The sequence below is a fragment of the Triturus cristatus genome, chromosome 7 (assembly GCF_964204655.1).
Source record: "Triturus cristatus chromosome 7, aTriCri1.1, whole genome shotgun sequence".
Taxonomy (NCBI): Eukaryota; Metazoa; Chordata; class Amphibia; order Caudata; family Salamandridae; genus Triturus; species Triturus cristatus.
The window spans coordinates 377,359,274-377,431,362 of NC_140590.1; positions in this window are offsets into that span (position 1 = coordinate 377,359,274).

Here is a 72,089-nt window from a genome sequence, read left to right on the forward strand (position 1 = left end):
TCCCGACCGACCCGCCTGACGTACTCCGCCGCCACCCTCACCGCACTCAACACCGGCCGACTCCCAGAATGCCATCAAGCCACTCCACGACGTACCCACGGACCTTTCAGCTGCCACGCCTGCAAGTTCACCTGCATCCGGACCAGCCTCGCACCAGCACCCACCAAGCCGAACACCAGCAGCACCCACCTCAAGTGCATCCTGCTCAACACCCGCTCCGTCCACAGACACGCCATCGAACTCTGGAACCTTCTAGACGCCACAGCCCCTGACGTCGCCTTCCTGACGGAGACCTGGATGAACGCCTCTTCAGCTCCCGACATCGCCATCGCTATCCCAGAGGGCTACAAGGTCGTCCGGAGGGACCGAAACGCCAACCAGATGGGAGGAGGCATCGCCATCATCCACAGGAACACCATCCGTCTCACGACCAGCACCGACAACACCCTGACCAGCGCCGAACACCTGCATTTCCAGATCCACACCAACCCGAACACCACCCTCAGAGGCACCCTGATCTACCGACCCCCTGGACCACGCACACAATTCAGCGAGGACATCGCCGACTTCGTCAGCCCGCATGCCCTCCCCTCCGCCGACTACATCCTCCTGGGAGACCTCAACTTCCATCTGGAGAACAACAACGACCGCAACACCAGCACCCTGCTCGACAACCTCGCCAACCTGGGACTCAAGCAACTGGTGTCCACCCCCACCCACCTCGCCGGACACACACTCGACGCAGTCTTCTCATCCAGCACAGACATAGACTTCAGCCACACCACAGAGCTTCAATGGACGGACCACAGCTGCGTCCACTTCACCTTCAAGAGAACGACAACCCACCAACACCAGCAACAGGCAGCCCGCAGAAGCTGGAACAAGATCACAGCAGACCAGCTCGCCACCTCCCTGAACCAGCACCCTCCTGCCAGCTCAGCGAACCCCAGCCAAGCCGCCGACAACCTCACGAAGTGGATCAGCAACTGGGCGGACGAACTCGCCCCACTGAGGACCCCGCCTAGCAGACCCGGCAGCAAGAAGGCCCCATGGTTCACCGACGAACTCAAGAGCTCCAAGAAGAACTGCCGAGCCCTCGAGAAAGTCTGGAGAAGGGAACCGACACCAGACAACAGGACCTCCTTCAAACTTGCCACCCGGAAACACCACCAGCTGATCCGCGCCGCCAAGAAAACAGCATTCAAAGACCGGTTGGACAACAACGCACACAACTGCAAGGAACTCTTCAACATCGTGAAAGAGCTTTCCAACCCCAGCGCAGGAAACAACGACATCACCCCATCGCAAGACCTCTGCAACTCCCTCGCTTCATACTTCCACAACAAGATCGCGGACATACATAACAGCTTCAACAACCAACCAACGCACACCATGACCGAACAACCACCCCCCACCACCACCCTCCACGCCTGGACCCCGATCAGCACCGAAGACACCATCCGCACGATGAACTCCATCCACTCCGGATCACCGACCGACCCCTGCCCTCACCACGTCTTCAACAAGGCCGACGCTGTCATCGCACCCCACCTGCGAGACATCATCAACACTTCCTTCGACACCACCATCTTCCCTGAGAGCTGGAAGCACTGTGGTAAATAATTTAATTACCGGGACTTAATTTGATACAGAAACATAATAAATATAGCTCAGTAAATAAGAGGCAGAATCCGTGGTATTAGAGGTTCGGAATGGGCTTTATTCCAATGGACGATTCGAATCGTTGACTCCAGGTTCCATCACCACGGAGGTTCAGGAAGTGAAGTACATACTTTATTGATAAGTAATCACTTTTATACAATAGGCATTACATTGAAGCAAATGCAAGAGGCGTAACAATTGATAGTGTAGATAAAACATACATGCGTAGCAAAAGTGGGCGTAACTGGGTGTGACTAAAGAACGTCATCAGGTGTGATGTCATAATAGGGTGGTTCCATGAAGGAATTTCGCAATGTCAGCAGGAATATTTGGCAGAAATGCGCGCGCAGCAGCATGACGTATGATTGACGTGCAACTAGGGGGTGAAGGGGACTTGACATTTAGCTCTACATGTGGCGACAGATGTCTGGTGGGTCAAGTCAACCTTATCCCAAATCATATCTAACATCCTATGTTTAAAGAACTATGTTATCCAAAAGAGAGGTCTCTTAGAGGTCTCTTAGAGTAGAATCTTATTCTATACTGACTATACTGACTGTTAGTGCGTGTACAAGCGTCTAAGTGTCTACACTAGATGCGAGGGCGAAAGTCTTCCATAATAATAGGGCTATGAATTACTTGCATAAAGACAGAGAAACCGGGCCTTTGCTCGGTAGCTGGAAGAATGTTTACTTAAACTACTAGACAGGAATGCATTGGGCAGGGAGCGGAGCAGATAATTTCGAAGGTGAAATACAGTTTTTTGGCAGGCAGCAAGCTGATGTCAGGCATCGTGAGCCGCGCAGAGAATGAGGACAAAGTTCATGGATACAGATGCAGGCTCAGACTGGAGCTCTCAGAGGCAGAAGGCAGGGAAAGCTTGATGGCAGAATCAGGGCCTACTCGCCTGAACTGTAAAATGGCATAAGTGAACCATATAAAGCCGGTGGCCTTTCGTACTTAGGAATGGAATATCCGGCCCATTCATCGCGGATCTGAAAGAGGACATGTTAACGGTGGACGCACATGTATTTGCGTCTTCATAACTGGAACTGGAGGGAACATACATGTACTTGTGATTTATACATGGAACCGTTGGGGTCCAAGATAGGGGACATAACTGATCAGAAAAATCCATATTTCCACATTCCCTCCTTGTCCCCTACTTGCCCGTCAAGAGATATCAATCTTCATCAATCCATTGATCTGTTCATATAGCATCATTTGTTCTTCTTTTTTCTTCTGGGACGAACGAAATCTTGGTGGTGGAATACACGATGTGGCACACAGACCACAGATCGCTGGTCCACATTGTAGACATAGACAGCAACTGAATAGTATGAGAAAGCCAATACCTAGGAAGGATAGGACCTTCCATCCAAAGGTAGATAATACACTCCAAAACCAACCGGACCAAGTCCAGGTGCCTGGATTCTGGTGTATCTGGCTTACAATCTTATGAAGGCGAGTTATGGCTTTATATACAGATGGCGAATTTTCTGGTATGAAAATGCAACAACTTGATCCGATGACCCTACAAGCTCCGCCCCTATCGGCCAGGATGACGTCAAGGACAAGACGATTTTGAAGCACAACAATCCGCATAGCAGACTGCTCTTCTGTTAAATTGCCTAAGGCGGAAATAGTTTCGTTCACTACTGCTTCAAGGGTTCTAGTTAATCTACGTATCAGCTTACTATTAGTAACGGTACCTATATAGGGAAAGAGACCTTTATTGAAATCCGTGTATTTTTCCCATGCTGTTTCAGTGTAATCGACTATTGGGAGATCTCTCCTTTCTCTATTGTGTACTAACTGAGTATTTCTGTGATAATCAGGAGGAGCTAGGAAAACAGGTGGCAAAAGGAATCCAATGTAGCAGGTACCATCCCAATCTAGAGGCAAACGTACATATGCCGTCTGACCACATATGAAATAGGAATGGCGGGAAGCTCTAAATGTAGACTTGCCCTGATCACTAAATTCTATTACAGTGGTGCATCTACTATGGCCCATATGTATGGAACCATTCTTTCTTACACATAATTCACCTTTTACTGGGAATATTGACATAGCGGGCAAAATTGGAGTAGTTTCGGATTCGACATTTAGGATCATAAGATTGAGTGTAAAATTACCTAATCCATACACTTCATTTTCTAGATCAGTTCCTGTTCTTTTGGGAAGTCCCTCCTTGTTGGGGTGGCAGACTTTAAGTAAAACTAAGTTCAAATTTCCCCATACCCAGTTGTCTTGATAAACTGCAGAATTCGAATCTTGGGAATTAATTAAACTAAACCATGCTCCACAGGAGCCGTTGTGTGTGAACGGGTATGGAAAGAGAGGTAGAATTCCTTTATAATTCTGATAGGGAGGGAGTCGGCCACATATCCAACAATTTGTAGCATTGCTAACCTGATGGGAATGATGTAACATACTAATAAACGTGTTATTGCGCAGCGCAAATCTATATGACAATTCATGCGGAGGTAATTCACTAAAAGAATGTTCAGCAGTAACATTATAAACATGTCTAGAAATGGGATAACATATGTGCAACAATATACTTGCAGTAATTATTAAAAGACTTAGGAAAAACAAAATTAATAACGTCACTGTGCAATGACTACGCAGTGATTTACAGTATGCATGTCGTTTCAACATTTTTCGGGTTTTTTCTCTATTCAGGTCTAAGGGATACATGTCAGAGACAAATTCAACCGCTTCACCTTGGAGAGGACTTAAACAATCAAATTGCCTGACTGGTTAGACCTGAGTTTCAGTTTATATTGTTCGTGATTACTTGATTCAACCAAAGGAAGTTTTGAGTCAATGGGTGAAGACACACGAGGTGTGGTATTTACATCCGATGATAGTCCATGAAATTTCTTGATATGACTTGAATGTATCCAGCCTTTTCGACCCTCGATCTTCACGGCTGTCCTCGTCGTTAATAACACGAGCTGAGGCGACCTCCACCTAGGGTCCAGCTGAGACTTCCGATCAAAGTTCCTCACTAAGACCAGGTCTCCTGGAATTACGTCATGGGGTTTCACCTCAGTGTTGTCGGGAAAAGCTGCAGCTACCTGTGAACGACAAGATTGTAGTGCAGACATCAAGGAAGCCAAGTAATCTGTCAGCATATTACAGTCAATATCAGTTATTTTACGTGGTATAGGCGTCCCCCACATATTTGGTGGTCTGCCAAAGATCACTTCATAAGGGGATAGCCCTGTTCGAGAGTGTGCTACCATTCTCATGTAAAAGAGTGCAACGGGTAAAGCTACTACCCAGTCGACACCTTTTTCTCTACAAATTTTGGACAATCTAATTTTCAAGGTCTGATTATGTCTTTCCACGAGGCCTGCTGCCTCGGGGTGTCGGACACAGTGGAACTTCCACTGATAACCTAACAAAAGTGAAACGTGTTTCATTAGTTCGGATGAGAACGGCTGGCCGTTATCTGAGTAGACAACACGTGGTAAACCGTACCGTGGGAAGAATTCTCGAACTAACTGTTTGGCAGTAGTCGGGGCAGTGTAATCTGAAACCGGGTATGCCTCTGTCCAACGGGAAAGAGCACAGACAACTACGAGAACATATTTGAATCCTCGACATCGTTCCATCTGGATATAATCCATCTGGAGGATTTCAAAAGGGTGATCAGGAGGCTAAAATCCACCCTGTTCTACGGGAATGCTTTTTCCTGGGTTAAACTGGCAACAGATCATACAGGTACGAACTTTTTGTTTAGCTGCTGCTCGTAAATGTTTGTTGAACCAAATGTGTTGAATGCTGTCTAGCATAGCTTTTTCTCCTAGATGTGCTGGACTATGTACAGTGTTAATAATGACTTGGACCATTGAATCAGGAAGGAACCACACAGATTTTTCCTTTGTCATCCATCCTTGATCCGTTTGGATCCCTCCTAATTCAGTCCATTTCTTTATTTCGTCTGGAGTAGCATGTGTCTGTATGTCAATTACGTCAAGAGCGGGATCCTTAACCATCATGCAATGTGTTGGCGTCGGGACTATTGTCTTTGTCATGTCGGATGTTTGAGTTTGAGCAGTCTGTTTAGCTGTTCTGTCAGCTAGATCATTGCCTTGAGAAATGATATCAGTAACTTTCGTATGAGCTTTACATTTCATAATTGATATTGCAGTGGGTAGATGTATTGCATCTAATAAGGCATGAATGAGGGGTCCGTGCTGAATGTGGGCACCGTGAGAAGTTAAATAACCTCTCTCTCGCCACAGCACGCCGAAGTCATGTACAACTCCGAATGTATAACGTGAATCAGTGTATATGTTGACTTTTTTATTTGTGGCTTGAATACAGGCTTGTGTCAGAGCGATGAGCTCTGCTGCTTGAGCGGACAAGGTATTTATACAATTTGTTTCAATGATTTCAGCGTCTGTTGTGACTGCATAAGCGGCCACTAACTCTCCTGTACCTGTTCTCATACATGAACCATCTACATACAACGTCAGGTCTGGGTCTGATAATGGAACGTCTGTTAAATCTTGTCTGGGTTTCGTCGTGATAGTGATAACTTCAATACAATCATGTGCAAGTGGATCTGTTCCGATTACAGGTAAAAGTGTGGCAGGATTCAATGTACTACAACGTCTGATTTCTATATGTGGCTGAAACAATGTTAATTCGTAACCGGTGAGTCGTGCTATAGTCAAGTGTTGTGTTTGTGTGCGGTTCAAAAGAACCTCTACTGCATGTGGTACTTGTACTGTCAATGGATGTCCTAATACTATGGCATCGCTTTGTCTGATTGCTAAAGCTGTTGCTGCCACTGATTTTAGGCATGCAGGCAAAGCCTGAGCTACGGGATCTAATGTACTAGAAAAATAGGCACATGGTTTGTGTGATCCTGCTTGTTCCTGTGTGAGTACTGACAAGGCAGTACCTTTGCGTTCTGTAACAAAGAGTGTAAACTGTTTATTGTAACATGGTGTTGCTAGGACAGGTGCTTGACATAAAGCTTTCTTTAAACTTTCAAAAACGTGTGTATGTTCCTGAGTCCAAGGGAGGACAGTCAATGTGGCTGCCTCCTGTGTTGTCAATTGAATGAGTGGTTTTGCTAGAAATGCATACTGAGGGATCCACTGCCTACAATATGAAGTGAGGCCTATGAAAGCCCGTACCTCCTTTTGTGTCTTGGGTATCGGCATGTTAGCTATTAACTGAATGCGGTCGGGTGTAAGCTGCCTTCCCTCCTTGGACAGCGAGTGACCAAGGTAAACAACTCGCTGGACACAGAATTGCAGCTTAGAAGGGGACACATTGTGCCCCTTTTCGGCTAGAAATTGTAAAACTGTCAGTGATGCTTTCTCACATTCAGGTTCGCTTCTAGCGGTGATCAGCAGATCATCGACATATTGAAGCAGGGCAGTGTTTACTGGCATGTGGATACTGTCAAGTTCTCGTTTCAGTGCTTGGCTATAGATGCTGGGGCTTTCTGTAAATCCTTGAGGTGCGCGTGTGAATTTAAAGCTACGTCCATTTAAACTAAATCCGAACAAGTATTGGCTTTCCGGATCTATTGGGACGCTGAAAAAGGCATTCTTGAGGTCAATTACAGTAAAGAATGTTGCTTTGGAATCAATAGCTGTCAGTAATGACGAGATATCTGGGACCACAGGGAATTGTGGCACAATGCATTTGTTCAATTCGCGCAGATCAATAACCAATCGATATACTGGCGGAGCCTTTGGATCTGTTCGTTTAAGAATCGGAATTATCGGGGAATTACATACATTGGAGTCTGTTTCCACAACTACTCCTTGGACAATGAGCTCGTCAATAATTTGCAGTAAAGCCACTACAGCATCTGGTGGTAACTTGTATTGTCGCATTCGTGGTAGTACCACTCCTGCCTTTAATGTAACCCGATATGGTGTAATATTCATGCAACCCACATCAGTAGGGCCTTGTGCCCATAAATGTGTAGGTAAAGTCTGTAGTCGGGGATCCATGTCTCGAGACACATAGTGACCTTTGAAATCACGTAAAAACAATCTTACTCCTTCCGGAGAACAACATATTATAGCTCCTAGAGCTTTCAGTGTTTTTATACCTAACAGGTTTTCTGGACATGATTTAGTAAGCAATAAATCTGTAGTTCGGGTTAAGGGTCCTATCGTAAGTGGAAGAGGCTGTGATACTTCATTAACAATAGGTTTTCCTGAAAAACCAAGGGAAATATTCTGTGAGCCTGAGAGGGGTGCCCCTGGAACTTCACTACGTTTTATAGTTGTTCGACTTGCCCCTGTATCAAGTAAAAATTTTCTATCTTGGCCTAATAGTTCACTATGTACATAAGGTCCTTCTTGGTCTACAGGGACCTCGATAAGGGGTAAGTCAACTTCCCTCTCTAGGCTGGTTCATGCGTATCGTTGATAATCAGGATAATCATACTGTGCGGTCTGGTACAGCTGTCGTGTCGTGGTTTGTGTGGCAGCAACAGGCAACGCTGGTGCGGCTGGCACAAACTGTATAGACTGTTGTGGAGCTGGCATGGACTGTGCATGCTGTGGTGCTCCTTGTTCATTCTGATCCTGTCTAGGTGGCCGTGGTCTTTCTTGTGTTTTACCTGTGGCGATATTACGCTTCAAGACTGGGCAATCGTGTATGTAATGACCTGGTTGTTTACAATAGTTGCATGTCCCTTTTACAGGTCCTGCTGAATCACCGGACTGTGTCGTACCCCTTTTATGACCTTCAGCTGGAACTGTCTGGGAGACTAGCATTTTCATTTTTGTGTCTTTCATGCGTTTCTGTTCATGTTCTTGTTCCTCTCTAATTCTATTGTAATGGTACTGTAACATTTGTAACATTTGTGATGGGGTATTACCTTGCCAGGTACTCTCGAATTTTAATACTCTATTCTTCACCTGGGGCAAGGAATTTTCAACTAATTTTGTCACAAACAGATGTGGGTATGACTCGCTACTTGCTTTTATACCACTATTTATACCAAAACATTTTTCGAATCGGGCATAGAAATCACTAGTGTCTTCATCTTGCTTTTGTTTACAGGCTGAGATTGCACCCCAGTCTTCCTTTTTCGTGGTTAATAAACGTGGCAGTACCTGTACTAGTAAACCTGGTAGTGCTTTAGTTTTATCCCCAAGCCCCGAACCTGGACCTCGGGCCCTTTCTTCATTTTCTAATGCTGTCCAGTCTATCTTTTGGTCTCCCACCTCCCACTCTTTTTCCTTAAGTTTTTCATAAATGCCAGCAGGCATTAATACCTTTAATATTGTCATAATGTCGGGATAGGTATACTCTCCCATGAGTAACATGTCTTTAATTTCTCGGTGAAAACCCGCTGGGTCTTTGTCATGACTGGGTACCACTTTCTTCATTTCTAACAATTCTATTTTCGATATGGGCGTATATACATATACACGTTTAAACTGATTGTCCTCGCCCTTTATTGGGTGTACTTCTCGTAAGGGATTCTGTCTGTCCATGTAATACGTCGTTCTTTCCTTGATGGGCAGTGAGACATGTTCTGGGCATACAAAAAGAATGTACTGCTTTCTTGATTCTAGTATTTCTCTAATTAACTTAGTACCTGAACCTCTCCATCTATTCGTGAGTAATTCAGTCAATATATCAGGTAACGGACCAGGATCGGAATGTTGACTTTGATAAAGTATAAGAAGTTGTTGAATCATATAAATCCCAGCTAAACGCTGTTCATCTGGGGTGAGGTTCAAAAATGTGTGTGCTACTGTATCATCACCATATTTTCCGGGACTGTCAGCCCAATGAACGGCTGACCTGGCTAATTCTTGTTCATCCATAGAATCGAGTAAATGATAACCCCTTCGTTCTCGGAGTAATTTGTCAGCGGCTTGGAACGAATGCTCGGGGGACCTTAGATTTATTGTAGGTGTTTGGAAATTCCTGTTATTATCTGGACATATCGGACGTATCGGGTCAGTGAAACATCTAGTACTATTACAAGATCTTCCTCTACCTACATAGGCTATGGTTTCTGACTGTCCTGTGGGCAGTCCTGATCCTTCCTCCTCGCTTTGTTCGAACTGATCTACCGTTAATCTCTCTTCGTGTAGGCGTTCTATTTCTTTACGGATCTTTCGACACATGGCTATTATACATTTTTGCTTATCATGTCTCCCTTCTGATATATTCTGGCTCCATCTGGTAAGAGTTTGCATTGCTTCCGGGTCTACCCCCGGTCGGTCTTGATTTCTGATCACACAATTTATGAGGAAACGTAACAGTTCCCCCTGTATCTCCACTTTCTGGTATTCCATAGCTCTGTTAATACATTCAGAATCTCGCCCTGTTTGGACAAAATGATATATATTATCTAGATGCACAGTCATTCCTGGTAACTTCCCCAAATACACCGCGGCTCGTCTGATACGTAATGATGCCATGATCATTTCGTCCTCTTTGCCGGGCACAGGGTCATATCTACAATCTACAAGAAGTTCCTTAAGCGTGCGGGAATTTATGAGTTTGGGGGTACGTGGATGTGCTGTTTCTTGAAAAGTAAGTTTATTTATTCTGGGTGGCGTAGAAAAAATGTTGGTAGCACCTCCGGTAGCCCCGTCTGGGGTATCGGGCGTGAAAGGATTCGTTGAACGCGATACAGCAACTATAGGTGTGGGCACAGCTGTAGAAGCAGCTGTAGGAACAGACGTGGAAACAGATGTGCTTGCCGGAACTGGTGTCAGGATTTGATGCTGTAGGGATACAGATACAGGGTCTTGGCGTTGAACTTCCCCGGCAGACGGTCTATGTGGGGCGGGGTTAGCATACTCGGGAGCTGCTTCATCTAAATATGAGGAAAGAAAAACATCTTCTGCTGTTCTAGGATGCCCTTTAGGATGCATTTTTATTGGGAACAATGGGGGTGGCAAGTCTTTTGGTATCTCCGGAGTAGCCCTAGGTAATCCCTCGGCCAGAAGGGGATACATACCATTCATAAGGGCATTTCTTTGTCTGTCTACTTGTTCTGATGTCACTCGTGTACCTTCTTTAATTAATAGATTCTCTCGGACTTTATTTGAATTTTCCTTACTCTTCTCTTCCTGTCTACGTGCTTTTTCTGTACGTCTATACGATTCTTTACGCCATAATTCAATGGCGTCTTTCTGTGATTGTCTAGCTTTCTTTTTCCATAATTCTTCCTCTACTTTCACGATGCAATCTGCATCCCAGGTCCCAGCTGCGGGCCACCTCTGACTTTCTGGTAATTCCTTAGTGTAGTCTACCCATAGATCAAGAAATAATATGGCGTCTAGGCCATGTTTATGATACATGAAGTACCCTGGAGTGTCCCTAGGAGGAATGGGAACAGCTTCTTCGAGTACCCCTTTTCTAGTTGTGATCTGTCTTAGTTTCGGAAAGAGCGGCATACTGAGAACTGGTCTGATACTTGATCTTGAACAAACTTAATACAATAAACACAATAATGAACAGTCATTCACACCACAATATGCAGGACGTATTAACACATTTAACATTTAACGTTTAAATGAGCAACAATGATGATGACGATCTAAGAAAACTTTATCACAAGACATAATCCTCGGCATTTTAACTGAATTATTCTGAATTTATATACTTGATATACTAGATATACTGCTAAACAGTACAGATACACTGCTAAAACAGTGCAGACCGGATTTGTGTACCCAAACCCGTCTGGACCGGCACAACTTATGTGCACGCCAGAACGCCTCCCCAGTAATGGTACTCACCGGGTAGCTCGGAACGGAAGGCCTCGGAACGGAACTGAACTGAACTGGACTGGACTCGGCTCGAAAACTTCGGAAACTTCGGAACATCGGAAACCTCGGAACTTCGGAACTTGGTGGGCCTCTGTATACCTCGGATCTTGCTCTCTCAGCTAGGCTCTGGTCGGGATACTTCGCACTTCTCACCGCCTCGTCTGGGTGTTGATCGCAGCCTCAGTCGCCCCCGCTTGACCGGAGGGAGATACAGGAAATCCTGCTGGTACGCGTTGTTGTCCGTCCAGCTGTGGCAGGAGACCGGGCCTGCAACGCACCGCCGGCGCGTGAGATGAGAAAGTGTCCCTGTTCGGGCGCCATTCATGTGGTAAATAATTTAATTACCGGGACTTAATTTGATACAGAAACATAATAAATATAGCTCAGTAAATAAGAGGCAGAATCCGTGGTATTAGAGGTTCGGAATGGGCTTTATTCCAATGGACGATTCGAATCGTTGACTCCAGGTTCCATCACCACGGAGGTTCAGGAAGTGAAGTACATACTTTATTGATAAGTAATCACTTTTATACAATAGGCATTACATTGAAGCAAATGCAAGAGGCGTAACAATTGATAGTGTAGATAAAACATACATGCGTAGCAAAAGTGGGCGTAACTGGGTGTGACTAAAGAACGTCATCAGGTGTGATGTCATAATAGGGTGGTTCCATGAAGGAATTTCGCAATGTCAGCAGGAATATTTGGCAGAAATGCGCGCGCAGCAGCATGACGTATGATTGACGTGCAACTAGGGGGTGAAGGGGACTTGACATTTAGCTCTACATGTGGCGACAGATGTCTGGTGGGTCAAGTCAACCTTATCCCAAATCATATCTAACATCCTATGTTTAAAGAACTATGTTATCCAAAAGAGAGGTCTCTTAGAGGTCTCTTAGAGTAGAATCTTATTCTATACTGACTATACTGACTGTTAGTGCGTGTACAAGCGTCTAAGTGTCTACACTAGATGCGAGGGCGAAAGTCTTCCATAATAATAGGGCTATGAATTACTTGCATAAAGACAGAGAAACCGGGCCTTTGCTCGGTAGCTGGAAGAATGTTTACTTAAACTACTAGACAGGAATGCATTGGGCAGGGAGCGGAGCAGATAATTTCGAAGGTGAAATACAGTTTTTTGGCAGGCAGCAAGCTGATGTCAGGCATCGTGAGCCGCGCAGAGAATGAGGACAAAGTTCATGGATACAGATGCAGGCTCAGACTGGAGCTCTCAGAGGCAGAAGGCAGGGAAAGCTTGATGGCAGAATCAGGGCCTACTCGCCTGAACTGTAAAATGGCATAAGTGAACCATATAAAGCCGGTGGCATTTCGTACTTAGGAATGGAATATCCGGCCCATTCATGGCGGATCTGAAAGAGGACATGTTAACGGTGGACGCACATGTATTTGCGTCTTCATAACTGGAACTGGAGGGAACATACATGTACTTGTGATTTATACATGGAACCGTTGGGGTCCAAGATAGGGGACATAACTGATCAGAAAAATCCATATTTCCACAGCACGCCGAACTCAGCGCCCTACTAAAGAAACCTACAGCGGACCCCACCGACCTCAAGAATTACCGCCCCATCTCGCTCCTCCCGTTTCCAGCCAAAGTCATCGAGAAGACCGTCAACAAGCAGATGGCCGCCTTCCTCGAGACAAACGGATCCCTCGACCCCTCACAGTCCGGCTTCCGAGCCAATCACAGCACCGAGACCGCCCTCATCGCCGCCACCGATGACATCCGAGCCCTGATGGACAATGGAGAAACAGCGGCCCTCATCCTCCTAGACCTCTCTGCGGCATTCGACACGGTCTGCCACCGCACCCTAGTACGGCGCCTCAGCAACATCGGAATCCAGGACAAGGCGCTGGACTGGATCATCTCCTTCCTCGACGGAAGAACACAGAGAGTCCGCCTACCACCGTACAAGTCAGAGGCCTCCGAAGTCACCTGCGGCGTCCCTCAAGGATCATCTCTGAGCCCCACCCTCTTCAACGTCTACATGAGCCCCCTCGCGGCCATCGTACGCAAACACAACCTCAGCATAATCTCCTACGCCGACGACACCCAACTGATCCTCTCCCTGACCAACGACCCCGCCGCCGCCAGATCCAACCTGCACGAAGGGATGAAAGAGGTAGCCGAGTGGATGACGACCAGCCGCCTGAAACTGAACTCGGACAAGACGGAGGTCCTCATCCTGGGCTCCTCACCCTCCGCCTGGGACGACTCCTGGTGGCCTCCCGCCCTGGGCACCGCACCCAAACCGACAGACCATGCACGCAACCTGGGCTTCCTCCTGGACTCCTCCCTCTCCATGACCAGGCAAGTCAACAACGTCTCCTCGGCGTGCTTCAACATCCTACGCATGCTACGGAAGATCTTCTGGTGGATCCCCACCGAGACCAGGAAGACCGTCACCCAGGCCCTCGTCACCAGCCGACTGGACTACGGCAACGCCCTCTACGCCGGTACCACCGCCAAGCTCCAGAAGAGACTCCAGCGGATCCAGAACGCCTCAGCCAGACTCATCCTCGACATCCCACGAACCAGCCACATCTCCGGACATCTGAGAGACCTTCACTGGCTCCCCGTCAACAAAAGAATCACCTTCCGCCTCCTCACCCACGCACACAAAGCCCTACACGACCAAGGCCCGAGCTACCTCAACAGCCGAGTCAACTTCCACGCTCCCAAACGCCACCTCCGATCAGCCAACCACGCCCTCGCCGCCGTCCCCCGCATCTGAAGAGCGACTACAGGAGGAAGGTCCTTCTCCTACCTGGCCGCCAAGACCTGGAACTCCCTCCCTACCGACCTGCGCCTGACCCAAGACCACCTCTCCTTCAGGAAGAAGCTGAAGACCTGGCTGTTCGAGCAGTAGCGGCACCCCCCCCCCCCTCCCCCCCCCCAGCGCCTTGAGACCCTACGGGTATGTAGCGCGCTTTACAAGTGTCACTGATTGATTGATTGATTAAGGAAATCTCCTCCCTCTTATCCTGCTGTGTCCTTTGAATCAATAATCCCTCTGCCGTATCGGGTTCGGTGATGATTTGCGGAAGCGGTGTAAGTAGGGGGAAGAAGAAAGGCTATATAACAAGTACCAGAGAAACCCGTTGGTAACCAAGTATAAGCTCTATTATAGCAGATGAAATAGGTGCCTTGAGACGGCACTAGAGGAGGCGAGTTCTGAGAGGAATAAACGTACGTGTAGGAGCAGTTATTCCTTTGTGTAGTGTCAGAAGAGTGATCATTTATCTGTAAGCAGAAGTTACCCTGATGTGGTATAGTCCAAATCGGCGAGGACTTTCCTTTTCCAACTTTACTACTAAGACTAGACATATATTGGGTGACGTTCCAATTAGTGTATGCTTTTCTTTCGTCAATGGAGATTTTACTGTTTTCCATGATTTTAGCCATAGCTACCATACCCTTAATCAAAGAACCATTCCATTAAAGACCAATCTCCTTCGTCCTGATGAATAGACTCAGAGATTATGTGCAACTTGGAGATAGCTTGGTATACTGTCGGAGCGTCATTAGGTATGAAAATACAACAACTCGACCCGATCAATTTGCACACTCCACCACGATCGGCAAGAACAAAGTCTAAGGCAACTTGATTTTGTAATGTCATAAGACGATCCGCCTGTAGTTCTGCCGTGATGTTACTTAAGGCTCCTACAGTGATGTCTATTGTAGTCTCTACGACACGGACCAGTTGCCTTATATTTCTGCTGTTAGCCATGGGACCCAGAAGGGAAGAAGTCCCTTAAGGAAATCTCCTCCCTCTTGTCCTGCTGTGTCCTTTGAATCAATAATCCCTCTGCCGTATCGGGTTCGGTGATGATTTGCGGAAGCGGTGTAAGTAGGGGGAAGAAGAAAGGCTATATAACAAGTACCAGAGAAACCCGTTGGTAACCAAGTATAAGCTCTATTATAGCAGATGAAATAGGTGCCTTGAGACGGCACTAGAGGAGGCGAGTTCTGAGAGGAATAAACGTATGTGTAGGAGCAGTTATTCCTTTGTGTAGTGTCAGAAGAGTGATCATTTATCTGTAAGCAGAAGTTACCCTGATGTGGTATAGTCCAAATCGGCGAGGACTTTCCTTTTCCAACTTTACTACTAAGACTAGACATATATTGGGTGACGTTCCAATTAGTGTATGCTTTTCTTTCGTCAATGGAGATTTTACTGTTTTCCATGATTTTAGCCATAGCTACCATACCCTTAATCAAAGAACCATTCCATTAAAGACCAATCTCCTTCGTCCTGATGAATAGACTCAGAGATTATGTGCAACTTGGAGATAGCTTGGTATACTGTCGGAGAGTCATTAGGTATGAAAATACAACAACTCGACCCGATCAATTTGCACACTCCACCACGATCGGCAAGAACAAAGTCTAAGGCAACTTGATTTTGTAATGTCATAAGACGATCCGCCTGTAGTTCTGCCGTGATGTTACTTAAGGCTCCTACAGTGATGTCTATTGTAGTCTCTACGACACGGACCAGTTGCCTTATATTTCTGCTGTTAGCCATGGGACCCAGAAGGGAAGAAGTCCCTTAAGGAAATCTCCTCCCTCTTGTCCTGCTGTGTCCTTTGAATCAATAATCCCTCTGCCGTATCGGGTTCGGTGATGATTTGCGGAAGCGGTGTAAGTAGGGGGAAGAAGAAAGGCTATATAACAAGTACCAGAGAAACCCGTTGGTAACCAAGTATAAGCTCTATTATAGCAGATGAAATAGGTGCCTTGAGACGGCACTAGAGGAGGCGAGTTCTGAGAGGAATAAACGTACGTGTAGGAGCAGTTATTCCTTTGTGTAGTGTCAGAAGAGTGATCATTTATCTGTAAGCAGAAGTTACCCTGATGTGGTATAGTCCAAATCGGCGAGGACTTTCCTTTTCCAACTTTACTACTAAGACTAGACATATATTGGGTGACGTTCCAATTAGTGTATGCTTTTCTTTCGTCAATGGAGATTTTACTGTTTTCCATGATTTTAGCCATAGCTACCATACCCTTAATCAAAGAACTATGACTAAAATCCGGATAATTAATATGTGAACTAATAGATCGTCTGAATTTGCTTTGATAAGCATTGGAGAAGATGACGAAGTAAGCCCAAGCAGAACCCTCATAAGAAAAAAGAAGAACTAGATATGGCATTCCTTTCTCTGTGGTATGTGGCATAAGACCACACACCCAACAATCAGTTGTATTAACCACTAATTGGTGCTGATGTAATAGCTCGATAAAGGAATTGTTATAATATTCGTTTCTTCTGACAAGTTCATGTGGAGGAAGAGTATGAAAGAAGTGTGGAGAGATAGTAGAAGAAGGCAAAGAAGAAGAAGGGGAGGCATCTTTTGGCTGCAAAGCATAAATTATCCAACTAATAAACGCCAAAACAATACACAATGATATATTAACACATAAAGTTATGCTGAAACGACTGTACATTATTTTACAGGATGCTTTCTTCATTTAATCTTTTCTTTCTTTATTACCTAGTGTAGTTTCCATCTTTCTAATGGATGCTCACGGCAATCTTCCTCAATCGCTTAAGTCACGATGTTCCACCATCCTATGACACTGAAGATCCTGCAGACCTATCGCCACTACTCAGGTCGTGACTTAGACTCCTACCGTGACCCTGCAACCGGGACAGAATACTACACAAGGGAGAAGAGTCTTAAATGTTCTTTGGTCTGGGTCTTAAATTATATCGTTCCTTCCCCGGAACATTCTGGTCTTGGAACAATGTTCGTGTTTTAGTCGTATCCAAGCGACGATGTGATGGAATTGCTTCCTGTAAAATGTCGTCGTCCTCTTTCTCAGACAGTGTCCCATTCAGGTGTGCATCACTGAAGGGTACGAATCGTGGAACTCTTTCACTTTCACAGTCACCAACACTTTTGCGAACCCACTGATCAAAAGGCAAAGGCAAAGACACTTTCTTGCAATGCACACCGTGAATCCAATTTTTCTTTCCTTCGACTTTAACTGCTGTTCTCGTGGTCAGCAAGACCATCCGGGGCTCCCGCCATCTGGGCTCCAAATTGCTGGACCTCTGAAAATTCTTTACACATACCCAGTCACCTGGTCGGATGGAATGACCTGGGTCTGTGGAGGCCTCCGGCAGAGCACTCCAAACCTGTTGATGGAGAACACGCAATTTAGTCGTAAGGTCATGCAGATAGTCAATCAACATTGGATATGGCAAGTCTGAGTATTTCTTAGGGCGAGGGATTCCCCATACGTTAGCCGGACGGCCAAACACCACTTCGTATGGGCTAAGTCCCAAACGAGAGTGTACTGAAGTTCTGGTGGATAGCAGAGCTAACGGCAAAGCATCGGGCCAATTGAGTCCTGTACTTGCTTGAACCTTTGCTAATTTTAACTTCAAGGTTCCGTTGTAACATTCTACTAAACCCGCTGACTGTGGGTGATTTGCCGCGTGGAACTTTTGCTTGATACCAAGACCTGCACAAACTTTCTGCATGACTTGGCCAACAAATTCGCTCCCATTGTCACTCCAGACAATGCGCGGCAAACCAAACCTGGGGAAGAATTCTTTTAGTAGAATTTTAGCTGTGGATAAGGCTGTGTTATCTTATAGAGGATATGCTTCTATCCACCTTGAAAAGGCGCATACTACCACCAGAACATAATTGAGGTTGTTGCATCGCTCCATATGAATGTAATCGATTTGCAACACCTCAAATGGATATGTCGGAGGAGCAAAGTGATCTGCTGGAGTTGGGGTTCTCTTTCCCGGGTTGTACATTAAACAAACAATACAGTGCTTTACTACATTGTCTGCACATTTTGGGATACTTTCATTCTGCCACACTGGAGCCAGAAGTTTACAAATGCCTTTTGCACTTAAGTGGGCTGGACCATGTGGCACAGTAACCACTGGGAGAACATAGGCATCTGGTAACAGCCAACGTTGATGTTCAGATAATTCCACCCAACAACCCATCTCATCTAACCTTCCCGTACTTTCATTCCACTTGCTTATCTCCCTCTGTTAAGCCTCTTTCTGAATCGCTTTTATACTTTCCACTGTATTCTCATACATTCCTCTCTCTCTGACCCAATTCGCAGGACCTGCCACATACATTCGACTCGTTGAATCTCTCGCTGTCTTCTTTGCTATTTCGTCTGCAAACGCATTTCCCCGACCAACATCATCCGTAATCTTTTTGTGTGCACTACATTTCACTATCGCTATTTGTGTGGGTAAGGCAAGTGATTCGAGGAGATCAGTCACTAACTGACCATGTTGTATTTTGGTGCCATGTGAAGTGAGAAAACCCCTTTCCTTCCAGAGACGCCCGAAGTTGAACGCTACACCAAAAGCATATTGGCTGTCAGTGTATACGTTCACTCTTTTCCCTTTTGATAATACACAAGCTCTTGTTAATGCTATCAATTCTGCTGCTTGCGCTGAATTATGTCTAATACGTGCAGCTTCCACAATCATATGTAAAGTAGTTACAGCATAGGCTGAAACTGTATCTCCATTAGGCATTTTAAAACAAGAACCATCTACCCATAGAGTTCCATCCGGATTCTCTAGCGGTGTGTCTCTCAGGTCAATTCTTCCTTTTGTCTCTTCCTCAGTACGGAAGAAACAATCATGCTGATCCTCAACACTTTCCTCATTTGGAAGGGGCAACAGAGTAGCTGGATTTAGGGTATTACATCGTTTGATGTGTATATGACTAGCCAAAAGTGTCAGCTCGTAACCAGTTAAACGAGCACTCGTAAGATGCTGTGTTTTCGTTCTGTTTAGCAAAGTATCCACTGCATGTAGTACCATGACAATGAGAGTGTTATCCAACACCACTCCAGCAGACTGTCGGATAGAAATTGCTGCTGCTGCTGTCGCTTTGAGACAACTAGGCAATGCTTTAGCTACGGGATCTAACGTAGCCGAAAAATAGGCACATGGCCGCTGTTTGTCTCCAAATTGCTGCGCTAAAACTGACAATGCACAACCTTCTCTCTCATGAACATAGAGCGTAAAAGGCTTAGTGTAATCTGGGGTGCCTAGTACAGGAGCAGAACACAGAGCGGTACGTAAGTTAGTGAAACTCTTTTGGCACTCATCAGTCCATGGACGAGGCTGAGGCGTATCTTTTTAAGTGAGTGCCAACAAAGGTTTGGCAATTAGAGAGAAGTTAGGGATCCACTGTCTACAATAAGAAGTAATACCCAGAAAGGCACGTACTTCCCTTTGTGTGGATGGTACAGACATTCGCGTAATCGCCTGTATTCGTTCTGGTGTTAGTCGTCGTCCCTCCTTTGATAGGAGATGACCCAAATAGGTAACCTCTCGACAAACATATTGTAGTTTGGAAGGTGAAACCTTGTGATTCAGTTGAAACAAGTGGCGTAACAATGCAACAGTGACATCTTTGCAGATATCTTCTGAATCGGCAGCGACTAATAAGTCATCCATATATTGGATAAGAGCAGCACCAGATGGCAAATGAAAAGTATCAAGATGACATTTTAAAGCTTGGCTGTAAATAGAGGGACTTTCACAATAGCATTGGGGTGCGCGCTTAAACCGGAAGCTTCGGCCTCAAAGAGAGAAGCCAAAAATGTCCCTACTCTCTTCTGCAATGGGAATACTGAAAAAGGCATTCTTTAGATCGATTACAGAAAACCAAGGGGCATATCAACAACAACCGGCGATAATTATCGCTCAGCGCACTTAGCGTGAGGATAATTATCGCCGGCTAGCGTGAATTTTTATCGCTGAGATAGCGTGCTATTAGCAACGCTTATCTCAATAGCGATAAAAATCCTCACGCTAACAGGCTAACGTGAGATTATCGCTGGAAACCCAGCGATAATCACACGTTACCTTGTTGATAGGGACAGGCAAACTTAGCCATGATATCCTCCTTCCATAGGATATCATGGCTAAGTCTGAAAATTAGCAGACGTAAAAAAGCAGCGTTAACCGCGGTTAGCGCTGCTTTTTTTGTCTCTAACAGGGTTAGCGACATTCTTGATAATAGGAGAAATGTCGCTTAGCGACATTTCTCCTATTATTTTACTCTGGAACGCCCCCTTTGCATCTCATTAGAGATGCAAGGGGAAGCGTAGAGTAAAAGGGTGCTAACATGGCAATTTGCGTGTTAGCACCCTGTTGTTGATAGGGTGCTAGTTTTATCTCTGCTTTTTTGGCTTTTAAAGCCAAAAAAGCAGAGATAAAGCCCTTGTTGATATGCCCCCAAGTCTCTGTGGAAGGTATCATTGTCAACAAAGCAGTGATATCTGGAACAACAGGAAATTGTGGGATCACAATTTTGTTTACTTCTCGCAGATCAATTACGAAACGGTACACAGGAGGCTGAGAAGGATCAGTGCATTTAAGAACAGGAAGAATAGGACTATTGCATGTGTTACCTCTTGTTTCTTCAACCACACCCTTCTGATTCAAGTCATGAATGATTTCCAAAAGCGCTTTCTCACCTTCAGCAGAAATTCTATACTGTGGGATGCGCGGTAATTCAACATTAGGCTTGAGAGTGACAACATAAGGTGGAATCTCAAGACAAGCCACATCGTTCGGACCCATGGCCCAAAGTGCTTTTGGAAGAGAAAGTAATTCAGGTGGAAACTGATCTTTGGACAAATACATTGGGGAGACCAATTTCTGTCCTAAAGTAAGATGTACGCCAGAAGGAGAACAATATATTGTAGCATGCATTCTTTTCAATAGGTCTAGACCCAACAGATTCTCACCACAACCATTTGTTAACAGAAGTGGAGCTTCCAAATCATAAGGACCAACTGAAATAGGCAAAGGGCAAGAAACTGGATTGCGAACAGGGGCGCCAGAAAATCATACGGAAACATTCGTTAAGCCAGACAAAGGTGCCCCAGGGAGTTTAGAATAAATGATAGAACTTCTCATTGCTCCAGTATCCAGAAGAAATGGCTCCGAAACACCCATTGTAGTGACGTTAACATAAGGTCCATTTTGATCTACTGGGATTGGCACAACTCCCTTACTTTGTCCATGGCTGTCCTAGTTAGCATGAAGACTCTCATTCTCGCCTTCGACATACTGGTCTTTATTGTAATACTGAGTAGACCTCACATTTTGCTGATCAAAGTAGTTCATGGAATTGGGAGAAGGTAGGGCACGCTGTTCTTGAGTCAACATACCCCGACCTCTACCTCTGTTTGCTGACTGGAGGCCAGCGCGACCTCGTGGAGCAGGTAACGCTCCATTGCGCTGCAATAAAACCGGACAACTATTCTTAAAATGACCTGACTCTCTACAATAGGCACATTGATTAGGACCTAACAAAGGTCGCGGATTGTATGGCTCAGGTTTTTGATACAACCTCTGAAACTGCGGGGGCTGCTGAATTTGAGGCTGAGCATAACGTGGCGGATAGGCTTGTTGCAAGAGAACCTTCATTTTTAATTCTTTCATCTTTTTCTCTTGCTTTTCTTTTTCTTCCTTATCTCTATTCTCGTAATATTGTGCAGTAGCCAATATCTGGGCAGAAGAAGAAACAGCCCATGAACTTTCTGAATCTTTTGATTTGTGTGACAGCTCGGGAAGCAAATTGAATACAAATTTGTCCACGAATAATCGCTGTCCACCCTCTGTAGCCATATCTTGACCACTGTGGTCGATAAATGTCTCCTCGAAATGAGTAAAGAAGTCAGAGACACTTTCATCTTTCTTTTGTTTGCATGCTGCTAGTTTATCCCAGTTAACTCTCAATGCAGGCATCATAGTTTTCATTAAGGTAATGATTCTACCAGGGAGTTCCGAGATCAACGCGTCAGGCTTTGCGCCAGCCACTTGGTCTCTATCTGTATTAGTTATAACATCCCAAGTAGCACCTAGTTCCTGCGCATGATCCTCTCTACGAATCTTAGCCCATATTGTCTGTGGGACTACATTTCCCATTAGCATGTCAATATCTGCTAGGTTCATAATGGAAGCGTCAACTGTCTGCGATAGTTCTTTGTAGTAACCTGCAGGGTTTTTACGAGGATCTGGTAGAGTCTGCTTACGGGCCAAAACTTCAGATCTCTTCCGGGGGACATGTACCCATATACGTTGGAAATGAGCAGGAATAGGTGCATTACCACCTACTCCCGCTACTGCCTCCTTCCATACTGGAGGAACCTCTCTCATAGGATAATTTTTCGACGTCAGTCTAACTGACGGATCGGAATCAAGGAAAATCTGAGAAAACAATAAGGATCTATAAGAGATAAGCGTCCTTACAGCTTCCTCAACCTTAGAACCCACAATAAGTCCTTTTTCAAAATCAGTCTGAACATTTAACAGATCTTGTGGGATCGGACTCGAACTCACATCTTCCCATTCTTTAATGAGAGTGTCGGACATTACATTAAAAACGTATCTTTGCGTAGGCGCATTCCATTGCAAAAAGGTAGGCATAATATCAAGCACACTGTATTGTGGACCCTTCTTGATTCATTTTCGTGCAAGAGAGTCTAACTTCTCTCGTTCCTCAAAATCTGGGAACTGACTACGAGATTGTCTTCGAACAAAAGCCGTAGATACATTTAAAGCTTCAAAGAAAGGAGATAGAATATTATCGTGACAGAGTCTGTGAGACGCTTACGCACAGACGGAGAATTAGACATAAGAATTGGAGACAGAGTATTAGGGGAACTGACAGGAGAAGAATGGATAACTGCAGGAGGAGCAGAAGGCAAAGGAGATCTAAGATCAGGAGATGAGGGTAAAGAAGTTGAGACTAACGGTAAAACCGGCAAGGGCGGTAATACTGGAGGAGGCAAATGCAGAAGAGCCGGAACAGGCGGAAGTACCACTGGCGGCTGAACAGGCTGTAACGGCTGCGGTACATTGGCACTTTGCGCATAGGGCGGAGGCAACCTTAATAAATGGGACATTAGGGGATCTTCTTCTATATCTTTCTTATTATCAGAAGGAGAAACAGGCAACACCGGATAGCATTTATCTATCGCCATACGATGTTGTCTTTCTGAAATTTCAGTCGCATTATCAATTTAATCGTCTTTGAACTGTTGGGCAGCCTGTATAATTGTCATACCCTGTGCTTTCCTATCTCATTTTGCTTGTTTAATTTCTTTCTGTTTGGCTTCCTTACGCCAAAGGCGGAAAGAGTCAAACATTGCCGGCCGGGCTTTTCTTTTGAATAAAACTGCTTTCAAATTATCTAGCACATCAGGGTCAAAACTACCATTTTCTGGCCATTTGAGAACACCATCTTTCTTCGTGTATCGGGTCCATGTCTCGTTAAAGGCAATGGGGCCGATACCATGTTTTAAATAGAGCTCATATGTGGGAGTTCCAACCGAAGGAATCGGACAAGAGTCCTCAAGTCGGGAATCCCTATTACAACCAAGACAACAAATTCTTCCAAACTTAGTCAGACCAGGCATCTCGAGATTTTTCCTGTCTGTTCACAAACTTCAAGGGAGTAAAACTCAGTTTACGCAGCACAAATGCACTTACCCTCGGCTTTATCTATTGCAAGAGATAAATCTAAGTACCCAAAGAAATCAATCAAAGAACCAAACTTGTGGGCGCGACCCACGAAAATACTTAACTAAGGACGTCTTCTTCCACCAACAGAGGCCCGTCTATCGTCTCGCCTTACCATACATCATCAAAGGAAGGGCCAATCAGGGCGGCAGTCAGGGCAGCGGTCGTCAGTAGCCGTCAGGAAGGAGTAACCGCGCTGCAAAAGACCTTCGGACCACTTTCGACATACAGGGGTCGCTTAGTGTGGCTCGCGAACCCTCCGGAATTTTCTTGCGGGGTTCCTCACGACCTTCGAGCAGAACCGGTACCACTGAAGCCGCCCGACGTTGGGCGCCAGTTGAAGAACCAGAAACTTTTGGGCCTGGCGGCGCAGGGTACGCCCGAAGTCTCCGGAGTTCACCTGCTTCGCTACACAGAGACACGGGACACTCTTTACAGTTATCCTAGAAGTACACAAAGTAGGTTCTCAGGAGACTGCCACTTCACTCTGTGGCGCACAGGGTTTTATACTGTAAAGAGTTCGTACACATCGTTCAAAAGCACTCCCAAAACACACAGAAAAAGCCAATAAGAAAAGTTAGAAAACAGGATGGAACCAATGGGAAATGCTGGAAAACAAAAGTGTCAGATGACTCGAAGAGACCTCTCCTCCAACTATGTTTGTCACCCCACCCTCAAACTAATTCATTAACAGATTCATAACTAACTTGCAGGTGGCGAGATATGTTTGTGTGTGTTGGAGGACAGTCGTGAAAAGAGAGAATGCTAGCAGGAGACAGTGAAGGCCAGTCGATAAGATAAGGTCAGGAAAGAATAGTGTGAGCCAACAGATAGTTGAGACAGGGATTAGAAAAGCCAGACAGGGATTAGTGTACTTGGCTAGTTCTAACACCAGCTTTGCAAATAGAGGCCAAAGGCGTATTTCGACACCAGGCTACAGAAGAGGCAGAATAGACTTTGTTCGCCGTGCTGCCTGAGTGATGGCAACACAAAATGGCGGCGGGCCACAAAATGGCGGGTCGATTCAATCGTGATCGAAAATCGAAGTTCCTCAGTGGGTCCTCTGGACGACAATGATTGGAGGGACGCCCTTATGGCGCCCAGGACGATCACCGCATCGGCTAGATTGCGGCTTATCCAGCTTTATTATCTCCACACTGCATACCTGACCTCTGAACGTCTGTTTCGAGCGGGCCTGTGCCAAGTGGCATCATGCGCTCGGTGCGGGGTGGAGCCGGCAGATTTCTTTCATATGGTCTGGTCTTGCCCTCGCCTGGGGAGCTTCTGGGTCGAGATTGAAACTGAATTAACTGAAGTTCTGGTATGGGAGGTCCCCCATGACCCTCGGTTAGCGCTGTTGGGAATAACGGAGGGGCTGGATGGCTCCCGTAATGAGAAATATTTCCTAACTAGGGCTCTGGTGGTGGCCAAGAGAGATATCGCGGCCGCCTGGAAGCAGATTGGCCCACCCAGAGGGGCCAAATGGAGGAGAGGCGTGGACTGGTGCGCTGCACAGGAACGGACACTGTACGCTGCACAGGGTTGCCCCAAAAAGTTTCGTAAAATATGGGGGAAATGGATTGGGGGCTTTGTTTAGGGGAGGGTTTATGCTGGGCGGGAACGGAAGGGTGGGGTGGGGGAGAATGCTCATGCGGCTGATTCTTAAAGATTATGTGACAGGTCTGGTTGATGCCAAGTTGCTCAAATTGCTGTATGTCCTTTTTGATCTTGATGCCTATATGGAAATAAAAATTTGTTTATCAAAAAAAAGTGTATCTTAGTGAATACATGGCTTAGTGAGTAATGTTTAAATATGTAAATATCTGTATCAGTCTCTCACTTTGTGTATAAGTGGCTGCATGGGTTGGTGAGTAGCTACATGAGTGTCTATATAGGTTATTAGTTGGGTTTTTGAGTATCAGTATGAGTGTCTGAGTGTCTGTATGGTTCGGTGGGGGGGTATTACGTAGTAAATAGGTGCATGAATGAGTGACTCACTGTTTGTATGTGTTGAAGACAGCATGTGTGCAGGACTGTATGGGTGGATGAGTGTGTGCATGGGTGTGTTAGTGAGTGAATGACTGTCTCAATAGTGTCTTTATGAGTAACTACAAATGTTTTAAACTAGTATATGTGACTATTGGTGTATATAAGTGAGTATATGTGAGAGTGAGAGATTGAAAGAGTTCCTGTATGAATAAGTATGTGTTTCTATAAGTGATTGTTTAAAAGACTAAGTATGTGTAAGTTTCTGTAGAAGTAAGTGTGGTGGTGTGTGTATAACTGTATATGCAAGTAAATGGATGTTTGATTCTTTATTAGCATGAGGGACTATGTGTGTGAGTAACTCTATGGATGAGTGGTGTTGTGTAACAGGATGTATAGGTGTATGAGTACATATGATGAGTGAGTACATGTAAGAGTGACTGTATAGGACTGTTGGTGAATGAGTGGATGTGTATGTGGATCTTAGAATTACCTAATAGGTTGTTGTAACTGGTATTGGTATGTCCATTGTTTTGAAAATGTTAGTGTCTATTTTTGAATGTGTGTATCAAAGGTTATATTAGGGGGAGAGGAGGTCTGCCACTCTATCACAAGGATGATGTCATCAGTGATGTCATTTCAGATGTCATCAGTGATGTCATGAGTGATGTCACTGACCATGTCATGAGTGCTGTAATATGTGACGTCATCAGCAGTGCATTGCGGGCGCGCGAGTTACAGTTAGCTGAACTAACTATAACGGGGGAATTTCAATGGTTTTGTACGAGTGAAAAGTCCAGCTAACTATAACGCCCCCGAAACCTATGGTTTTTTCAGTGAATTTCTAAGGTTTTTTAAATGCTAATTCATAACTATAACGTGCCTGAAACCTATGGTTTTTTCAGTGAATTTCAAAGGTTTTTTAAATGCTAATTTCTAACTATGCTTACAGAGATAGAACATGTGAAGAAAGAAGAAAAAACGCACAGAAAGAAAAAAAAAGAAATGCAGAAAGAAGCAACAGAAGTCCTCAAAGACGAAGAAAAGGGCAGGGAGAAGGATAACATGCAGAAAGAACAAACAGAAGAGCAGAAAGAAGCCTTGTTGCAAACTCATCCTGTACCCTCAACTTTTTCATACGGATACTGGTGGTAACTGAGTCTGACTAACCAGTCCTAGAGCCAGTGCTATGTTGAAAGACACTCAGAATACAGTGAAAACACCTACATACACTAGGGAACACTATGCGTTGGGGTCCCCCTGTGATTAGCATGACCTCCTCTGTAAGCCCCTAGTATATAATAGGGCAGGGGATTAAATCTACCTCTTAAAACCCGCCGCAGGGCGTGTTTGCACATGTCACCTCAGGCCCCGTCCCCTCCCTTCCCCACTGTGTAAACACGCCCTGTGGCCGTTTTTAGTTGGGAGATTAAGTTCATTTGAATCCTGAGGGTCCCTAGGGTCCAACTAGCCCACCAGGTACCTCCAGTAAGCGCCACAGAGCTGCGTTGCAGAGAGGTGTAAAAAGTGGCACGGCCTGGACCACCTCTCTGCAACGCAGCTCAGTGGCGCTTACTGGAAGCACCTGGTGGGCTAGTTAGCCCCCAGGGGCCCTCAGGATTGAAGGGGAATTATTTCCCCAACTTAAAACGCGCCATAGGGCGTTTTTGCACATGTCACCTCAGGCCCGTCCCCTCCCTTCCCCACTGTGTAAACATGCCCTGTGGCTGTTTTTTTAAGTTGGGAGATTAAGTCCCCTTGAATCTTGAGGGTCCCTAGGGGCAAAATAGCCCACTCGGTACGTCCAGTAAGCGCCATTGCAGAGAGGTGTAAAAAGGGGCACGGCCTGCACCACCTCTCTGCAACGCAGAGCAGTGGCGCTTACTGGAAGCACCTGGTGGGCTAGTTGGCCCCCAGGGTCCCTCAGGATTGAAAGGGAATTATTTCCCCAACTTAAAACGTGCCAAGGGGCGTGTTTGCCCACGTCATCTCAGGACCCGTCCCCTCCCATCACCACTGTGTAAACGCGTCCTGTGGTCATTCTAAGTTGAGAGATTAAGTCCCCTTGAATCTTAAGGGTCCCTAGGGTCAAACTAGCCCACTAGGTACCTCCAGTAAGCGCCACAGAGCTGTGTTGCATAGAGGTGTAAAAAGGGGCCTGGCCACAGAACACCTGTCTGCAACGCAGCTCCCTGGCGCATACTGGAGATACCTGTTGGGCTCAGTATTGAAGGGGAATTAATTACCCAACTTACAACTGGCCAGGGGGCGCGTTTGCAGAGTGCTGCAAGGAAGGGGCGTGGCCTCTGGCACGATGCCGGTCTTTTATTTATTTTATTTTTTTAAGAAGGAGGGCTGTGTGGCCCCCCTTCTTTTTCTAATTTATTGGCCCTGGGGACCCTATCCCCCAGGGCCTGCAGCCTAATTGTTTTTGTTGAAAAAAATAAATTTGGCCCTCCCAAGGCCTTAACCCCTTCGATGCGCATGACGGAGCGGTTCCGTCATGCGCATCGGTTGCGCTGTGCGCATGACGGAACCGCTCCGTCATGTCCCCTCCCGCGCACAGAACCTTCAGCACAGCGTGGAAATCCGCGCCGTGCTGAAGGGGTTAATCGGCCCCGGGGACCCTAACCCCCGGGTCATGGCCTTTTTTTATTTTTATTCTTTAGGAGGGGGGCTGCGTTGCCCCCCTCCTCAGGCCACTTATGGCCCCGGGGACCCCATCCCCCGGGGCCGGCCTTTGGTTTTTATTATTTTAAAAAAATATATATTTATAGAAACACCTAGGACATGCTGGACAAACCGTATGTACCTATCACCATGACGATTTGCGTGATATTCATTAATAGGCGACTATGCATACAATGAATCTATGTGGAATGTATTTACACCGCTAGTGAAGCTCTGACATGTCTGACGCCCTACCGTGCCTAATCCCGGCGCCCCCACCGGTGGGTACTCTCCAAGTAGACACACTTGTCGCTTATTTATACAAACATGGGTAGCTATTGCCGGGCACATTTAATACACACGCACACCAAGCCATTCAAAGGGGATTCGACAAAAATTCGACCAAACTATGCAAGAAACCCCCCTCACGGTTAATAAAACACACATCAACCACCGGATGTGTAATACTTTTTATTTTACTCTCTGGAAAGGAGACGAACCTCACTTGAGAGTCACAGCGTGACCCCTATTCCCTCCCTCCTGGCTTGTCTGTTCCATTGTAATGCCCCTGATCCGTCCCTCCTGCCCTTTATGGTCTGTTATGCTGCAGCTTTCTCTCCTGTCTGTCCATTATGGTCAGCTAGCTACCATTGCCTCTTTCCCCTCTGTTCTCTGTTGTCCATGTGCATGGTCCTGTCCCCTCCCTATTGCTTTCTATGGATTGTTGTGCTGCACTCCCGTCCCGCATGCCCTGTGTGGTGTATTGTGCTGCTGCAAACCCTGATGCCTGCCCTGTAGGGTCAGTTTGGTGCATCTCTCCATGACCCTCCTGTCCTCTGTTATCCAAGTCCATGTCCCTACCCCAATTCCTCCTGCCTAAAATGATCCAATGTACCATACTTGCGAACATTTTGAACTTGGTAAGAGGGAGATTTTGAAAAAAACTGGGGTATTGATTTCCCCCTTTGAGTTACATTGAAAAAGAGGAGATTGTAGACAGGAGACAGATCAAATAAAGCCCATTTGAGCTTAAAACAGGTCTGTTGGCATGTTTGGTTGTACTACCACTGCCTCTTCCTTCTGCCCACAATGGTCTATTATATTGCCACAGCCTCTCTTGCCAGTACTGTATTGTTGGTTTGTTGCCCCTGCCCCCCTTTCCACTGCCCTCCATAGTCTGTTGTGCTGCCCTTCCTGCCTGCCCAGTGTGGTCAAATTGTTGCCTCTGCACTCTCCTACCTGCCTTCAATTTTCAGAGTCCGTGCCCCTGGCCTCTGCCTCTCAACAGTATCTCAATGAACAACTAGATTGCTAACATTCTATATTTATTACAAAAGTGTGGAACGCCTGACGTCATCTTGATGTAATCAAAACTGTAATACCTAGAGCATTTCCTTTAGAAATTACATATATGAGAGGGTCTTATTTGCATCAAAATTATGGTTAGTGCTCTAAAAAACTAAAATGAGGACATATTTTCTGAGTTTTCAAATAGCGACAAAGAACTTTTAAATTATTTGTAATCTTTATGCTTTTTTATCCAGTTGACCACTTGATTAAATGTTGCACCTAGGGGAGAGGGTGTGGTGTACCTTCCAGAGCTGCAGACTTTGCCACTGGGGAACCAGGTTGGAGTTTCTGCTTCAGCTCAACATTCTGTGATTCTGGTCAAATCACTTAATCTCCCCATGTCTACAACCAAAATGAATTTGATCTTGTGTGATGTAACCAATGCTCATGTATAGCACTCCAATACCTGATAAGTCTGCACTATATAAAACTGCAAATACACAAAAAATAAGTGTTTTGCACACTTCTGTCAATGGGCTACATGTGGGCTACATCTGGGTGATATTTGTGCTGCATTTGGGCTCTTCTTTCTCTGGTGCCCATCTTGGGAGATTTATTTGTTATGAAGTTTCCTAATTTCCTCATTTACTGCAGTCTCCTCAGTAGGAAATTCTTTCAGTTTTTTACTTTGATTCCATCAAGAAGGTATTCAGATATGTCACTCATTTGCCATACATTCTGAATGTTAGCACTCTAGTTGCTCATTAGATCACTGTAGTAAAGCTACTGCTCACCACGGAAGTCTGCTGCTGGTATTAAAAGTGTATGTTTCAGTCTGCATATCAGAATTTTTTAATGAAATAGAAGAGGATTTGAGAAGTCACTCAAAATGTGCCCTAATTTTTCTTTCTTCAGCACTAATCATAATTTCTATGGCAAAATGAACCCCCTCATTGTGTTCCTTTTTAAATTAAATGTTTTAAGTGTTACCAGTTTATTCCAATCAAGATGGCTTCAGGTGTGCCATATTTTTGTCATAAGTAAGACAGTAAGCGCTCTAGTTGTTCTTAAGAACACTCTGGGACATTCTGTCATTGGGCTATACTTGGGCTACATCTGGGTGATATTTGGGCTACATTTGGGCTCTTTTGTCTCTGGTGGCTATCTTGGGAGATTTATTTGTTATGAAGTTTCCTAATTTCCTCATTTACTGCACTCTCCTCAGTAGGAAATACTTTCAGTTTTTTATTTTGGTTCCATCAAGAAGGCATTCAGATGTGTCACACATTTACCATAAATTCTGAATGTTAGCACTCTAGTTGCTCATTAGATCACTGTAGTAAAGCTACTGCTCACCAGAGAAGTCTGCTGCTGGTATTCAAAGTGCAAGTTTCAGTCTGCATGTCAGAATTTTTTTATGAAATAGAAGAGGATTTGAGAAGTCAAAATGTGCCCTAATTTTTCTTTCTGCAGCACTAATCATAATTTTTATGGCAAAATGATCCCCCTCATTTTGTTCCTTTGTAAATTAAATGTTTTAAGTGTTACTACTTTATTCCAATCAAGATGGCTTCAGGTGTGCCATACTTTTGTCCTAAGTAAGACTGTTAGAGCTCTAGTTGTTCGTTAGAACACTCTGGGACATTCTGTCATTGGGCTATACTTGGGCTACATCTGGGTGATATTTGGGCTCTTTTGTCTCTGGTGGCCATCTTGGGAGACTTATTTGTTATGAAGTTTCCTAATTTCCTCATTTACTACAGTCTCCCAACTAGGAAATAATTTCAGTTTTTTACTTTGATTCCATCAAGAAGGCATTCAGATGTGTAACACATTTGCCATAAATTCAGAATGTTAGCACTCTAGTTGCTTATTAGATCACTGTAGTAAAGCTACTGCTCACCAGGGAAGTCTGCTGCTGGTATTGAAAGTGCATGTTTCTGTCTGCATGTCAGAATTTTTAATGAAATAGAAGAGGATTTGAGAAGTCACTCAAAATGTGCCTTCATTTTTCTTTCTGCAGCACTAATCATACTTTCTATGGCAAAATGAACCCCCTCATTTAGTTCCTTTTTAAATAAAATGTTTTAAGAGTTACCACTTTATTCCAATCAAGATGGCTTCAGGTGTGCAATACGTTTGTAATAAGTAGGACTGTTAGCGCTCTAGTTGTTCTTTAGAACACTCTGGGAAGCTGCAGTAGAACACAAAGGAATCAACTGACAGTCTCTGCCCTTGTTGGATGTACATGTTTTACTGAGAATGTCAGACTTCATTCTCACATGACTGAGAAAGATAATGTGAATTTACAGAAAATATGCTCTCAGTTTAACTTATAGATCACCTTCCAAACCTCTGTGGGAAAAGCATGAGAAAATAGTTTTCTCTCAATCATGATTCATGATTTCAGAGCAGAAGGCTTTTTCACATGGTAAAATCACCTTAGCACACACCACAATTCGTAAAATGAGTATGGTACCATCAACAAATGATTTATAATGTAACTAAAGTCCTAAAACATTCTATTAACTGCAATGCTTTTTAATGAGGTGCTATAATGTATATTGGTCCTAAGATGGCTTCCAACACTTCTTGGATGAAGTACTGACAGCCAATCAGATCTCACGATGAGATGTGTGGTTAGGCTCCGTCCAGATATATCTATCTTTTTAACTCTAATTTTCTCAGGAACTACTGAACGGATTTACACCATTTAAGCAAAAGGCATGAGTCTGAACTGAGGACTACCTCTTTGCCAAATTTGGTGTAATTCCATTCAGCAGTTCGGGCTGTAGCTGCGCAAACAGGTCCTATGGGAAAATGCATGGGGAAAACGTGTTTTGGGACCCCCCTTTTTTCTCAGCCCCCGCTTGACGAATCACCGTGAAATTGTCGGGATAGGAGCGGACCGGAGTTGCCCAAAAGTTTGGAAAATTTCGCGAAGATTCGTCAATCAGCGCCAACATTATTCCAAATAGAATGTTGCGGATTTCCTATAGAAAATAGGTCCTAACTATAACTACCTACTGGCGATATATCAAAGCTTCCAAGCCCCACCCAGACTGCCAAACTCCTGGACAGGTGCTGTTTTCCACCAGCGTGAGGGCGAAATCATGTTAAAAATTCAAAGCTACCAGGTGCGGAGCACTATCGGGACAAAGTATTTTATTTTAGCAAGCAAATGCATGTCGGCACTTTACCCTTCTTCAGTGCTTTTCTTCATGGCATGAAAACACAGCGCTTCATTTAAAATGTGTCCAAGTTGATTTGTTTGGAGCACCACAGTGACGTAGCCAGTAACGAAGGACTGCAAACTCCTTGATCAAAATACCAGTTACGCTGGCTGCCATATGTATGTGTGTTAATTCCAGCTTTAACCTTGGGGCACATTTTGTTTTTCATTGATTTACTTCGTTTTTACAGTCTCTCATAGACAATATATAATTTTATCTTGTATAGAAGAGAAACTAAAGTGCAGGATGTCACTCACGTCCTGGCTTGATGTAAGCAGTCCTAAATTAATACATGGCCTCTGTGTCTCCCAGCATAGCGCGATGCTAGCCACTTCTCTGTCCCTTGCCCTTGCGTAGAATTTAAAGTATCCCACAGGTAGAAGTCTGTATGACTCCATACCTCCAATTCAATAATTGACGGCCTCCTGGCCGATAGGAACACATTTCAACTTCACTGTGGCCGTTCAGGCAGTAATTAGATCAAAGGATTTTGCTAAAATAAAATCCTTTGTCCCGAGAGAGCTCCGCACCTGGTAGCTTTGAATTTTTAACGTGATTTCGCCCTCACGCAGGTGGAAAACAGCACCCGTCCAGGAGTTCGGCAGTCTGGGTGAGACTTGGAAGCTTTGATCTAATTACTGCCTGAATATCGAACATCTGCTCCCGTGATGGTGGGCTCATGTTACAAACATCTCCAAAGATTTGCAGAGTACTCACGGGGTCAATTTAATATCCTTTTAATTCAAGCATACACGTTTCAGCGATTTCTGCCTTCCTCAGTGCTTATAAATAAAAAATGCAGCACATAGCTGTTACAATCTTTAAAATGTCCCAACTTTGCTCTCATTGGAGGACTCCATATCCAATGGTAGAGGACTAAAGTTATCTTCACACAATGTGAGCAACTACAGACGCCATGTTAGCACGATGTTAATACAATAAGATTCATGTGGTAGCCACTGTGTTTTTCCTCATCCAGATATTTTATTGGCTCAGTGTCTCAATATAGCATCATTCCTCGATAGGCATCGAAACACACAGGGACTACAGTTTCACATTATGTATATAATACATAATGTATATAATACATAATATTAGGTTTATAATTACCTGTAAAATACTTATAATTGCTTGTAGAACCTTTACCACACATATGGCTTTACCATTCATGCTTTTACAATGAAATTTGTTGTAAAGGCATGCGTGGTAAAGGCATGCGTGGTAAAGGTTATGCGTGGTAAAGTTTATGTGTGGTAAAGTTTATGTGTGGTAATGCCATTCGCGTCGTAATGGCCGCATTGTAACATCATGCGCTAAAACGGAAACGTGATTCTGCCATATATCCACGGACAAATAGATTGACATGTGAGCAGACAGAAAGCACATATCTTCATGGTAAGTGTCTTAATATACCAAGAATTCAAACATGGCTGCTGCTATCCAGTTCACATTTGTTATCATCCAAGATGTCAAAACTCATGCGGCAACAGTCACCATCTGAAGATTGGTAAAATGCGCAATATAGCCTTATAGCCTGTCGTAGCGGGTGATACTGGCCAACAAGGAAGCGGGTCTTTAATGACAGGTATAGCCCAGTACAGCGGGCTGTAAAGTTACTAGACTATTCCGACCCTTGAGGGCATAATGTCCTATATAAAAACAAAGCATCTTGAGGTGTTTGAAATCCCTGAGGCTCTGAAGCCTTTGATTCACAGCTAACACCCACACTCAGGGCCACAGCTGGTATCTGTTGAACAATCACAGCAAGAGCTGAGAAAGGAGACTAAAGTCAGCCTTGGTTCTCCCTTGGCTCGGCTAAACTGCCTTTTCTTGTTCAGCCAGGGCAGGGAGACCCGGGAGCTGAGCAGCATTCCCCTGTCGCCTCCTGAGGCTCAAATGATTCTGTGAGCCACGGGAGAAGGGAAGGGTCAGGCTCTGGTGTGCCCTGCAGTACAGCCTCTGCCTTTCACTTTACCCACTCCATATATTTTGGAGAGGCAGGGGAGAGAGAAAGGCAAAGGGTGTGTGTAAGAACCTTGAAATGTTGAGAGCAGTGGCCTTATATCGGTTATAAAGGCCACTGCTGCTCCATTGTATTCAATCGAGCTCTCAACATTTCAATGTTGTAATTCTTTTTAATGCAAAGAGCCTCCATCACAGAAGCGTAGAATGTTACCATTGCTGGATTCATTATCAAGAAGGTTCTTTAGCAATGCATCAGAAGTGGAACTATTCAGAAAAGGCCTGCTGTTAAACAAGATATATAATATTTCATCACCTAGGCCCGTGATGTGGCTCATGCTATCTTCTACCTTGATTGGTCCATGTGAGGAAACCTCTGCTACGATGGCATGAAGTGAGACACTCGGGCCGATTCCGATCCGGGTCGAAAGGGCACCAAACGCGATCCGGCCGGAAAAAGTTCGAGCCATATGCGTGTTTTCCGCCCAACTCGTACAGCTGTACGAGCGAGCTAGTATGATGCGAGCTACATGAAAATCACCGAGCGAGTCGTTTCCGGGTCCGGACCGCTCCGTACGTCTCGGTCGTAAGCTAAACGTGGCGTGCAATGGATGCGATTCACGACCGAGCCAGTACGATGCACGCGTCGGACAGCCTGTGCGAGCCGGAGTGTCCGGCTCGCAAAAGCTCCCGGAGTCGGACTTCGGGGGTCCGCGCGTCAGACCCCCCCCACACATGCAGCCATACGACTCACACACAGGGGAAGACCCATGGGTCTCCCCCACACAGGCATGTACAGCGCGGATGGCACCGACACGTACCCACTGTAGGGGGCGCACTTGTTCGAGACGTACCCATTCAGTCAATGGGAGCACATGTACGTGTCGTATAACTGGCTCACATTGACTTCTATGGGAGTCCGACCGAACCGAGTCCGACAGCATACGTGCGCATCGTACTCGCTCTGTCGGACTGTAGGGGTCCGGTTCGGTCGGAAAACACTCCGGATCTGATTCGGTCGGAGTGCTTTCCGACCCGGATCGGAATCGGCCCCACTGTGTTGATGTTCCTGACACTGCAAGTGTCACTCATGTTTCATTGCATGGATCTGGACAAGGTGTTGCAGGTACCTTTGCGTTTTGCTACCAGCCATGTAGCAGATGTATGAGAAGTATAGCGGAGTATTTAACTGCACAAAACGCTTCCAGAATGACTCACCAACAAGGTTTAGGGCATGCACTAAGCATGTTATATGTACTGAGCTTATGTATACATTTTTAATAGTGGGTAAGTAAATTAAGAGCCTCCTAACCCTGCTCTACATGGGTAATCCCTGTTATATAGTTAGGGAGTTAATTTCTGGGTTTACTACTAACTGCATGAGACCGAAGCTCTGGACAGTTAGAACATACTAAAGAGAATGACTGCTGGCACTGAACTGCCGCCACCAGGGGACACTACCACTGCTGTCTCAAATTACTGGGTAAGCAATGAGTGGGCATACTCCCAGCTCTGTCATTCCTTGGTTAATGCTTACTTGTTATTTCTTGCCATCATCGAAAATCTTGCCCTACAGAAGAACGCCACACAGTTCAGATTAATACACTGAGTTTACCCAGGCACTCCAGATAAGCCCTAAGATCATGGCCAGTTAACCACATGTACGATCACCGTTCTTTCCATAAAAAACAACTTCCCGCTTCCTTCTCAGACTCCCAGCTATTCTAGGATCAAAGGTAAATGGTCATGCAATACCTCTCCGGGTGTCACTTAATGCCCATTAATGTGTTGCTCTCATCACCCAATCACACTTTTCCTATGGTTTCTTTATTTAGGATTAATTCTATGACTCATTAATTCCAATATACTCTATGCCATCATGTGAATCCAGTCAACCGCAGTGAATTGCAAACCTCCTCTTACGGAACTACAACTCCCATAAGGTAATTCTTCGTCCATGCTCTGCATCAACTTTTTTTGACTAAGACCCAATACAACCTTTCCTTAGGGGACTACATTTTGCCTTAAGAGAATTATTTGTCCATGCTCTGCACTGACTTTCTATGACTAAGACCTGATAAAACCAAGCTCAATTTTCTACATCAATAATTGCCCTATGCCTAGTCTGTTGTCCTCTTCTACTTTTCAATTAAAAAATCAATTGAATAATGATTTACCATAAAATTACCATGAACCCTCCACCATGTGCTCTTCCTTCACTTCCCTTCCCTTTCACCCTCCTCGTGCGCACTCTCATAGGTCCAATTACTGTGTTTACCATGTTTGAAGTGAATCAGTGTGTGCCTCATCACAGTAAGCTAGCAACAAATAATATAGATGAATTTATTTTATGCCTGTATTTTAAATAAATCAGAAATGTGTATTCATGCTGAAGTCTGAATCAATAAACATTTAACAATTCAAGAATTCATATGTAACATTAATGTTTGCTGGTAATAATTAAAACATACTTATCTCAATGCCCAAAAATCATATGGTTTCTTTCATCAACCAAATGGCCTGTATCTGAGTTTTGCAATATGTTTAATACTGCCCTAGGCCTTGAACATGTAAGCAGCACGATCCATTTTAAATAGAATAATGCCCAGAAAGCAATGCTGTAATAAATGAGGACCCTCATATTTGCTTGTTCTGCAGTTTCCAGTTTGCCCTTTGGGAGAAACTCTTGGCCATATTATCAAGGAACGGTGATAAAATTATCGCCGCTTTAGCGGCAGGATACTGCCGCTAAAGCGGCAATAATGGGCTTGATAATATGCCCTTGTGAATTACCGTAGAAGCCCAGGCTCTGGTGTGAACCTGGGCTTCTATGGGAATTCACAAGCAATATTATCAAGCCCATTACCGCCGCTTTGGCGGCAGTTTCCTGCCGCTAAAGCGGCAATAATGTTATCACCGTTCCTTGATAATATGGCCCTCTGTCTGCAAGGTTGGTCTGGAGTCAACCACAACCCTAGAATGCAACCACAACATGTAAATTATTCAGTATAGAGCGTTCCTCAATTTCTAGGTGCCTGGTTGAATATGATACTGATCTTCCTATTTTGCAGTTTCTATTTTAGGTCATCCTTGGTTCCCATATAAATCTCTCGCTCATACCATTCTTGAAGCTGAGGGTCTCCTCGGATTGTTCTACTGTTTCGCACTCTCTCTTAAAGAAATGTAAAAAACACAGGGTGAATATTTGTGCTCAGTGGAATGTTCAGTGCTGTACAAATGTTGACCCACTCAATTATTAATTCCATATTTGATGCACGGGCAGCCATATTCATTACAAGTTAATTAGCAGCCATCTGATAGACACGTTTTGAGGAGTGGGCCTCTGTAGCGTCAGTGCAGAGTTTTCGTGTGCTTTAGGGATTTCATACAGATATCCACTTTGTTATTACTAACATGGTCTACTGCTACAATGCATGGGCAAACATCATTTCACCATCAGCATGCATCACCTAGTTGTGCTCTCTGGTCCAGTCTGCTGCTGCTGTTAGCTGGGTAGCCTAATGGAATCAATTCTCTACAGCCTTAACAGATTTCATAAATTTGCTCATGGTGTCTGTGGTGTCGTAGTTTGGCTTCTTGAGGGAAACTTGACTTCCTTTGCAGTGAGAGGTACACTTCTCAGATACCTCTAGGCACATTGAAGTGCCACGAGGGGTTGTGGGGTGGACTATCTCTGAACTGGTCTGTAAATGTACAGAGCATTATTCAAGTACTCACAAAAATAAAAGGCAACATAATTGGAAAAAAGACAAATCTAAAGTCTATTCTAAATTTACTTTTGAAACAAAATTGCACATGCACAGTATAAAACTAAGAAACCCATCTACTGAAAGAACTGAATTTGGAAATGAAGGAGAAAATATTCTACTAAAAAGAAGTTACTAAATATGTAATAAAACAAAACCCTCCTTGACTCTAATTTAAACATATTTAAAAAAAAAAATACAAAATCAATACTAAACATGAAAATATTTGATATTCTGGTAGAAAGTACGTAAAAAGACAACCTAAATTAACAGCAAATGAAAAAGATATAAAAGAACTTAAAGTTACACAGGTGCAATTTTAAAACATGAGCATATCCACTCAAGAATGCAATTGTACAACGCACCCAGACAGAACAGGCTTTCAGATGGATGGGGTGACAGAGTCCGACGAGCGCATATCCTTATATGCGGACGATATATTGTTGCATGTGACGCATCCGGATACCACGCACCCAAGTATTATGGGGAATTCTGAACTCTACGGCGCACTGGCAGGTTAGAAGATTAACTGGGGAAAATCCTGCTTATATCAGACGGGTGGGGGTGACGGGTACACCATGGGTCCAAGTCAGCTTCAGATGACTCGAGAGGGCATTAAGTATTTAGGTATTTATGTAACAACGAATGCAAAGCTAGCACTGGATCACAATTTGTACAGGGTGCTGCGAGATTTTCGTGAGGACGTGGGGAGATGGAGGTCCCTGCCGCTGACCCTGCTAGGCAAGGCGGCCCTATACAAAATGATAGTGCTCCCCAAATTCCTTTACGTGCTACAAAACACTTACCAGTTGATACCAGTGCAGGTGTTCAATAGAATTGATGAAGTACTACGGACGTTCCTCTGGGACGGACGGCCGCCGAGGGTAGCATTTGCGACGTTGCAGCGTAATCAATATAATGGCGGCATTTCCTTGCCGGACCTTCGGGCGTATTATTGGGCAGCCCATCTAATAGTAGTGAATGACTGGGAACATATAGAGAGGGATCACTCCACATACGCTTTAGAGCTAGCACAATTCATTAACCACCCGTACACACATTACATATATGGGTTGGGGGGCTACACAGCTCCTCACGGCGACGTGGATCGTTCTAGTAGCATGGAAACAGGCGGAAAGACAGATGAAATGGGGCGGAAGGATTACTAGGGAAACCCCGTTATGGGTGGGAAGTCGCCTACCAGAAATTAGGAAGCTGAGAGGCTTTAGGAAATGGGACCTGTTGGGCATTTCACAACTTAAAGACATACTACACCATAAAGAGTTAGTAACTTTTGCACGTCTACAGACGGAATATGACATGAACTCGACTCAATACTACAAATATTTACAATTGAAACATGCCTGGCGGGCGCTTGGCTTAGACACTGATGATATCCCCGAATGCGCACCCTTAGAGGGACGACTCTTGATGGGAGAGATAGCACAATCATAAACAACAAACCAGATACATTACAGAAGCTGCGAAGGAGATGGAAATCGGAGATGTGGGAGATGGATGATTTGGACTGGGAGATGGCATTGATGCATCCCCGCGAAGTAGCCATCAGATCGCGCCTCAGGCTAATTCAATACAAATATTTACACAGGGCATACTACGATAGAGCGCGGTTGCACCGCATTGGGAGGGCTGAAACACCCACATGCTTGCGTTGTCTAGGGTCGGAAGGTACATTTTATCATATGGTTTGGGAGTGCTCCGAGATTCAAAGGTATTGGATGACTCTGATGGGGGAGATGGAGAGTGTCCTGGGGGCGGAGATCCCACTCACCCCTCGTTTGTCCTGTTGGGAATATCCATAGATATTGACCTCCCTAAGCCTGGGTTGGTCCTGCTGCAGCTGGGGTTGGTGGTCACAAAACGGGACATAGCCAGGAAATGGGGGGCCGCAGAGGGACCATCTCTTGTTGAGTGGAGAAAGAGCACGGACATGTATATGCTAGGTGAGAAGACAACATACAAAGCACGGGGCTGCCCTAAAACATTTTGGAAAATATGGAAGCCTTGGCTTGCACACTATGGACTCTCGCTCTCTGACTCACAATGATTACACAAGGCCGGATATGTGGTTGGAGGGGTGGGAAGGGATACGCAATAATGCTCCGACACATGATAGCATTGTTTGATTCCTCTTTGCTGCTGATTGGACACGCTGCTGCTGTTTATTGGAAAATGCTTATGTATCTAATTGGTATTCATTGTTGTTGTTTTGCAATGAGAGAAAATGTCAATAAAAATATTTATTAAAAAAAAAGAATGCGATTGTACAAAGCAGCATGAAACTTTTGTTCTCAAATTGGTATTGCTACAAATAGATGTAAATGAACCTCAGCTCACATATAAAAGCACAAAAACCAGTAAAATATCTTCTAAAAACAGAAAAAGAGAGCAGCAACGGAAAACCGCAAGTTAAAATTAGATTGCTCATGTGAAAGGTAAATAATTAAACTCATTTTAAATGTCAGACAGAATAAATCCACAGAAGGTTTAATCAGGTTGCATCTCTATTTAAAGCACAGTATGTTTTTGCACTTAAAAAGCTCCACCCTAAAAAAAAAAACCAGAGACATGGCAGGTACAAAAAATGTAGAGAGAGTTGCAAAAGTGGAACACATATGAGGCCATCCATGTATGAGGACAGTCACGGACAGCACCGGTCCAAAGAAGGGATTCACCTACACTCTTAACAAGGAATATCCAAGTCAGTTACTTTAAATTCTTTGCTGAAGCATCCAGGTTACTCCCAGCCTTCGGATGTGTGGTATGGTGTGTTGCACTGTCAAGTGCTGACACTCAGTGCTACAACAGTAGAAAAGGACAGACAGAACCTCAACGCCAGGCCAGGGACAAAAAACTAAACAATTGGGTGAATCACTGCTGTGTGGTGCCATGTTCCACTGTTTTAGTGCATACCAATTGCAATGTATGCATGTAGTCAGTGTTCTTTCTTTTCCTATTTGGTGTCTGGTCTGCTATGTTCCAACACAATATGATGTGATCAGGTGTGTGCATGTGTCCACCTCCACCAGCATGTAGTTTTACATACCAACGTTCCCAGTAGTACGACTGGAATGCTGCACTGGGCTTAAGGTCAGGTGACTTTTCTCGTGGCCTCCATTCACCACTATGTGAAGTCCTCCATAGTGGAGGAATCCTCATAGAGGAAATAGAGCCTCTGGTGCAAATACACATTTTGTTGCCTAATTTTTCCATTTCCCTACACCCTCACACAATCTGGGGGTAATTAATTTCTCTTCCACCCTTGAAAGGGAGTCACTCCAGCCCTGTGCTGGAGTAAGGTTTTGACCATTTCCTGGGTGGAAAGAGGTCATATCAGAGTTTGGGAATACCCACAAACATCTATGTTTGTAGGCGTTGTAAAACTACCAGGGCAAACCTTGTAACACCCTCTTCCCACCCCTTAAAGGAGATTTATGAGTGTGGCCACTCCGCATTCATGATAGAGATCTCCTCACTTGAAGAACCATTTACACCTGCTAGAAAACTCTTTGTGGAATCCTGGGAGGTGTAAAAACTGGTAAATGTGGTCATAAGCATATGTTTACCACTGAATTTACCTTTGTCAATATTTTCCCAAGATCTATCTTTTAAGGATGGCGTATGCTGAGGACACAATGGCCCTCATTTATGGGGATTTGGCATAGGGCAGCACTGCCCTACGCCACAGTGAAAGGTCAGGAATGCACCGTACTTTGGAATACGGTGCATTCCTGTCTTTTCCCCCTGTGCTGGCACAGTTTCGGCAGATTGCCACCAACGCAGGCACCCTTGCATCATGGTGCCTGTCTTGTCAGCAGGATTAGGGGCACCTTCCTGCATAGAAACAACCCTAAGAGGCAGTTTCCTTTTCTATGTGTGTTGCAGAATGCAGCACACATAGAAAGAGGAAAAATCGATGAGAAATAAAGATATTTTTACTAGTTATGTTTCACCTCGGTAGGCATAAGGTTTTGGTGCTTCCCCAGGTTTACATGCTCTCGTAAATCTGGGGAAGTGTCAAAATCCATGGGTGTTGTTTGGGAAAATCAATTGCAATGTCAATGAAATGCCTCCCGCATGCAGAGTAAGGCAACGCAACGATTTGTGCTGCCTTGCCTTACTCCATATCTATGAGGCCATTCAAAGTCACTCATAGTGACTTGGTGGCCTCATAGATATGATTTTTTGATTTGCGCCGCCGGAGCATTACAAAAAGTGACGCTTAGACGACGGAAGGGGCTCATTTAAAAGCCCCTATAAATTGAATATGTCCAAAAGATATAAACAAAATGAGGGGGAGGCAGAGGTAGAGGCTAGGTTTATCCTCCTTGCAGATATGTATCACACAAAAATTGGAAAATTTGAAGGAAACCTGCCCTGGGGATTGGTGTGTAGGCTACAGCGAGAATCTACTGTAATCGCTTACTAGGAAAAAAACTTTTTTCCTAGCTACCCCTCACCCACCAGGGTTGCCCCTTGGTGGCATGCTTCATCATTGGGGTTCATCCCAATCCTCTACGGATTGAGGCGTGCTGCGACTTGGCGATTACGCAGGAGCACTTACTTGTGAGTTAAAGAATAAAGTAAGGGGGAGTGGAGAAGTGAAGTTTAAAAATACCTATGTAGTTGGGCCTACATTTTTTCCCGCCCCTAGTCGGTAAGGTTAAAAAACAGGGGTTATGACTGAAAAATCAGACCTTAATCAGTCCAATTATTTCAGTAATTAGTAAACAACATGTTTCGAGCCATTCCCCGATTGGCTCTTCTTCAGGACTAAATGGGAAGCAGTCCCTATAGTACCACTCCTTTTATCCTCTATTAAGGACACATTCGTTCACATGCATTTTGCATGCACCTCATATACATATGGTTATCAATCTGTATTTTAGAACCGCTATACTATAGCGTCATGGTCCTTTTTACCAGGGACGAGGGGCCTGTAGTGAAACCTTTGTCAAGGCGTTCATCGTTCATTAAACCAAATTGGTTCCCTGGGGCCGCATGTTGACTACTTATTACTAAAATAATCGGACTCATTAAGATCTGATTTTTCAGTCATAACCCCTGTTTTTTAACCTTACAGACTAGGGGCAAGAATAAAATATAGAATTATGGTTGGAAATCATTAAAAGCTATCAACTGCACAGCTGGGTTGGTAGCTTAGTCACAAAAGGGAAGAGGCCCTTTTTGGCTCCTTGCCCTTTATGATCTGAGGTATACCTTTCAGGGGGAGTAGGAAATGATCCAAGGGGAAACTACCAACTTTAACTGAAACTTTATGAAAATAAATCTTATTTTTTTAAAGCAGCATAGTTTCCTTTAAGGTAATTGGGCTGCTTTAAAAACCAAGCAGTGGCAATGCCAATAGTTCTTGTCTTTGGGACCTATTGGCTTTAGTTATACCTTTTTACAACACTATACAACTTTGGAAAATTTTATGCTGATGTTGTGCAGCACCGGCCAAAAAGAAAAAAATTGAACAATGATGCAACCACATCATTTTGTAGACACATGCACCTATCATCATGCAAGCATGTGCATGCGTCACGCGCATCAACAAGTGCAATTTTTAACCAACCTAATTAACAGGAGGATCCATTCTGATTCCTTATTATACTGTTGTGTAGTTCCTATATATATCCTATACAGAATCTGCGCGTTCGGATAACATAAATTGTGGGTTTGATGGCAGACTGACTCTGAGCACCCCCACCGGAAATGTTAGCCTGTTTGCACCAGCTAGCTCACAGTGTCACTAGTGTATCCTCTTATTGGGGAGAGAATAGTTTCTGGCAACCTTTAGAACATGACAACTCTGATCCCTCAGGATCTTGGAAACAATATACTACTTTTCGCTCAGTCACTCGTGCTCACTTAGTTTGTCTCAGAGATACACAGAATAAACAGTCTGGGCGTTTCAAAAAGGCTTTACTGAACAGTTGTTATTCTCATGTAGAATATATGAGCTGCAACAACCTTTAGGCAGTAGCAGAGATATATGATTAGCAGTACAGTGAATATAAAAGGATAGTACAGTTCTACCATCTTGCAATAAGCATGAATAAATACATGAATATAAAATGCATGATAAAAGTGTGTGTACTCCTACGATGCCTATCTAGATATAGCTAAGTGTACCTAGTATGTGAGTAGGTGTGAAGCCAAGAATACCTCTAGGATTAAGTCTAACCCCATTACCTGAAGTATGAGAATGTAGGAGCCTGTCCCGGCCTCGAGTTGGACACCCCGCGAGTGATGTTCAGACCACTGTCAGCTGGAGCGTCTGCATGCAGGAGCCTCAGCTCTGTGGTCAGTGTGTGGGCCTGGAAGTCTCGGTTCCCTCTGCCTAACACTAGGAAGATGTGCTGTATTTATGCAGACAGTATCTAGGGCTCCTTTGTCCCTTGTCTCATATATTTGCCATTGTTGGTTTTGAGGATGGTGTATAGGATGAACCATGTACGTAGATATGGTGGGGTAGGTGATGTAGCCCCTGCCTGGTTTCCAAGAACCCTTATGAATATTCATTCATACTGTGTGAGTTTATTGATTAAGTTATAGGACTCTGTTGTTTAGGAGAAACCCTCCTTCTGCACCCAGGACTAGAACTAGGTAAAGGTTCAATCCTAGAAGACTCGTTACAGTGTAGTGTAGGGGAGGTAATGTAGGTGAAAGAGTATGATGTTACCCGGGCATATATTAGGGTACCTATATGAAACATAACACCCACTCCTCTTCCGAACAGTCAACAATGATAAAAATGCTAGTGAACTATTCTCTTTACTAGATAGTAGTGAATAAAACATTTATCAATGAGCTTTGTGTAAAAACCTTGTTTTAAAATCATTTTACAAACAGTCTAAAAGGGAAGAATTATTTTTATTTTACTACGAAAGTCAAATGTTTTGATTTGTCGCTTAAGCCACAGTCCTAATTGAGTTCGTTTATATAAGTTGAATTTCTACAAGCGTCAAAAGGCCATGCTTTTCAGCGAAAAAAGTGTCAATTTTAGGAAATGTTCCAAGTTTAGTTAAGTTTGGAAGAAAGGAAGATCCTAATTCTTGCCCAGCACACGATGAGCCAATTATAGATTAAATGTCCTGGCTGGGAGACGCAACATCATCGTTGCTTGCTGCTGCAGGGGACGGTCCTTGTAACACCTTGCATACTACGTCAATGGAGCACAGATGATATTCAGTACTGTCAATAGCTGGTGTAGAGGCAGTCGGTGCTGTAGTCCATACCTGGGTGCTAGTGGTGCTAGTGGTGGAGCTGATGCTCAACCCAGTTGTAAAAGGCACCCGCGGGTTCTCAAGGAATGCAGCCATCAGTATAGGAATATGCTGGGGACATTGCCAAGCATGAGACCTCAAGGGTTCCAGCCTGGTATTCAAGTCCGCAGGCGTGTCCATTGCAAGTGTCAGACAGAGGTCCAACACACATTTGTCACCACAAAACAGGCATCGAAGAACAGGTAAGATGCAGTCCATCCAGACTGGGCTAAACGACAGGACCAAGAGGCGCTCAGTTCCCGTAGGCGAGGTGTGCCCAGATGCTGTACCATGCGTTCACGGTATTTCTGCTCCAGGAGCGTTTTTGCCATCTCGTTGGTGACTGGGCCATCCATTGCGTAGCAGATAAACGACAATCAATATTCGGGCTATTGACAGCAGTATCAGAGGCAGACCTCCAAAAATGCTTCCAAATACGGAGTGTATAAAGTTTGGAATAACTCTGAGGATTGTCTGAAAGGTGCTTAGAAATCCTGACCCTGTGGTCTTAAATAGTTGTACAATACCACTTGTATCAGACATATTAAAGATACGACCCACCATTTCTGCTAAATTAATGGGGCAGTTTGCACGTATAAGCACCTGTATCTCAGTCGAGACCCTTGCGATATGAAGATCAAAGGTGTCTCGAGCGGAGGTTAAGGGTACTGTTTGCTGTAAAAGCATGGCTTTCAGTCTGCTCAAAGTATCAAACTGTATAAAATGAAACATTCAACGAAGGACATAACGGCGCCTCCCTGACTGTACTTGTTGGGGAAAACAATACTTGCATACAGCAAGTAACCCTGGAGTTCACAGTGACCAGATAGGCAATGCCTGGAAACATCCCACAGCAACCTTGATCGTTCAGCATCAAGTAACTCCCATTCAAGAGCAGCTCGAATACCGGTTTAATCACGGCAGCTGGAGTCCCTTTCATTTGACAGGACAAGTTCGCTACCGACCCATTACAAGCTCCGTGCAGTGAAATGTCCTGGCACATGAGAGAACCGCTTAAAGCGTTCTTGCAGTTGTACTACTTAGAAACACTTCTCGATCCCCACTCCGGCATCGAAATCTATATGGTAATTCCCAGGATTCCTTAATGTATTCCTCACCCCTTTTTTCATATTTGCCTGCCTGCCTTTGCTCAAGGCATAATTCGAACTAAAATGTAGTGACCAGTCGTGTTATGTGGCCATGGATTAGCCATTCAGTAGATGGTGATTCCACCACTGTAAATGGTAGTCTATCCAGTTTTTCAATACGCAGCATTGTATATTTAGCTCCCCTTTGTGCCATTTCAACCTGTTTATCTGTTAGATTATATTCAGAAAACAGAGATGTAATGTTTACAAAACGCCAGAATGTTGCCTAAAGAATATATCCTGGAGGACAAAGTTGTTAACCCATTGTCTACCACAGCTAACGATTTCTCTAAGTAATACGGTCTATTTCCTGTATTCTTTCTGCGGCCTCTTGTTGTGATATTTTCCAAATTTCATTATAGGCAGCATAAATGCCAGCATATATGAAGCATTTCTGACGGTGTTTCCTGGGACCTAATAAAAAATCCCTAAGATCCATGTCTTTGGAGAGTAAGATAAGTGTTGTTTCACGTCTGTGAGTGTTGAGGTTTCTAGGCAATCAAGGCACAACTTCCCAACACTGTAGGATGTCACTACCCCTGGGTGTTCTCTTTGTACATAACGTGGATCTGCTTATGGATACTAAACCCTTTGGGGTATCCCAGAATCTTTTCTGACATTTGTTTGTGTCTAAGGGCCAAACCAACCATTATTTCCAATTAGGGTCTGATCTATTGTACTGTGAGATGTCATCTATTGTTGCCCCTTCTTGTGAAGTTGAACTTTGCCACCCCTCCATCTGTTGGAAATCAAGGTGTGTTCAGGTCCTTGTTCTTGGCTAATCCAAGGCAGGATGTCTTTTTGAACAGTTTCGTTTAGAAATATCATCTGCTGTGGAATGAGGCATGCTCTAAATAGCGCTTCTGTTCCCTGGACTTGCCAGTCTCTAGAACCCACACTGATTTTAAGTCTATTGTGTCCTTCCATAGGTCAAAACCCTGTTCAGACAGTTGGGCAATAAAGGAAGCAGAGTAAATCTATTTGGTGTTTGTCAACATAATTTTCAGTGCCGATGTCGGTGTAACCTTATAATAATATGAGGTCGGGTCAGTGGTGTTAAACCTTGAAAAATATTAAAATTTCTGTGAAAATGTTTGCAAACTACTTTTAGGTGGTGTAGGGCAATGTTCTTACTGAGGGTACTCAGAAATATTTCTAGGTAAAATAGATTTGTGCAGGAAATGATGACCATAATGTTGGTAACAATACAAAGTGTCATCGTCTGAATTACCTTCTAACATTTCAGTGTTAGGAAATCCAGCAGTTTTTTCTAAATCAGACAACATGTTATTAACAGTTTCAGAGTCCCAATCATCAGAAAAGGTATTGGAGGTAATGATATCACTTAATGAAACTTTAAATACATGAGACATTTTTAAAAGTTCAGTAGGGCCGAATATTTAGAAATCAACCTTGCCCCACACTATACCGTCCAGTATAGGAACCGCTGTGATGTTCACTGATTACAAGTCTCTTTGCTCACGATGAGATGATTGATGTGGTTTTAAAATCAAATTAACTTTCTGGGCTGTAGAGCTTTGTTGAAGGTATCGTCCATTAATAAGCATGCTAAAAGTTATAACTAAACCCAGCCAGAAAAGAAAAAATAGTATCCAGTAATTACCCATAGTTCTAACCAAGGCGATACCAGGTAAGTCTTTTTGAGAAAGTTCAGAAAGTCTTTAACTTGCTGCTTGAGTGATTTTTGGACTGGCATCGTTTCAGGTTCACTTGGATTCAAAGAAAACGTATCAAAGTTCATGAAGTAGCCAGACGCAGTTCGATCAATTGTTGGAATTGCATCAGGATTTGTTGAAATCGTGTTTTGCTCTCGTCGAGGCATGTTGATGTAGATGTCTGCATTTGGTCTAATTGCAACTTGAGTGTTGCTTTGAGTTTCATTTTGAAGATGAACTTCGGGTTCAAGGGGAACAAGTGCCATAGCGTTGTTGCATAGTCCTTCATTCCGCACAGGAGGCTCTTCAAACGTGATGAGTCTTTCTGTTTGAACTTCTTGGATTGTAGCTGGAGGAGGGCATCTGCTAATGTGGAGTCCACGAGGCCTACTGTTCAGTATCGACCATATAGTGTGGTTTGATTAAGTCAATTGAGACAAATCTTTTCTCCTTTTCTCCGGCAAGAGGCGGCAAAAGCACAGTTCTTGTTCCTTGTACTGCTAAGACTGGTACAGGCTTTCTGTAAGATGGCCCGAATTCTTTTTTGTCCGCTATTTTCTCTCTGACGAGATCCCCGACCTTTGGGATCCAGACAGGTCTTGCCGTGACTGCCTTGACTTCCCCAGTGGGGGTCTGTTTTGTGTGGATGTTACTTTGTCTTGTCCTGGATTAGTTTAGATCCTGTAAAACAGCCAAACGATTATGGATATCAAATGGTTTTCCATTCGCCACTGCGCCTTCACAATCAAGATCAGGTACCCACATTCTCATCCCAAATAGGAACTCTTATGGAGTGACACCCCCTAGAGAAGTTCTTGGCTGTTTATTGAGGGCTCTCTGTACCCCATATAAGTGATTGACCCAACTACCACCCTTGCCTAATACCATAGCTGTTAAAGATTACTTTAAGTCTCAGTTTTTCCTCTCCACAACTGAATTTCCCTCAGGATGGTACGAAGAGGAGTACCGCAATGCTACGCCCATACTTTCCATGGCCTCTTTGTAAGCCTGAGAGTGAAACGCCGGCCACGGTCAGAATGTAACGTGCCAACTGGATATGTCCCTATAAAGACTCTTAAATCCTTGATAATAGTTCGAGCGTCAGTCGAGCGCTGAGGCCATACCCATAGGAATCTTGAGCATGAATTCACTGCCACCAAAATATACTTGTAAGCCCCATCAGATTGCAAGGGGCCACAGGGATCCAAATATACACAGGTGAGTGGTTTGTCTGATTTTAACAATGGTGTCTGTGCCGGGCATGTTATGGTGGACCACTTCATCTGTTGGCAGATGTCACATTTCAAGACTTAGTCTTTAGTTTGTTAGGTTAGTCCTGGGCACCAATAGCGCTGTTTCAATTGAGATATAGTCGCTGTAACGCCTGTGTGCGCAGAGCCCAAACCCTTATGTGCTGCTAGTATTAAACCTTGCCTATTATCCATATTTGGTATTACTCTATGCCCCACTCCAGGAATCTGAGCATATGGAATGTTGTTCGCATCTAACTTGTAGGAGTACTTGAGTGAAAATGTCTTTGGTACTGATGAGCTGCCTTTGCACGAAGCAATGACAGCCACCATTATCTCGCTATCTATTCTCGTTTTAGAGCGAGTGATTGCAGCTACGGAAGCCGTGTGTACAGTCCCCTTTGCGGCTTCATTAGCCAATGAATTCCCTTCAACGTGAACGCCATTACGTTGATGACTCAGTGTGTGTATCACGTGAGCCCGTGGTAGTTCGTTTTTCAATTCAACTACCTGTTCCCATAGCATTTTATGCTTAATTGTGCCACCTTTTGCATCTTTCAACCCGTTTAGTTCCCAATGATGTAAGTATTCATTGTATGACTGCACACAGTAAAAGGAATCACACACAATTAGTGTGGGGAATTTGTGATCTGTATTTACAAGTGCCAGTATCAGTGCTTTTAGTTCTGCCAACTGTGCTGTGCAGTCTTCTAGAGATTGCGTTTTAGTGCAACTTGGATGGAACTTTCCATCCTGCATGCAACCTTTAACGATAGCACATGCTGCGCTGTATGGTTGCTTACTCCCTATTGCCGGTTGTGCAGATCCGTCAGTGTAAACAATATATTCATACTGATCTAGAGGCAAGAGTTCATTTGGTAGAGGATATTCTTGTTCGTATTGCAGAAATGCTTGTGTTTTTAGACTTGGATCAAATCTATATTCAACATCCATTGCAGTAAGAGAGTTAGCCCATTGTATCCATCTCGAATGTAAGGCTTTTGCATTTGGAATGCTAGCCTTCATACCAGCCTCTAAGGCTGGTACCTGGGTGACGATGATTATGCGTTTCCCCTGAGCCAGTGCTCTTAATGTTGCTACAACGGTCTGAACTGCTGTCAGGATTTTTTGTGTTGAAGTGAAACGCATTTCTGCGTTTCTGTACAGGTGTGATTTGTATGCGATTGGTACTGTTTCGCCTTCATTGAAGGTTAAGTAAGTGTACCCGCATTGACCCTCTATTACACGGATCACCAGGTTGCGTACATTTACGCGTGCCTGTAAGTGTTTGGAAGTTATCATGTCTTCTTCTAGTGAACGTAGGATGTTTGAGTGTTCCTGTGTCCAATGTCTAACTGAAAAGTCAGGTTTTTATTAAGTCGTGGAAAGGTTTTACTCTTTCTGCGTAATCCAAAATGTATGTTCTGCCGAAATTTAGGAATCCCAGTATTGATTGTAGGTTTTTTAATGTTTTTGGAGGTTGGAGCAGCACACACTTTTCTAAAACGTTAGCTGCCAGGCTTTTTCCTTCACTTGAAAGCTCATATCGTAAAAATAGGACACTGACGTGAGCAATTTTTGATTTTTAAAAGTTACATTTGTAGGCCTCAGAGGCGAATCCCATACTAAGGTTGCTCACCCTGGTCAAGTGCCTGTTTAAGTCATCGTCCATCAGGTAAATATCTTCCACGTAGGACAATGCTTCCTCATGAAAATTTTGAAGTAACTCAGTTACTCTTGCTGAAAATACCCCGGGCTGTTCTTATACCCCTGGGGGAGACAACAAAATTGTCGCTGGGACCCCAACGTTGAGAATGCGGTCAAATACCTGCTTTCAGGTGCTATATTTTGGCAGAAAAATCCATTTGAGATATCAAGTGTAGTTTTGTATTTTTTCGGCACAATGTTATTCATTAATGCGGCACTGTGTGCGTTTTGGACAGCGAATGTCTTTGTGCATGTGTTTAAATGTCTGTAATCTAAAACTAGATGGTATGAGTTGTCTGGTTTTGATACGGAAAACAAAGGATTTTTCATTGGTGAGATACATGATTCAATGACCCCTTGATATTCAAGTTGGTCCAAGATCTCCCTGACTTGTTTTTTAGCTTCTTGCTTTATTGGATATTGCCTTTGTGCATTTGGTGCAACTTTTAACAGGATCATGTGGTGGGTTGAATCCTCATCTCACCCGGCATGATTTTCATACAATGCTGGAGCTAGGGCTACCGCCCACTCCCATGCATTTGCATGTTTAAGATGTATGAGAACGAGGTCGGAGAATGCTGGAAAAAATTATCGTTTCTCCCCTAGGGCACTCCATAACGAATGCTGGCAGCCAATCTTGTCAGCTCATAGGATGTCATGCCCGGATGACAGATTTTCCCAAAAGAGACCTTTAACTTTCCTGAACTTGTCCCCCTCCATTTGAAGTGTTATTTCATGTAACTTATTTGGGACGCTCACCCTTGTATCTGATGTTTCCACCGTGATGTAATCATTCAAGTCCGCTGTCACCAGAAATTCCATCAGGTTCTGGCGTGCTATTGTTACTTATGCCGCACTGTCTAGCATCGTCAGAGCCCATTCCCTGTTCAGAAGCTGCGTCCTCAGAATTCTGGGCATGTCTGATCTTCAGGCCTGCAACTTTCTTTTTCTTAAATTGAGGTTTTGATTTTGGCTTGTCATCTTTTTTGGAAGTATAGTCTTGAGCGTGATGCTTGTCTCTGGACTTTGTATGCTCTTCTTTGTGTTCTGACCGTCCTTCTCTCTCAGAGTTTTTTGTCGAGCCCTGAAAGGAACGAGAGGAACGTGTATCAGTATCCTGATACCTGTCAGGTTTCCTAATGTTATCCCTATTCCTGAGATTGCACCTCTTTTCAGAGGGCTCCTGTGGAGGAGTTCTACCTCGGGATTGAGATCTCTTTTCTGTAAAGTTTTGTTGTTTTTTATTATCCTACTTCTTTTTTGAGGAAGTAGGTGTCTGCTCAGAAGTGTCCTTCTCAGGACTGCCCATCAGTTGTGGTTTTAAAGCTTTCCCACCCAAACTGTCTCTGCCTAATTCTGCATATGCAGTTTCATTTATTTTGGGCAGTTCGTGTTGTTGATCCAATGGACTGAACTTCCTTAGGCGTTGGCGGATTGCCACTGAATCTGCTTCCCCTTTAATATTGGCTAGTATTATGGCTGATACCTGGTCAAACGTATTTAATAACGTCATCCCTAATTTCAGAGCAGGCGCTGCTCCGTACTCATTTTGTATTTGTCTTAATACATCTGGTATCACCGCTAATGAAGGAATACCATGTGTTCTGGTATATATGGCAGCAAAGACTGTACCCCACGAGGTGCAATCCTCTAATTGTGGTGTTATCCCCATGGGCAAGCAGATTGTTAACCTTTTGTGTTTTTCAAACGGGGTAGTATTTGGGAATACTGCCTCGATCTGCGTTATTTTCTGAGCTATCCAGAATGGCATTTATTCACGTTTCGTGGGCATTTTGCCCATTAATGCGTGTAACGTCTGTGGTTTGATTTTAGCTGCTGTAACCTGAGATTGAGTTCCATTTGTTGCAACTGTTTTTGGTTGGACTGTGAAAGTTCTCATGACGAATTGTGTCAGGTTTCTGTAGATTCTAATTAAATCTTTGTGCTATATGAGTAAGTCTGTTTGTGGCATTGTATCAATGTCAGGATGTGGTGCCGCTAATATTGGCCATGTTGCCCTGTCTCCTCCAAGTGGGCCTAATCTTACTCTGTGTCTTATGTGGGGTAGGGCACCTTTAAACCAGTATACATGTTCCTGGTACGTGAGTGGAACCTCTATGTCCTCGCATGGACCATATTCCACTGGTGCATCTCCCTCTGTATAGTAGTGAAATGTCTGTGTTCTAGCATCTCCTTCTGGGAATGTAACCCACAAATAGAATAGCTCTGTTTTGTTTAATTTGTCTACCTCAATCTCGAAAGCTACTAAGCCACCCCTAGGTGTTAAACCATATTCTAGTAGTTTCAGCGTGATAGTACGTCTAAATTTAGGTGCTAAGAGAATTCCAGTCAAATCTTCTTCTCCTGAGAGGTGCAGATCCACTACGGGGCTACTTTCGCCCTCAGTCATTTTGAAACAAAGAAGTTTGTTCAAGGGAACTAAGATAAGGTATTAGTGCACAATGTTTAGGAACACTGTGTCCTGTCCCTTGCTGGTAGGTCACTCCCCCACCACACAGCTCCGCCTGTGTGTCCTGACGCTGCTGCTTTTGTAGAAGTTGAGACCCTCCTCCACCCGCAGGTTACCACCTGCGCTTCATCCCTGGTGGCCAGTGGTAGGCCTTAGGTTTGTATCTCTGTCGCTGTCTGTCTTCCCTGTACTGCCTGCATTTTTATCTGTGCCCGTTTTGCTTGCGTTCTGTTCCCCTCATTGCCCCTTCATTCTGAGCCCTCTTAACTTCTGTTCCCCCTCGCTGCCCCTGATTTGTGCCCGTTTTGCCTTCTGTTTCCCCCTCGCTGCCCCTGATTTGTGCCCATTTTGCCTTCTGTTTCCCCCTTGCTGTCCCTGATTTGTGCCCATTTTGCCTTCTGTTTTACCCTCGCTGCCCCTGACTTGTGCCCGTTTTGCCTTCTGTTTCCCCTTCGCTGCCCCTGACTTATGCCCGTTTCGTCTTCTGTTTCCCCCTCACTGCCCTGGATTTGTGCCCATTTGCCTTTTGTTTCCCCCTCGTTGCCCCTTCATTCTGTGCCCTCTTACCTTCTGTTCCCCCTCGCTGCCCCTGATTTGTGCCCATTTTTGCCTTCTGTTTCCCCCTCGCTGCCTCTGATTGTGCCCGGTTGCCTTCAGGTGCCCTCATCCCTCTCGTTCCCGCCGCTGCGTCCCCTGTGGCCCGCCCCCTCACTGCCCATTCACTGCCCCTGCCTCCTGCCTCCCGCCTCCCAGCTGCTCCTCCCTCCCATAACCCTATATATGGTGGCCGCTGCGTGGCTGCGCCAAAGGCGCGCCTAAGGCAAGGCCGTCTGCACCCGTCCGCGCCTGGACCGTGCCCAGCGCCAGATCCCCGGGTCCCCGCACCTGCCACGATGACCACCACCGCTACGATGCCAGCACACTCCACGCTCTCAACCCCGGATGGACCCACACCTGCTTCAAGGCCGCCCCGAAATGCACACACGGTCCCTTCACCTGCCGGAACTGCAGCTACACCAGCCTCAGAGCCGCCGAACAACCCTCCAAGAAAGACCTCAACCATCTCCGATGCATCCTACTGAACACCTGCTCCGCATGCAAACACGCCGTCTAGCTCTGGGACCTGCTCGACACATCATCCCCGGACATCGCCTTCCTAACAGAGACCTGGATGAACGACTCCTCCACACCCGACATCGCCATAGCCATCCCAGACGGCTACAAGATCACCCGCAGAGACCGCACCAACAGAGTCGGAGGAGGAATCGCCATTGTCCACAAGAACAGCATCAGGGTCTCGACCAGCACCGACGACACGCTCAGCACCGCCGAACACATGCATTTCCAGATCCACACAGACCCCAACTCCACCCTCAGAGGCACCCTCATCTACAGACCCCTGGACCCCAACTCCAGTTCAGCGACTCCATCGCCGACTTCATCAGCACGCACGCTTTGACCTCCACCGACTACATCCTCCTCGGAAACCTGAACTTTCACCTGGAGAACAACAACAACAGCAACTCGACAACTCTGATCGATAACCTCGCCAACCTCGGACTGAGGCAACTCGTCACAACGCCTACCCACTCCGCAGGCCACAAGCTTGATCCCATCTTCTCCGCAAGCCCCCACGTTTCCTTCAGCCACACCACCGAACTCCTCTGGACCGACCACCGCTGCATCCACTTCTCCTTCCAGAAACCCACCACACACCACCGCACCCAACAGATCCCTCGCCGCTGCTGGAGAAAAATCACCGAAGACCAACTACACGCAAACCTCGCTCTCAGCCCACTCACCGAATCCTCCAACACCGACGACGCTGCCCACAACCTCAGACGCTGGATCGACGACTGCGCCAACACCCTCGCCCCGCTGAAGAAACCCCCCCACAGAGACACCAGCAAGAGGGCCAGCTGGTTCACCCCAGAACTCCTAGCCTCCAAGCGAGCCTGTTGGAAACTAGAGAAGAAATGGGACAGCGAACAGACTCCGGACAGCCACGCTGCCCACAAGGACGCCACCCGCAACCACCATCACCTCATCAGGACTGCCAAGAGGACCTCCTTCAAAGACTGCCTCGACAACAACGCACACAATAGCAAGGAGCTCTTCAACATTGTGAAGGAACTCTCCAACCCCAGCTCCAACACCAACGACATCCCGCCGTCGCAAGCCCTGTGCGACTCCCTCACCACTTTCTTCCACCGCAAGAGAGCAGACATCCACGACAGCTTCAACACCCAGACAGCCCCAGCAGACAGCAACACAACAGACTCCCCGAACACCATCGACCATGACCCCTTGCTAGCCTGGACCAGCGTGAGCATCGATGACACCATCAAGACCATGAGCACAATCCACTCCGGCTCCCCGTCAGACCCATTTCCGCACCACATCTTCAACAAAGCCAGCACCCCACCTGCGCAACGTCATCAATCTCCCCCTCGAGACCGTGACCTTCCCAGAGAGCTGGAAACACGCCGAGATCAAAGCCCCACTCAAAAAACCCAAGGCAGACCCTAGAGACCTCAAGAACTTCCGGCCCATCTCACTGCTCCCGTTCCTGGCCAAGGTCATCGAGAAGATCGTCAACAGACAGTTAACCCGATACCTCGAAGAAAACAGAATCCTGGACCCTTCCCAGTCAGGGTTCCGCAGCAACCACAGCACCGAGACCGCCCTCATCGCCGCCACCGACGACATCAGGACACTGCTGGACAACGGTGAGACCACAGCCCTCATCCTCCTGGACCTCTCCGCCGCCTTCGACACTGTCTGCCACCGCACACTACGCGCACGCCTTCACGTCGTAGCTATCCGAGACAAAGCCCTGGAATGGACCACCTCCTTCCTCGCCAGTAGAACCCAGAGCATCCGCCTCCCCACATTCCAATCCGATGCCTCCGAGATCATCTGCGGCATACCCCAGGGTTCCTCCCTCAGCCCGACACTGTTCAACATCTACATGGCCCCGCTCGCACACGTCGCCCGATAGCACGACCTCAACATAATCTCCTACGCTGACGACACTCAACTGATCCTCTTCCTCACCAAGGACCCCATCACCGCCAAAGCCAACCTCGAAGGAATGAAGGCCATCGCTGACTGGATAAAGACCAGCCGATTGAAGCTGAACACGGACAAAACAGAGGTCCTCATCCTCGGCTCCAACCTTTCAGCCTGGGACAACTCCTGGTGGCCGACGGCACTGGGGGCACCCGACACCCACCGACCACGCACGCAACCTGGGAATCATCCTCGACTCAACGCTCTCCATGACCAAGCAAGTCAATGCCATCTCCTCCTCCTGCTTCAACACCCTCCGCATGCTCCACAAGATCTACAGGTGGATCCTGACAGATACAAGAAGAACAGTCACCCAGGCACCCAGGCCCTCGTCAGCAGCAGACTCGACTACGGAAACGCCCTCCATGCGGGAGCCCCGACCAAGCTCATCAAACGACTGCAACGCATCCAAAACGCCTCAGCACGACTGATCCTCGACGTACCATGCCACGGTCACATCATCCCCACCTGAGAAACCTGCACTGGCTGCCCGTCAACAAGAGGATATCCTTCAAGCTCCTCATCCACGCACACAAGGCACTCCACAAGACCGGCCCAGCCTACCTCAACAAACAACTTTTCTTCTACATCCCCAACCGCCAGCTCCGCTCCGCTGACCTTTGTACTCGCCACCGTCCCGCGGATCCGAAGAACAACCACCAGCGGGAGGTCCTTCTCCCACCTCACTGCCAAGACCTGGAACACCCTCCCACTGAGCCTACGGCAGACCCAAGACCTGCTGACGTTCAGGAGGCTACTCAAGACCTGGCTGTTCGATCAGTAGAGCCCTCTCCCCCAGCGCCTTGAGACCCTCACGGGTATGTAGTGCACTCTACAAATGTTTGATTGATTGATTGATTAACTGTCAAGCTTGATTAACCAGCAGCTAATAAATAGGATTTTTAGCCTACCCAGCTGTGGCACTCTGGTGTTTTGTGAGTAGGGGTCTCTGAGAATTAGCACAACTGAACTACTCAGATTCTACTGTTAAATAAGTACCCAACCAACGTTAGTGGTGCCATGTTGTGTAGTTCCTATATATATCCTATACAGAATCTGCGCAATCAGATAACATAAACTGTGGGTTAGGTGGCAGACTTACTCTGAGCACCCTCACTGGAAATGTTAGCCTGTTTGCATTAGCTAGCTCACAGTGCAACGAGTCGCTCCGCTTATCGGAGAGAGAATAGTTTCTGGCAACCTTTAGAACATGACAACCCTGATCCCTCAGGTTCATGGAAACAATATTCAACTTTTCGCCCAGTCACTCGTGCTCACTTAGTTTGTCTCAGAGATACATAAACAGTCTGGGCATTTCAATGAGGGTTTACTGAACAGTTGTTATTTTCGTGTAAAATATATGAGCTGCAACAACCATTAGACAGCAGCAGAGATATTTGATTAGCAGTACAGTGAATATAGAAGGATAGTACAGTTCTACCATCTTGCAATAAGCATGAATAAATACATGAAAATAAAATGCATGATAAAAGTGCACGTATTCCTATGATGCCTATCTAGATGTACCTAAGTGTACCTAGCATGTGAGTAGGTGTGAAGCTAAGAATTCCTCTAGGATTTAGTCGAACACCATTACCTGAAGTATGAGAAAGTAGGAACCCATCCCGGTCTCAGTTGGACACCCCGCGAGGGATGTTCAGAGAACTGTCAGCTGGAGCTTCTGCACTCAGGAGCCTCAGCATCTCTGGTCAATGTGTCGGCCTGGAAGTCTCAGTTCCCTCTGCCTAACACTAGCAAGATGTGCTATATTTATGCAGAAAGTATCTAGGGCTCCTTTGTCCCTTGTCTCATGTATTAGCCATTGTTGGATTTGATGATGACGTATGGGATGAACCTTGTACGTAGATATGGTGAGATAGGTGGTGTAGCCCCTGCCTGGTTTCCAAGAACCCTTAGGAATATTCATTCATATTGTGTGAGTCTATTGATCAACTTATAGGACTCTATTGGAGAAACCCTCATTCTGCACCCAGGACTAGAACTAGGTAAAGGTTCAATCCTAAAAGGCTTGTTACAGTGTACTGTAGGGGAGGTAATGTAAGTGAAGGCATATGATGTTACCCAGACCTATATTAGCGTACCTATATGAAAAATAACACACAAACTGAGTGATTAGTACATAGGTCAGTTTGCAAAATAATATTCTGATCAGAAAAAGAGTGCAACATCTTATTGCAACCTGAATAACAGTACATCTGTCCCCCCTATTACCACTCACCTTGCCCAGCGAATCGTGGTCCCAGGTAGAAAATGAGAAAGTAAAGGAGTAAGTTCTCCACAGAAGCTCCATTAAGCTTCTGTGAAGTTTCCCTCCTCAAATAACTTTTTAGGGTAGATGGAGGGAGGGTGTTTTATATGGCTTTTGCCTATGCCATTGTGGTGCGAGGTGCTGGGAGCATTTAATCAAGGAACAAAGGGGAAGCCCCTTCGACTTCCAGGATATTTAACCACCCCATGAACTGCTGATGCTAGATTATGATGTCTCAAGGGATAGGTGAGATAGAGTTGGGCAAACACCCCTAACAACATTCCTGTATGAATAGATCACCCAGAGAAGAACTGCCAATGATAGGTGCAGGGGCAGAAATGTGGCACCTTCCATTGAAACAGACAGAACAAACCTTGTGCAGCCAAAGGCTTCTCTTTGCCAGCTGGGGGAGATATCGTGCCAGAACTAGTATAGGAGGAGAATCATGAAGAGAAATTTGATTATCCAAAAGCCACGAAGAATAGGTGAGCCTTTAGGGATTTTATGAATTTGACAGTCATTTTCCAGTCGGTAGTTATAGTTAGGACAAATGTTTACATAGGAAAGGCGTTTTCTGTTTTGCCAATAACTTTGGCGCCTCTAGACGAATGTTCACAAAATGTTCACAAAACGTCTCCTCCATCAAGCGAGGGCCGACAAAAAAGGGAGCGGGGGGCCTAAAATGCCTTTTCCCCATGTTATGTGTCTGGGGATTTTTTAACGTGACTATAACCTGAACTGCTGAACGGAATTACACCAAATTTGGCAGATGTTGGTCCAGAAAACGTGTTTTTTGTGATTTGGCATAAATCCATTTAATAGTTTCAGAGATATTAAAGTTTTAGAAATACAGATATCTGGAGATGCAGGTCCTATCAGCGGACTCCTGGATTCTACTAAAATTTGATTGGCTGCTAACACTTCAACCAGGAAGTGTTGGCAGCCATCTTGGGACTTGGCTTGAAGCTGAGTCCCACACGCAAAGTAAAAAAAAAAGAAAAGGGGGTCGGGTAGGAATTCCCTGAACCCCCAGAGAAGGTGAGGTAGGATAAAAAGTATTTTTCTTTGCTGCGAATTTGCAGGTGGATTCACAAATCCGGGCAAAGTAAAAAAAAAAAGATGCACGGGCCACTGCACGTCATTAAAATAAAGCCCCCAGATGGGCCAAATTTCTGAGGGTAGGGTAAGATTAAAGAAGGGGGGAACATGATGTCCACTCCTAGGGTTTAATTAAACCTCAGGACCACCACATCCCCAGGATGAAGTCCCCTTGGCTGCTGATGGTCCTTAGGGGCCAACAAGACCTCCTGTTACCTCCAGTAATCCCCACACAGCAGGACTGCTGAGAGATGGTGGGAGGCCATGCCCCCTTTCTCCAACACTCTGTAAACATGTCTCTCGGCACACTGCTGGTGGAGGGATGACGTCCCCTTGCCTCCTGAGGGCCTCAGGACTAAAGTGGACTTCTACCTCAAACAGTGGTGCACCAAGAGGCACGTTTGCGGAGTGGTAGGCAAAGAGGGAGTTGCCTCTGAGGACCTCTCAGCAATCCCACTGTGTGGACCTTACTGGAGGTAACAGGAGGGCTTGTTGGTCCTCAATGACCCTCTAGAGCCAAGGGGACTTCATCTCCCTACCATCAGTGTAGAAGGAGACAAGTTTGCAGAGTGGTGGAGAAAGGGAGTGTGGCCTCTGAAGACCTCCTAGCAAACCCGCTGTATGAGCCTTACCTGAAGGTAGAAGGAGGGCTTGTGGGCCCCCAAGGACCCTCGGGAGCCAAGGGGACTTTATCCCCCAACCATCAGTGCATCAGGAGGTGCGTTTGCAGAGTGATGGAGAAAGGAGGCATACCCTCCAAAGACCTCTAAGCAAGTGAGCTGTTTGGGACTTACTAGAGTTAACAGGAGGAGTTGTAGGCCCCAAGGAAGTCCTTGTGGCCCAACTACCCCTCCTATACCCTTCAGTAAGATCCACACTGCGGGATTGCTAAGAGGTCTTTGTGGATCGCTCACTTTCTCTACAACTCTGTAGTTGGGGGATGAAGTCCCCTTGGCTGCTGAGGGTCCTTGCAGGCAAACAACCCCTCCTGTTCCCTCCAGTAAGTTCCACACAGTGGAATTGCTAAGAGGTCTTCAGAGGCCATGCCCCCTTTCCCCACCACTGTGGTTGGGGAATGAAGTTCTCTTGGATGCTGAGGGATCTTGGGGGCCAAGAAGCTCTCTTGGTACTTTCTGTAAGTCCACACAGTGGGATTCCTGAGAGTTGGTCAGACTCGCCCTCTATCTCCACCACTCTGCAAACACCATTACCACTTTAAAAAAATTGAGAAATTCACTGAAAAGGTTACAGGGACGTTGTAGTTAGGAATCAGCATTTAAAAAACCTTAGAAATAAACTGAAAAAAACAAAGGTTACAGGGACATTATAGTTAAGCTCAGGTTTCACTCATACAAAACCAGTGAAATTAAGCAGGTATAGTGAGCTGAGCTAACTATGATTCACACCCCTGCAATACACTGCTTATGACATCGTATATTACATAACTCATGACATGGTCAGTGACATCACTCATGACATCTCAAATGACATCACTGATGATATCATCCACAAAATCACAAATGCACCCACTCATACCCACATAGAACCTTTCATACCCCCACTCCCACACAACCATTCACAAACTCATTCACAGACCCGTACCAGTACTTACACACCCACTCACTGATTCATAGATCTACACACACATACACTCACTCACCCATGCAGCCACTCATACACCCACTCACTCACTAATACAGCCACTGACAAATCCACTCATACACTCAGACAGCCACTCACACCCTGAGTCAGTCACCCATAGAGCTACTCACACACCTACTCACTCACCCATATAGTCAATAACACAGCCACTTACCCATACAGTTACACACACACATTTACTTACTCATACAGATACTAACATGTACTCACTCACCTATACAGTCACTAACACAAGCACACACTCACCCATACAGCCACTTTCACATTTACTCACTCACCTATACAGTCACTCATATACCCCATCACTCACCTATACTGCCTTTCACATACCCAGTTACTCACCCATATACCACTGACACACCCACTCACCCACACAGCTATACACACACTCACTCACTCATACAGCCCCTCACACAAACGTTAATTAACCAATACAGCCACTGACTCACCCATTCACTCATCCATACAGGCAGTCACACACCCCCTCACCCACTCACACAGACATGCATACAGGTACTCAGACAACCAAACAATCACCAATACAGCCATTTACTACCCACTCACACACCTATAGAGCCACTTAGACACCCACTGACGGACTGATACAAATATGCCCACAACCAATCACTGGCCCATACATTCACTGAGACAACTAATCACTCACTTATACAATCAGTCATGCACCCACTGAATCATCCATACAGACACTCAACCACCCACTGATTCACCAATATACCTTGCTATGCATATTTAATACTCATAACCTTTTTAAAAACAGTCACTGTCACTGGATGTTGTCATCAGTGATTTCATTTGAGATGTCATCAGTGATGTCACTAACCATGTCATGAGTGATGTAATATCTGAGGTCATAAGCAGTGCATTGCGGGTCGTGAGTTATAGTTGGCTCAGCCAATTATAACTGCTGAATTTCACTGGTTTTGTACGAGCGAAACCTGAGTCTAACTTCAGCTTTCCTGTAACCTTTGGCCCCTGGGCAATTATAGTTAGGTCAGCAATTTTATAGGGAAGGCCTTTTTTTGGCACCATTTGATGAATCTTCAAAATACTTTCCAAAAACGTTCTCTGCTTTGCCTAGTTTGGGCATGGAAAGTTTCGGGGTAATGAATGAAGCAGTGGCCAAGAAAAAAGGGAATTTCGAAACGCAAAGGGGGCGCAAGTTATACTAGTTCTGCTAACTTTAACTGGTGAATTGCTGTGTTTTTTATAGTTCAAAACAAATAATGTTGTCACTGACATATTCATATTAGTTACTTTAACCTTAGTTTTTTTCTGAATATTTAAGTTTTTTTTAACCAAAGAGAACGAGTTTGTTACCTACTCTACTGTTGTTGGAAAGACAGGTTTCCCATAATCCTTAATGTTAGGTGCCTTGGGACCCACCTGGTGTTTTAAAGAACCCTTACTCACCAACCTAGTCGGTGACATGTTTCATCACTGGGTTCCCACCTTGGTCGCCGAATGCTTCCAGAGTGTGCTATAACGCCCGATTCAGGGCCGGCTTTAGGGCGGTGCGACAGGTGCCACCGCACCGGGTGCTGGCTTCCTGGGCGCGCCGTGTTTGAAAGTTTATTAAGCTTTTGAAGCACCTGCTGCAGCATTTCTTTCCACCGGCAATTACCAGGCCTCACATAAATGTCAAGAAAACTTGTGTGATTAATTATCTTCCTGGAGAGAAATCAGCATTTTGTATAGTTGAGGTTTTGATTTAGGTGAAGTTAGTGCAGAGGTTTAATATGCCTGCTGCAAAGAACGTGTATCATGTAAATTACAGAGTGCATATGATGTAAACAGATCAGCAGGTTACTGCTTTCAAAAGAGACATCCTTTTGTTACTTGCAATTTATAACGTAAAGTCCTAATATAGAATAGTGAGCTATTAACATTCATCCCAGAACTGCATATACACTGCAAAGTATACATTATTAGAACATTGATTAATGTTGCAAAAAGGGTTAATTTGGCTAGAAATCGATTCTTATTATTAAAGAAAACTCACAACTATGCTGTTTCTTTTTCGACACTGCGTTTGTGCTTCTCCACACCAAGCACTCTTAAACTATACTGCCTACCAGTATGGATGACATGTGACTCCTACACTTTCATTCCTTTGGCTTATGTAACATTTCCTATACACTGATTTACACACATATGATTGATTGTCTCTGTGTAATGTGCATGTGATGCAAAGTGCTCGGACACCCTACACTGGTATGAGTGGCGCTATATAACTAATTCAATGCATCTGATAGAGTGTGGTTATGGTGACTTGGGGGCATATTATCAAGCCAGGCGATAACATTATCGCCGCTTTAGCGGCTGAAAACTGCCGCTAAAACTGCGATAATTGGCTTGATAATATGCTCTATGGAATTCCAATTGAAGCTCAGGTTAGATGTCCTTCACATCTAACATGGGCTTCAATTGGAATTCCATAGAGCATATTATGAAGCCCATTATCGCCGTTTTAGCGGCAGTTTTCAGCCGCTAAAGCGGCGATAATGTTATCGCCTGGCTTGATAATATGCCCCTTAGTCACTGTTAAAGGGTGCTAGTGAGAGAATCCGTGGTGGAGGTGGTCATTGGGGGGGGCGCCAACAAACATTGTCGCACAGGGCGCCACCAGCACTAAAGCCGGCCCTGGCCTGATTTTGTGATTTGTGACAGTGCATGTGATGGTGAATGGTGATGTTAAAATTAGCTCAGGAACTCCTACCACCAATTGTGATTTTTAGCATTGGAGGTCCTGGTCAACTTTTTAAAAACATTGGTGGATGTTTCTGGGATATTAGTTGATGCCACTTATCATCAATACTGTCAACATTTTTCAGCCACCTGTCTTAATGTCTTTAAAGGTCAGTGTGGATTTCAGCAGGACCAAAAGACAAAACAAGCATGCGCTATGGCATGTGGGATTATGATTTGTACTTACAAACCTGATCAATTGTGGAGATAATCACGTCTTGCAATCAATCCTGTAAGAATAAAATTATGAGAAAAGACATTATTGTAATGTAGGTAGTCCAACGCAGGGGTCGGGTGCAGCTCAACTTGTGCCACCCCTAATTCCCCTATGTGACATTTTACCATTGTCTTCCAAGGTGTTTTGTGTGTTAGTATTAGAATGGATTCAAGAAAAATGTGTCTGGGTGTGTGATTTAGATTAATGTCACTTATACAAATAGCCACCTCAACTACTAAAGTGGTTTGGTGTTTTTATTACACATTCATGAATTAATCCATTTTTTGCATACTCATTCAACATTTAACAGTGGCTCAAATGAAAATTGTGACTAGCTGGGTAGAGTCAACGCGTTTCGGATCCCTGAATATCTTTTAGGGTTCTCCTCAGGACCGGGACTTGGTCGGGCACTGTAACATATATAAAATTACGAAAAGGGTTTAAGAAATTAAATTCCCAACTGCAGGGCAACCCTACATGTCATTTAGGCTGGATACGGCGCTCCAATTGTTTGAAGTGAGTTTTATCCGCGCATTTTGCCTGGTCCGATAATGTTACTGAAACTGCTGTTTTCTCGATGCATACAAGCGCCGACACCACGCTTGTTTATTAAATTGCAGGAATCGCACCAACGATTGTCTATCTTTACGCTGTAAGCAGAACACGGCGCTCTGATTGTTTGAAGTGAGTTTGATCCTTGTAGGTTACCAGGACCGATAATGCAGGCGCGGTGCGTCCATTGGTGCGTGGGGGCGTAGCCCCCCCGCCCGTGCCCGCGCCCGCAGCTCCCTCCTAGCTCCCTCCTCTGTGAATGTCAGTCAGCATGACGTCGGACCGTGGGCGGTCCGGCGTCATGTTGACTGACATCATTGTCAGACGCCTCTGTGGGAAAGGCAGCACAAGTGCGCATGAGTGGGCATGGAGCGTAATTTTTACTCCGTGCCCAGTCATGCGTACTTGTGTTTTTGCGGCCTTGCGCATGCCCATTAGGAGCCCCTCGGTCTCCTAATGGGCAGGCGGCGGGCGAGGAGTAGGCGGTGCCGTCAGCCAATCCTGGCGCTGCTGCAGCGCCAGGATTGGCTGAGGGCCGGGTTGCAGTCACTTGCGTCACGTGGACGTGGTGTTCCGGACCGTTTGAAGGGGCAGAGAGGCGCCAACGCGGACCAGGAGAAGAGGCGGTCAGGTAAGTGTTTTTTAATTTTAGTTTTAGGGTGGTTTGGCTGGGTTGGGGTTGGTCAGGTTTGGCTGGATTTGGTTTGGATTTGTTTGGTTTGGTGTTGGGAAGGTTTTCCAGTGGTTTGGCAAAATTCGATCGAGATTTGCCTGATTTTGGGGTGTTTTTGCGTGTTTGCTGACGATACAAAACACAATCGCGTTTGTATCCGGGACTACTTCATTGTTACAGCAAGAAAAGTTATACATTTATGTTGACGGCAATCGGTGTGCACGTGGGAACCAATCTGAACATGTTTAGGTCAGTGTCATTTGAGGCTTTGCAGGTTTTCCTTTCAGAGGCATGTGTCGGTGGAGGTTTGTGGGTGGTGGCCTGCAGGTTTTCTGTTATTGGAGGCTCGCAGGTTTTCGGTCACTAACAGAGGAGGCTCGCAGCTGCAGGCATCATTAGCAAATAGGATGGCTACCTTAGAAGCTGCCAATGAGTGTGGATTGGAGTGTCCATCTTCCATGATATCTCCCTGACACTCCTCTGTAAGACTGTGGAATTATGAATGTATAATGAAAGGATGAAAGTGAGTCAGAAATCTGAAATTAAATGTAGACAGTAGAAGGCTCTACCCCGCATATTAAGTTTCTAACCAAATACTGAGCATTTGTAGAGTGGGCTTATATGGTCTGATAATCCATTCACCAAGAGACATGACAAAGACCCCATTACAACTCCACTCTTAATTGTGATTCGGCTGGTAACAGGACTACAGAAATTATGAATAATGTGGGACGCCGTATCCCGAATATTTCCATCCCCAGACATTTCACCTGCTTAGAGCAGGTGAAATGTACAGGTGAAGAACTGGGAATAACGAGCAGGCATCTGTTCGGAAACATTTAGTCCAACATGTTATTTCTCAGGAAACATCTCATAATGGCTTTATATTCCCCCAACCTGGGTGCTTGAATACCAATGCCGTATTCCTACATGAGTCATAATAATCGGTGCGGTTTGAGGATTCTTCCTGTTCCTTGTGCTGTTGCAGGGGCGGCTGGTGACATTTGAAAATGGCGGGATATGTACTTAGCTGGGATCAGAGTTGGGAAGGTCTAATTTTGATTGCAAGTGTTTTGAAGAAAATCCATGGAGGTGAAGGGGTGTTTTGGTCCTAGTTTGAGAGTGCGTTTTGACGCGACTTTGTTACGGGGCACTTTTACGCCTCGCCATTTTCAAATGTCACCAGCCGCCCCTGCGATAATGTCACTGAAACTACTGTTTTTCCTGACACATGCAGGGGCTGACACCACTTTTATTATATAACATAGGTTCTCCTTCAAGAGTACAAGCCCTCCCTTTGAAGTATCCGTCATACAAACGACAAGTAAGTGATGGCCCCCAATTAGGCATTTAAACTGTAATTAACCTTGCGCTGAGTTTGTGAACCGATAAGCCCTGACATTGTGTTTCATGATTTATTACACAGGTCGGACATAGATGCAATTCTCCACAAATGCCTGGGGCCTTTATAAATCCCTTTACAAGTGAGTGAATTTCACCATTGTATGGCTCTGAGATATACGCTTTTAAACAAGAAGCGCTGACACAGACTTTTGTAATATACAGGTCCCGGGAACCCTCAGAAAAAGTGCACGCATGGCATGACGACGGTCCAATTATCCTCACTTAAGGCAAGTACAAGTAATATAACTAACTGAGCATGCACACACGACTGTGCCCACTCACAGAATATGCAAACACAGGGCTTTCAGTTTTCCAGTCAAGTGGCGTTTCAATAGAGTCTGCTGTAATCATTAGCTGTCCGTTTTTCAGCTCACTAAAGCCCACAATTTGTTCTTCTCCCTTTCAGTTATTACCAATATTAAAGTGGGTCTTTGAGCCACAATTGGGTCACCTCCGTGCTCATCTAACAATCTTCATCGGTGAGGAAAATCCCTCCATTATTTAAATGACATGTAGGGTTGCTATGTAGTTAGGACTTTAATTTCTTAAACCCTTTTCGTAATTTTATATATGTTACAGTGCCCGACCAAGTCCCGGTCCTGAGGAGAACCCTAAAAGAAATTCGGGGTTCCGCAACGCGTTGACCCTACCCAGCTAGTCACAATTTTCATTTGAGCCACAGAGTAAAACAGTGTGCCAACAGGGCAATTAGCCTGTTGTTATTATATGTCTAGCTGTTGTTGGCAGGTTGCAGTTTTGAAAATTGTAAGCAGTCTGTGCCGCCATCTTTTGTGTATAATTGAAGGGACTGGTCACTCCATTTAATCTGTAATTTTATGTGTCGTGCATTTTTGCCTTTTAGTTTTTCCAAATGTCAATTGTGTTGTTGCTAGTCATTTTTCGTTTATTATTTGTTAACTAATTGTTCTTCTTGGTTTTGACATGATTTAAATGTTGAATGTGTATGCAAAAAATGGAATAATTCATGAAGGTGTAATAAAAATACCAAACCGCTTTAGTAGTTGAGTTGGCTATTTGTATAAGTGACATTAATGTAAATCACACACCCAGACACCTTTTTCTTGATTCTATTGTAGAGGCCCGGTTTGGGTGTGGTGTAGGGCCCAACCCCCCTTTTGGTAATAAGTATTAGAATGTTGGCACAAATTCTTAGAAACTATGTGCACATACAGCAAATAGCAAACGTGAACTAGACACATAAGACACCAAATAGACGAACAATAAAGCCACAAGAACCAGCCTTATGTTACTTGTGGGCAAGTCTGAATTCATTAAGCAGCCGACAGTGCTTTGCACCTGAGGATTTGTGACTGGCAATTCATTTGCAAGCAATACTGTGAGTAAATGCAGAAGCAGTGTTAACTTTCGATTTTCTTGCAGGCGTATAAGTATTCATGAAACAGCCAACAGCACTTTTCAACTGAGTATGCCTGTGTGGCAATTCCCTCGCATGCAGTAAAAATTAAAATAAATGTAGAGACTAACTCATAATTTTGTAGTTGACTACTACATGGGATGCTCTGAATGGGTGGACCCTGTCATCATATTCTGTAATCATGAGATAATAGTTGTTATTTTTCAAAACCCAGTTTTTGGAAGATTACCTTTGTACTTTATAGCAAATAGTCAGGCTCCCCCTTGTACAGTGCCCACTTACTTCCTCAAGGTGTCTCACCCTCCTATATACCTGTACGTCGTCCTCGCGACCCCCGCAGCTTGTGCGGTGTCCTGGGTTTTGACCTTAAATACAAATTTCTTAAGTTATAATTAGTTGATTTGTATGTCATGTCAAATCTGAACTGAGGAGAGTCCGTACCGTGGATGACCCAAAATAACCAGTACTTTCACCTCTTAGAAAATCTATTAAACACCAGCTCCCCTATTGCATAGGAACATACATATACCACTTCCCCCAACCAATGCCCACCGAGGAGGTAAATAATTATGATTATTAATGGTGCACTAATAGAAATGAATACATTGGAAGCGCTGAGACTCATTTATATTTATATACAGAGGAGGCAACTAATTATGAATATTAAAGTTACACAAATAGGAATTAAAACTTTTTAACCACAGAGACTTATCAAAATGAAGAATAGAGCATTTGCTTAATGTCTCTGCTTATTATGATCCAGACAAAGAAAGGTGCATTGAACCCATTTCAGTGACAGGTATTCATTCTGCTTTCTGAGCATCCGTTCTGAGAATCCAACTAACAAACAACCAAGGACAGCAAGTACTGCCGTAGTCCCGATGGTTACTATGGACACAACCATTAAGAACAATGACAAATTAATCCCCTTATGGAACAGTAACGCTGACGCCGTAAACAGACCTAAATGATACTGAATAGAACCGATCACCTTGCATACAGGCCGAACACGCGCATGCGCGCCTTGACCCAGTGACATGCTGAGGTCAAACTTCAGATCGGATTAGACAAACAGGCAGATGCTGACATTAACCTAGAAGCACACACACTAGTAACAAACGCGCCCGTGTTACTCAAGCCCTACTTCTGGACTCAAACACCCTATTGTAGGAATTCCCTCATTAAAGGGTGTACATTTACTAACTGACAATACCACTCATCCACTTCTATGGACATTTAAAAGAAAAAATATATGAAAATGAATCGGGATGGCCTCACACACACCCCCGGGTGTCATGCTTCATCATTGGCCATCCCGTGTTCGCCAAAGCATCCTCTAATGGCGGGGAAGCCCCTCATTTTGGGCTGTTGGTGAGTCATTAGAAGGAAACCAAGGGAAAGGAGTGTCCAATAAGCCTTCCTACTGCCTACCATCCACACCTTTTCTGGTCTTTATTCTTTGGTGGAAGAGGGAAAATTAAAAACATAAAGGGACAATAGAAGCCCTGTTTTGCTGCTTGTGTCCACATATGGTCAGGTCGTCATGTTTCAGCCCTTCACTGGCCCGTAACGGGGTCCGGGGCTGTATTCAGGATCAAATTGGACCCTATATGACCCTATAATATTTCCCTACATATTACACATGCGTTCTGATTCCACGCATACAATACCAGATTGCAACTCTCTGGTCTGATCAATCCCGATTCTTCTGTCTTAAAAACTTTTCCTAAGAGAAAACAGAAAAACATATGAAAAGAAAAAGATAAACGTGCCAATTCATATAAATACATTAAACGTGTACATTAACATATATAGTGTGTAGTAAATGTGTTGTTGCCAGAGTTTACATATAGACATAATCTGCATGCGAATCTAATTTAATTTGCCATTATAGTTGCACCATATCAAAGTATGTGAATGCTACACACAATGTCATCCCCATGCATGAGCAGGCCTTAACCAATAACCGCTGTCCACGAAAGCCCACTCATGAGCGGGATACTTAAGAAATTAGTATTTAGGGTCAAAATCTGGTGCTCCGCACAAGATGAGGGACTCACGAGGATGACGTACAGGTATATAGGAGGGTGAGACACCATAAGGAAGTAAGTGGGCACTATACAAGGGGGAGCCTGACTATATGCACTAAAGTACAAAAGTACACTTGCAATCCTGAATTTAAAAAATAACAACTACTGCCTCATGATTACAGAGGGTGACGACAATGTCCACCCCCTCGGAGCATCCGATGTACTAGTTAACAACAAAATCACCTACATTTATTTTTATTTTTATTTTTACTGCATGTGAGGGAAATGACACACACGCAGGCTCAGGTGAAAAGTGTTGTCAGCTGTCTTATGAATACTTATATGCCTGTAAATATCAAAAGACATGGTTTTATGTTAACACTGTTTCTGCATTTACTCACAGTACTGCATGCAAATGAATTAGCAGTCACACATGCTCAGGTGCAAAGAGCTGTCGGCTGTTTAATGAATTCAGAC